General features: G+C 33.0%; 7 protein-coding genes across 15 annotated transcripts; 2 read left to right on the plus strand and 5 right to left on the minus strand.

Moving 5' to 3' along the window:
* Nucleotides 1-870: 870 nt before the first annotated feature.
* LOC123229157 (biotin--protein ligase 2-like) lies at nucleotides 871-8,430 on the minus strand. 2 transcript variants are annotated; one of them, XM_044654773.1, is made up of 10 exons: nucleotides 8,229-8,430; nucleotides 7,890-8,157; nucleotides 7,741-7,802; nucleotides 6,905-7,053; nucleotides 4,918-5,038; nucleotides 4,539-4,694; nucleotides 4,402-4,447; nucleotides 3,404-3,470; nucleotides 2,359-2,435; nucleotides 871-1,144 (listed from the first exon to the last, which is right to left on the minus strand). In XM_044654773.1, exons 1-10 carry the CDS (start codon nucleotides 8,341-8,343, stop codon nucleotides 1,102-1,104), a joined length of 1,104 nt encoding a protein of 367 aa, XP_044510708.1. In that variant the 5' UTR covers nucleotides 8,344-8,430; the 3' UTR covers nucleotides 871-1,101. The 2 variants fall into 2 exon arrangements, with proteins under 2 accessions (XP_044510708.1, XP_044510709.1); XM_044654774.1 differs by having other exon boundaries at nucleotides 871-1,215.
* A 179-nt stretch (nucleotides 8,431-8,609) lies between these two features.
* On the plus strand, nucleotides 8,610-12,862 carry LOC123229156 (histone-lysine N-methyltransferase ASHR1). Of its 2 annotated transcripts, none has more exons than XM_044654770.1 (14): nucleotides 8,610-8,746; nucleotides 8,837-8,982; nucleotides 9,072-9,206; nucleotides 9,345-9,399; nucleotides 9,506-9,624; nucleotides 9,993-10,081; nucleotides 10,155-10,236; nucleotides 10,503-10,607; nucleotides 10,723-10,813; nucleotides 10,898-11,017; nucleotides 11,128-11,234; nucleotides 11,483-11,552; nucleotides 12,019-12,082; nucleotides 12,447-12,862. In XM_044654770.1, the coding sequence occupies exons 1-14, from the start codon at nucleotides 8,647-8,649 to the stop codon at nucleotides 12,604-12,606; spliced, it is 1,443 nt and encodes a 480-aa protein (XP_044510705.1). In that variant the 5' UTR covers nucleotides 8,610-8,646; the 3' UTR covers nucleotides 12,607-12,862. The 2 variants fall into 2 exon arrangements, with proteins under 2 accessions (XP_044510705.1, XP_044510707.1); XM_044654772.1 differs by having other exon boundaries at nucleotides 10,191-10,236.
* LOC123229155 (serine/threonine-protein kinase MPS1-like) lies at nucleotides 12,832-18,069 on the minus strand. Of its 2 annotated transcripts, none has more exons than XM_044654769.1 (6): nucleotides 17,738-18,069; nucleotides 16,797-17,207; nucleotides 15,573-16,543; nucleotides 14,737-14,937; nucleotides 14,389-14,550; nucleotides 12,832-13,627 (listed from the first exon to the last, which is right to left on the minus strand). In XM_044654769.1, the coding sequence occupies exons 1-6, from the start codon at nucleotides 17,913-17,915 to the stop codon at nucleotides 13,052-13,054; spliced, it is 2,499 nt and encodes an 832-aa protein (XP_044510704.1). In that variant the 5' UTR covers nucleotides 17,916-18,069; the 3' UTR covers nucleotides 12,832-13,051. The 2 variants fall into 2 exon arrangements, with proteins under 2 accessions (XP_044510704.1, XP_044510703.1); XM_044654768.1 differs by having other exon boundaries at nucleotides 15,573-16,612.
* A 3,068-nt stretch (nucleotides 18,070-21,137) lies between these two features.
* On the plus strand, nucleotides 21,138-22,927 carry LOC123229025. The gene is made up of 2 exons (XM_044654580.1): nucleotides 21,138-22,022; nucleotides 22,165-22,927. Exons 1-2 carry the CDS (start codon nucleotides 21,350-21,352, stop codon nucleotides 22,788-22,790), a joined length of 1,299 nt encoding a protein of 432 aa, XP_044510515.1. The 5' UTR covers nucleotides 21,138-21,349; the 3' UTR covers nucleotides 22,791-22,927.
* Nucleotides 22,928-28,877: 5,950 nt separating this feature from the next.
* Nucleotides 28,878-36,783, minus strand: LOC123229070 (O-fucosyltransferase 10-like). The gene is made up of 10 exons (XM_044654644.1): nucleotides 36,285-36,783; nucleotides 35,728-35,815; nucleotides 35,431-35,498; nucleotides 35,242-35,330; nucleotides 33,453-33,650; nucleotides 33,111-33,315; nucleotides 32,826-32,993; nucleotides 32,100-32,267; nucleotides 30,168-30,358; nucleotides 28,878-29,943 (listed from the first exon to the last, which is right to left on the minus strand). Exons 1-10 carry the CDS (start codon nucleotides 36,705-36,707, stop codon nucleotides 29,745-29,747), a joined length of 1,797 nt encoding a protein of 598 aa, XP_044510579.1. The 5' UTR covers nucleotides 36,708-36,783; the 3' UTR covers nucleotides 28,878-29,744.
* Nucleotides 36,784-47,233: 10,450 nt separating this feature from the next.
* LOC123228981 (ubiquitin-fold modifier 1) lies at nucleotides 47,234-50,369 on the minus strand. Of its 6 annotated transcripts, none has more exons than XM_044654518.1 (5): nucleotides 50,207-50,367; nucleotides 50,040-50,137; nucleotides 49,183-49,215; nucleotides 48,953-49,031; nucleotides 47,234-47,482 (listed from the first exon to the last, which is right to left on the minus strand). In XM_044654518.1, exons 1-4 carry the CDS (start codon nucleotides 50,272-50,274, stop codon nucleotides 48,973-48,975), a joined length of 258 nt encoding a protein of 85 aa, XP_044510453.1. In that variant the 5' UTR covers nucleotides 50,275-50,367; the 3' UTR covers nucleotides 47,234-47,482; nucleotides 48,953-48,972. The 6 variants fall into 6 exon arrangements, 3 of the variants coding, with proteins under 3 accessions (XP_044510453.1, XP_044510452.1, XP_044510454.1); XR_006504774.1 differs by having other exon boundaries at nucleotides 48,953-49,107; nucleotides 50,207-50,369; XR_006504772.1 differs by having other exon boundaries at nucleotides 48,953-49,093; nucleotides 50,207-50,368.
* Nucleotides 50,370-50,751: 382 nt separating this feature from the next.
* Nucleotides 50,752-51,830, minus strand: LOC123229672 (pathogenesis-related thaumatin-like protein 3.5). Its single transcript, XM_044655590.1, has 3 exons — nucleotides 51,770-51,830; nucleotides 51,025-51,688; nucleotides 50,752-50,921 (listed from the first exon to the last, which is right to left on the minus strand). The coding sequence occupies exons 1-3, from the start codon at nucleotides 51,828-51,830 to the stop codon at nucleotides 50,774-50,776; spliced, it is 873 nt and encodes a 290-aa protein (XP_044511525.1). The 3' UTR covers nucleotides 50,752-50,773.
* Between the last annotated feature and the right edge of the window lie 4,655 nt (nucleotides 51,831-56,485).

A 56,485-nucleotide genomic window follows, 5' to 3' on the forward strand; every position in this document is an offset into this window, starting at 1 on the left:
TTGCGTAATGTGCGGGCTCACATTACAAACTCTCCGCAAGACAAGCAAAGTTAAAAGCTGCGAAGTGATATGTTTTTGCTGAAGAGGGGACCCTAAACTTAGAAATTGAACATAGAAGCTTTCATATATGACAACAAAATAGTGCACAAGGGCTTTTGTATTACCTGCTTTTGTCAGCCTTTACCGGTGACTAAACCTCAATTTAGTCTCATAAAGTGATGAAGACAGTGTCTGTCAAATGGTCCCAATGGGCTGTGGCCATGCCAATAATAGAACAGTTAGAACCTCTCTCTCATCGTAGAATTTTGTACATATGAACCTGGATGCATTTCTTTTATATTCATACCAACAAATTATAACAGACACAAACACAGAGCCACATGCAAAGAATGAAAGAAAGCGATATACAAGCAATAATTAGAGGGCATTACGTACCTGTGTCTTAGTGTTGGACTGCAATAGTGTCAAGATATCCCCAGTGATGGCTGTTGCCTTCTTGAAAAAAGAAATCTATTTATCCTGCATGCATGTTTCAACAAATCACCAGTGATAGAGGTTAAACATGTCCTATCAGACATCACTATGATGGATCCTTGAAGCCCGAAAGTATAATACTGAGACAGCTGGTTTATAAATCATAACGGGTTATTCGATCATGGAGAAAACAATAAGCATAATTCGATTACTATCAAATAAAGATGATGGACAATCAATTATATAATTTCTGATTGATATTAGTTGACAGCTGGCAAAGAAGACATCAAACTTTCAACAAATGATGGATTTCTCAGCAAAATGACGACCACAATTTTCATATGATAAATCATACAACCAGAAATGTTCAATCTCAATTTACAGCTGTACAAAATATTGAACAGGAGTCTCATTTATTAAATTTGAACTAATTAAATAAACAATTGTACAAATTTTGAACAAGTTCTTATTTCAAGACTATAAGCAGAAGGCAAAACATCAATAATTGTGAAAATAGAGTAAGTATTGGGGCAATGGGACAAACATAAAAACAAGAAAACATCTTCAGTTCTGCACATGATGCAGCGTGACAGTTTCCTCCAGTGGAAGGATGCTCTGGAATCTCCTTTATTGAAGTTTTCTTCTGATAAGTCCTTTGAAGAAGTCAAAACTGTGGCCAAAAGGAGAAAAAATGTCATGAAAACTTGCTCTGAACTATTATTCAAGTTAATGTTGCATTATCTGTATACAACCATAACATCCCAAAGTAAGATGCAATGAAATTTAGAGAAGCTTGTAGTATGCTTTATCATAATATCTCCATAGCAGAAATATAATATTCCTGCTGGGCAGGGATGACCCTATGGAAAGTAGAGTTAGCATTATACATCAATAATATCTAAGTACATTTTGCAACAAAAATCAACCAAGAAAAAAAGAAAATCCTTATTTCCTCATTCATAGGAATTCCTGTTCCCATGTTCTACACTGCTACAAAAGACACTTGGGAAATCTGATAAAGAAGAGAGAGGTGAAACAACAGATATTCTTGAAGAATGAAATTCTTAAAGAAGTTAACTGGGAAATCAAGAGCAGATTATAACACCAAGGAAACAAGAAATAAGGTAGTCAATTGAACATGACGTCCAATTTGACTGTTTGATATCTCAAACACTATGCCTGACTCTGCAGTTTATATTAATGGCTAAATGCAAGCTTAGCAGACTTGGTTCTGGTGATAGACAAAATACTGATGGATAACAAGAACACAAGTTTAAAATAATCTATAGAACCCTCTGATATAGAGTGTTTTTCAAAACTGACCAATCCATGAGTATTTCATCATTCATTTGCTGGTAATAGACCTAATCCACATACAGACAGTAACTACAAACTAATTTAAAAATTACTATTCAGCAATTTTACTTCTCTTCTATGCTTAAGTCACCAAGGAGTAAATTGCCTACACCCTTTGATGGTCCTTTATATCATTTTTTCAGGCTGATAAATATTTTCCCTCCAATCAAATATCTAGAGTCTGCAGTTATAAACATACACATTGACCATTCTTTTGCTACATCAATAGATATATGTGTGGATTGTCATGTTTATGTTGAATTGCTGATATCATTACACTAAGTGTATTTCCTAATTGTTCCCCTGTAAAGATCTAGCCTCTGTGTAAGAAAGGAGTACAACATTTTTTAAGCCATGGATGTGCGGCTGATGTTAACACAAAAGATATTAATCTGAAGATCTGGCTTCAAATTTTTCTGGATAGCATATTTGCTCTATTTTTAACTTACAAATGAAACATTACTACAATCCAGTAATATTTTCTTCATGGTGAATGGAAACAGTGCAAAATTTATTCGTACAATCTACCTATTGCCATCAGGATGAAGCTCACACATTTGATTGTCGTCACCAATTGCTAACAAATATCCTGATGATGTCAATCCCTGCAAAAAGAAAACAATGGTGACAAACACAATGCTTCAAGCCCTAGCTCTAGAGCATTGAGCCACTTCTAATCATTTAGTTCTACTTAGCACCTTATTGAAGTTGAATGGCACAGATATTTACTGAGCATAAATAAAAACCAGTATAATACATCTACATTGCAACTAGATCTTATGTCTCCTTAGGCTAAGGATGCACATGTTGTTTCTTCTGAACTCAACAGCAAACCAAATACACCCCTCAAACCCTGGTGTAAGGAGGATTTGATCCCAATACAATCGCTTGGGAGAGCCACATTTTGAAAAGTTAACTGTTGAAATTAGAGAGTTCAAAGTCATATACACTTCACATCAGAAATCTATAATTTCTGATGTGGTATCCAAGTTATCTTGCACTTGGGATTATAACATACCACCACTCCGTAGCTCTGAAGCTCACACAGGCTAGCTGTGCACTAACTTTTTACTAGCTGCAGATAAACACTGCAATGCTAGCGTCACCACCTGTGTCACACGATTGCAATTGAGAGACATGATGATAACTTTAATACTCGACAATACGAATCTTAGGAGAATCACATCTCCAAAAGCTAGTTATTAAAATAGAAGAGTCCAAAGTTATATAAACCCTACACCTAGGGCTGGATTCGAATAGAGCTCGGCTTGAACGAGTTAACCCCAAACGAGCTCGAGCTTGCAACTTCAAGCTCGAGCTACTCGTCAAGCTTGCAAGCTCCAGTTAAACTTGAGCTTATTTGCAGTGAGCTCGAGCTCAGCTCGGCTCGAATCTAGTTACACCTACACCACAAACTCATACTTTTCTATATGGGATTTAAGTTTTATACCTTATACTTGAGATCGTAACAAGTTTTTGCCTAACTAACTAGAACCACAAAAAAATCAAAACATGCATGCATATCAAAATTTGCATGATAGAACTTATCATGAATCATTTGACTTAGTCATACCTGAATAGTCACAACACTCTCAACTACTTTATCCTCATTCTTATCCTGCACAACAACTCTTTGCCCACTGCACACACACAAAAGAAATCACCACTAGAACAAAATCATTATCCATGTAGGTATGCAGAAGAAAATAAATGTATCATACGCATTAAAATTTGATTATTATGTTCTCAAGCTCAAGCTCATTTGAGTTTAGCATGCACCATTCTTTAAATTTTTATATAATGGTCAGTCATGATACATAGCCACAGATATTTCAACTTCTAAATAAATGCACATTTCAATGCCAGCATAATTGATACTGCCATACTTTTAGCAGTCTACACATCTGCACTAGAATCTAGATGTTAAATCGGATATTTATCACGTCTACAAGCAATAGCTTGGCATCACAACAAAAATGAACAAAAACAGCTCAAACTTGCCACGTGAAATACTTAGTGAGATTGAGTGAGAGGACTCAATTTAACTTAAAATGAAGTGAGATTACAGTCAAATACTAATGATCCTATTCTTTCGGCCAAAAAAAGATGTTTGTCTTCAGCATCAAACATCAATAGGTAATTTACTTTGAATATATTAACACTCTTCTACCTATAAAGTGGAAAATCAAGATAAAACAAAATATTCATTAATGAGAAATTTCAAATGGTGAAGAAAAACACATTTGAAGACAAATGAATGTTGACACAGGAACACTTAAAAAAAAAAAAAGTAAGAAAAATGCAGAGAAAGAGCTCATTTAGTTATGCACAAGAGTAAGGGTGCATTCAAGAGGTGGGAAACGATTCAAGAGTACACCATTGAAAATACAAGAATGTCAAAAAACAAAAAAGGGATACGGAGAGAAATGTGGGTCAAGATTTTAAAAAAAGATAAAGCCTCGACAATGCTTAGTGGAGAAAGAGCATTTCAATCAAGGTCACGACTCTTCTTAAGTACAATAGACTAAAGCTGCAAACTACAAAAAAGAGTAATCAAAATATTAGCGTCACCTGTGTAGCCAAGTCTGATAATATAGATCCTCAAGAGTTTGAAATCCTTCAAGCCATGCAGCAAAGAACTTGGTCAATTATCATTCAAATGACTTTTTTGAGAATGGAAATGTCATCACCTTAAAACATTGATTTACCTTGATTTACGAAATGATCATAAAACGTCTCAAAGTTTTGAAAAAAAGCTGAAAGAATATCTTCCCTCTGGTACTGGTAGGCAGAATTAGACAACTTTCTTAGAACTGCATTCAAGCATGTTGTTGGCTCTTCGTTACTAACATTCAAGCCGACACCTGCAAGAACAAGATGATCAATTATTCTACATGCATGTATATTTGGATTAGAAATTTTAAAATAGGTAACGAAAAACAAAAGAATCTATATCATGAAGGTGAAGAAAGCTTCGAGCAAAATGAATTAGCCAATTACTAATACAAAGTTTAAATGCATTTACTTCATCACCATTCATCATAATCCAATGGCAAAAGTGTTACCACCAAAGATAAGTCTATTTACCAGCACTGATATTGAATTTCTTCAATTTATATGTTGATGTGCACAAGACGCCTCCAACTTTTAACCCATTCAAATACAGATCATTTGGCCATTTTATTTTGATGTCAATGTATGGTAATCCCTGTAATGAACAATATTCTCAAAACATTTATCAGTGCCTAGCATTTTAAAAAACTCATAAAACAAAAATTTACCAATACAATCTTTTAGGAATCCGATAAATAACAAGTAAACAGATTGTTAGATGAACAAATTAATAGCAGTAAATAGTGAAATTAGACAATAAATTTGTATTGATTCAACCAACTTTACAATGGATAAGAATTTGTTATTCCTTTACACACACAATAGGTTTGGCTTTCAACATGCCAGAATCTCTTCCTAATTTGTCTAGCATTTGAGACACTACACTCTCTCCCCTTCCACTGGCTTTTGAGAGGTTAACTCTCTCCCTCAATCAGCCAAAATTTGCCCAAACAAGCCCAATTTTTCTTGTCTACTTCTGAAATCCATTTTTGATGCTTGCCCATAACTGCCTCCATAAACTGGCTTCATATCTGCCCATGTTTTCAACTCCTATTTTTGCCAATAACTACCTTCATAACTGCCCACCTCCTCATTTCATAATTGCATTTCATAATAGCCCACTTCCCACCTAAATATGATTCCTAACACTACTCGCCCCAATGAGAACCACCATGTCCTTAAGGTGGGAAAATTGGTAAGTCCTTTTCTTTCGTGTATTGCGAGACAAATTTCCACTCCCTGATCTCATCATTCACTAAATTGATCATCTCCATCTTCAAAAATTGTAGTTGCTCATAATACCATTCTAATAGTTACCTGAGTTTTACCTGAACACCCCACAATTGTCACAGTCTCCCTACTAACAAACTCTCACACAACAACTTGCACTCAAATGGTTCTCAACCAAGAATAATAACACAGATACCAATCCACAAGAATGACAAAATATTGCAAATTCTTTGTATTAATCCAATCTCCACTACAATGAAACTGTGAATAAAAAATGGTATGTTGCTTGGCATTCGAGAGACCAATACTATCCTTAAATCCTCATTTTCTCTCATAGTCAATAATTCCTCTTGTTCTTTTCCTATCCTTTATTCTCTCCATAACCATCACAACTTGCCACGTTTACATCTTATGGTCTTGCCTTGCCTCTTGAGTGATTGCCACTTGTGATCTCCAATTTTCTGCATTGTAACTGCATTTCCCTCTCCAATTGTTTGCCTTCTTTGCTTTCCCTTCTTGCGGGAAACATGAGTCCTAACACAATCATATATGATGTGAAAGGTTCCAGAAGAAAAAGTTCCATACTAGTTTTGGCTTCAAACATGCTAAAAGTCTTCCTTAGATGAAAATTTTTTAATGAGGCCAGTAATAAAGATTTTGCAATTGCATAAAGGCTTTCGGGTTTTGATTTTGAAGTATGGTGCTTAAAAATTAAGTGCTTTAAGTAAAGCAACACTCCTTAAAGCTTGTTCCCTCCATATGCCTAACAAAATTTGATATATTGGGTCACTAAAAAGTTAACTTTCAGTGCAAAAAGCTTTCATAGCTTCACTGCATTCTGAATGAGAGCACAATTTCTGTTTTCAAAGTGTATTTTATCAAATGAACAGCAAAAGCTTACTTGGTTAAATTTGCAAGTCACTGCATATTAGAAGAAGCTGCAATTAATCATGTATGTTCTTCAATGAAAAAATCAATTTTTTTTTAAACAACGTATCGAATGTCTAGAACAATCATGAACATGTTTACCATTATACACTTCTGCATATAATTGCTCTTTTCAAAGTTGGACTTACATAACATACTTGTGATCTTTCTAGTTATTCTTGTAATTCATACAAACTGAAATTTAGCAACAAGCTGCTTAAAAAGTTCTGACAAAGTAGATCATTTGACTTTGTTATTCTTTTTTCTACACACAATAGAAGAAATGTGTTTTTGCAACACTTACATGTCTGTTACAAATATCTTTTATGGCCTCTGTTAGAGCAAGTGACACCACGTACTGTAACAAAGGCACAATTCTTCCATCCTCAATTTGTAAAATAAAAGAAAACATAAGGCAACCCTTCGGAGACTTCCATGCATTCTTTGATCGACCTAAATGATTGAACATCAAAATATCAGACAACAATCCAACTTCCTTTTCTTTAACCTGCATAAGTAAATGTTCACAACTCTATTTTAAAATTTTTGAAAGAAAAATTATTCATATCTCCGACCTATCATGAAAGTCATAGGATTGACTTATGCTTGTTCAGATATCTGTACCATGTATATCACTCACAGCTACTTTAATCACAACTTGGCTAAGATGTATTGACTAGTCTTAAGGATTATCTCTTAGGTTCTGCAACACTTGAATGCAAGGGCGGACTGAGGTGGGGTCAAGAGGGGTTAATTGACCCCACTTGAGTTTTAAAAAATTTCAATTTGATACCCGCAAAATTTCATTCACCCCTCTAGATTTTGAAAATTTTCCAGTTTTGCATATATAAAATATTAATATAATTCTTAAAATTTTACATTAAATCTTTTAAATTTCCTTACTTTTTTTATTGACTTTAATATATTTTACTTTTATTCAAAATTAATCCTCTTAATTTTATTTCTGAGTCTGCCACGGTATGAATGTCTATATAAAACCACATCATGTGTACTGCATAAAGTTATCTATAATTTATCGATTCTAACGACGTCACCTTCGGAAGTTTTAAAAATGAACAACCATTTAAGAGGAGTTTATTAAATAAAGCATATGATTATCGTGATGTGCTTGTTGAATACCTCGTCCTTTAAACTGAACATCAGCAACACAAACCGAACCAACTGGAAGCTCACAGAAGTTGCTGTAAAAAACTAAAAAAGAATTCAGTATTTGATAAAATAAAATATAAATCAGGTATTCATGCACAGCAGGGAAAAAAATTACGTACTGAGAAACAACGTCGTGCGTAGAAGACAACCGAGGAGACCAAATAAGGAATCGACCGAATTGATTGGTGGAAAGAGAATTCATGTACAGTTCAACATTGAAAGACTCTTCGTCAACAGATTCAACAATTTCTGATTGCAATATTATTGAAGCTTCACCATTATTAGGGAGTTTAAGAGTGTTATTAGCCTTCAATGACTTAGCCATTTCATTTTCAGCCGATGATTTTCCACATAGCACCAGCTTGCTGGAGGGATTACTATCCATTGCTGAACAAAAAAATAAAATAAAATTAGCCCTCTGTTGAAATTGAATCATTAACACAGCATCGAAGCCAAACCTGCAGTTATAGACAGAAGAGAAGCCTCTGCACTGGCAAACACGACACGTCGTAGAGAGTAGAAAGACGGAGAAATTAGTGGAGAGATGAAACGCAGGCTATTCGTAAATGGCATGAACACTGTTTTAGCAGGGTCCGAGGCGGAGAAAACTATATGACCTCTTAAAGGCAGCAGTATAGTTATTCTTGTAACAGATACCTTGGAAGCCGTCGATTTATTTAATTTGACACGTCATTACGTGGGACCGTGCTTCTGATCCCAAATCTAGCGGATGTCATTGTAACAAAGGAAACGAACATGTAACATTAGCGAGTATATTATGTCTATTGTGTTGTTTATAAAAGTCTCGCTTTAAAAAAAATAATAAATAAAACAATAATTTCCAGGGCTTACTAGAGTGTGTCGTGTTGAGCATCCATGGAGCAATTACAGAGCGCTCTTCAAGACCGTGGCTTAATGGTTTCTTATTCACCAGACAAAGGCCGTTGTCTCTTTACCTCCCGAGATTTCTATCCAGGTCTCTCTCTTTCTGAAATTTCTTTTTTCATTTTATGCAAGTTTCATATGTTTGATTTGGAATTGATTTATTTAAGCTTTGATACTTCAGGAGAGGTGATTTTAAGTCAGGAGCCTTACGTTTGTGTATCTAACAACTCATATTCTGAGTCAAAATGTGACGGATGTTTCGCGGCGGGCAAATTGAAAAAGTGCTCAGCGTGTCAGGTTGTGTGGTACTGTGGGAGCGATTGTCAGGTTCGTGAAATGTTTCAATTTCACTACGCGTTCTCACTCCATTCAAATCCTTTTGTATTTCACTTAAATTTGCTTATAATAATTTTCAGAAGCTGGAGTGGAGGTTGCATCGCCTTGAATGCCAAGTTCTTTCTAGGCTTGACAAGGACAGGCGAAAATCTGTTACCCCTTCTATACGTCTCATGCTAAAACTCTACCTTCGGAGAAAATTGCAAAGTGAAAAGGTAATTAATCTTTTTTTTTCTTGTACTTTGTTACTGATTGTGATAAAATTTTGTGGTATTTTTAATGTTTTTGCGACCTCAGCTTAGTTTTTGAATTAATGCAATGCAGCTTTATTTACTAGTTTGTTTGACTGCCAGGTTATCCCTACCACGCCCATGGACAATTATAATTTGGTAGACGCATTGGTTGCTCGTATCCTGTTTGAATTTGTTTTTTGGTTTCAATTCCCTGTTGTGCTATATTCAGTTGCTCCAAATTTATAGGTTCAATGCTTTTCTTAACAATTTTCTTGGTATAGACATGTCAGACATTGATGAGAAGCAGCTGGTGCTATATGCACAGATGGCCAACCTTGTCAACTTGATTCTTCAATGGCAAGAAATCAACATAAAAGAGATTACAGAAAATTTTTCCAAGGTTTTGTAGATAAATTGTTGGTGTTTATAACTTGTTCATTATAGTCAAGCATATTACTTGAGTCTCCCTATTTTATTATTTACATGTATGAACTCAAAAACTTTGGTGGTTCAAAAAGTTTGCAATTATTTATTTGAAATGTGAAGGTTACTTTCTGAAATAAAATGGAATCAATGAGAGTGTCTAGGTTGTGCTGTAAACTCAGCGGGTACAAAATAAGTTTGCATTCTTATTACCAATTGATTCTCATTATTTTCATATGCATCAAACCAAGGCAAGTTCTCTTGGTAAGGGTTCATCTCTGTAGGACAATCCTGTTTTCTGATCAGTGATACTGATGTCTGATCAATCAACTCTATCTAACACAGCTTGCATGCAATGCACATACCATTTGTGACAGTGAACTGAGACCTCTGGGAACAGGATTGTACCCTGTCATTTCAATTATTAATCACAGGTAATTTACGTTACTTGATTGTATAATTTGTTTTATGCTATTCTGGTCTTGCTAAATGGTTATGTTGTTGTAGCTGCTTGCCTAATGCTGTTTTAGTATTCGAAGGAAGATTGGGTGTGGTGCGTGCTGTGCAACATATACCTAAAGGTGCTGAGGTAAGATATGGGTCATGTGCCCTTTTTTTTTTTTTTTGGTGTAAGAGTTTACATAAACCAATTGACTAGTTAGAATATCTCTAATCATATGGATTACTAGTCTAAACTTGCTTGTTTAATGGACATTTCTGGAAGTGATCCTTCTATAAAGTTAATTTCACAGGGAAAGTCAGTCTCAACCAATATGCATGCTTTTTTTTTTAATTTTTAATTTTTAATCTTTCTGTGCAGCCAAGTCTGAGTCTGCTTATCTTATATCCCACTAGGTACTGATAAGTTACATAGAGACTGCTGGAAGCACCATGACAAGGCAAAAGGCTCTCAAAGAACAATACCTTTTCACTTGTGCATGTCCTCGCTGCGTTAAACTGGTACTTGTTACAGTTAGTAATTTAGTGTTTTCTTTTAGTTGACCTCTTGTTATCTTTCAGCATTGGGTTTTCCATCTCTTTAGAGAGCCGGTTAATGAAGCTTATATTTCTGAAGGGTCAATTTGAAGATATCAAAGAAAGTTCAATTCTCGAAGGTTACCGATGCAAGGATGATAATTGCAGTGGCTTCTTGCTTCATGGTTCTGGTAGGTAACTACTAGTAGTAAAGTCATTTAGATGGCAGCCCATGTAACTGATTTTTATTTTTCTTTTACCGTTTGAATGTGCAGATGACAGGGGATTTACATGCCAACAATGTGGCCTTGTTAGGAGTAAGGAGGAGATAAAAACTAAAGCTAGCGAAATCAAAGCATTGTCAAACGGCATTCTTACTTCTATGTCCAGGGGTAGTATCCTTTTCTCTTCTGTTCAGGCCATTAATTGCATACATATTGTCTCGATCATGAGGTCCCCATTTATCTACATCAATAATTTATGATTGACCTTTGACTGGCTTTAGACAAACAGGAAGTTCTTTCTATCTATAAGATGATTGAAAAACTCCAGAGGAATTTATGCCATCCCTTTTCAATCAGTTTAATGCAAACTCGAGACAAACTTATAAAGGTATGTTTCTTTTATTTTCTTGTAAATCTTTTTTTTTTTAAGTCACATGTGGACTTATTTAAGTTATATGCAGCCCTTTGAGATGTACCCTTTACATTCTGTTTCACATAGCTGTTAAATTTAGTACTTGTATTTTTCTGAATTGAAAACCTATTATTTCATAAATTTCTGGTGGAGGTAAAGATTCCTGTATCTTCACTGTATGGACTTCTAGCAATGTGTTGAGTTTAAATTATTTGTCTCCTCAGATACTGATGGAGCTAGAAGATTGGAGAGAAGCTCTGAAATATTGCCGGTTGACTATTCTGGTGTATCAAAGTATGTCATATTTACTGGTTGAGTTAAACAGTTCAGCCTACTATCATAAATATTGTCTGCTAAAGATTTAATTTGAAGTTAGAAGAGGGAGATTCTTCCAAACCAATTTTCACAAACATAAAATTTTCTTTACTAGCCTCTAATAAATATTATGGGATTGATTATGCATATTGTTTTTACTGGTTTATAATACAGCCCAGAGATGCTTAAATTTCTCTTTAGAAAGAAAGAGGACAAGAGGTTTTTGAAACCCTTAGAAAAAGCTTCCATATCAAATTGGTATCTTTAAAAAGTAGCGTCTACCGAATTCATCTATCTAAGTTCATGTACTATTTCCAAGATATATCACATTTATGTGCTTTGTGTGAAATCTTGAACTACACAAATCATCTTTTTTATTTCTGGTCTTCAGATATCTAACTATTATTGCTGCTGGCTTCCTGAACTACCTTGTGTTTGACTACAGGAGTATATCCTCCATTCCATCCTTTGCTTGGACTGCAACACTATACCTGTGGAAAACTTGAGTGGTGCGTGATTGTAGTTTTATATGTTAGCTTCTATTTCCTCTAATGGTCTCATAATTTTATACAATTTGTAGTAAGGTTTCTGTACCAAAACTATTTTTATTGAAAATGTACTGTTGACACGTATATATGATATTTTTTCTGTGGAATCAACTACATTGGTTTAGTTGTTTGAATGTGTTGGTGGAGAGAGTTATTGGGCTATACTCATCTGGATTTGGCTCACCCACAAAGTAGGGTTTTAGTATTGAGTTAGATGATTTGTGCAATGTTGTTAGTTAATGTGTTTTGTTGTCAAGAGCAAGAGTTCATAAATAGCTGAGCTATGCCACACTTGTAGGCTGACATCTTCTATCATTTGTTTCAGGTTACTTGGGGAAACAGAAAATGCAATCAAATCTCTGACCAAGGCAGTGGATGTTTTGCGAATTACACATGGAACAAATTCACTTTTCTTTAAGGAACTTTTGATGAAGTTGGAGGAAGCACGTGCTGAAGCCTCTTACAAACCTTCATTGGAAGATTAATAACAATTTCCATCTCCCACAATTTTTTTTCAGTATCAGAATTCTCTGTCGATCATCATGGGAAAAGAAAGCACAAGCAATAATACAGATGAATTTTGTGTTCAACCATCACCACTGCAGTTTTCTTGCATTGAGCATGTAGCAGAATTTGTTTACAAAGATGCTTCCAAAAGATCACATTGTTGAATGTATTAATGTGTTCTAAACTATGAGGGGAATCACGCATAAGCACAACAGCAGCCAGTTCTATTTTAAATTGATTGGAGCATAATATCTTTTCGGCTCATACTCCAAAATTTAAAAACGCACAACAGAAAAGGTGTTACTCATAGCTACATGGTGAGGGATCAAAACACCTAGGATCAGGAGACATTCCTTATAGCCTTGAAAATGACTTTGCCCCGTTAAAACAATCTTAACAAGTAATTTACACTTCTGTCTCTACCTATTCTCTTCCTTGATCAGATAAACGTTTCTGGAGCTCAAGGCAAAGCTTAGACATTTCAGAGAGCAACTTTGCTTGTTGATCTCTCGATGTTGATAACTGAGATGCTTTCGGCAGGACTGGGTCCTCAAGTAGTTGACTAAGCTGACTGCATAATATCAAAGCTTTGCGGTCATTGGCACAAGATTCGGCTAGAAGTTGAAGCAGTTTATAGCTTTGGTCTTGAGCTGAAGATGGTTGGAACGGTATTGGGGGAACAAGGAAAGGATGTTGAAGGAGCTGAGGAATCCTCCACCTTTCATTGCGGTCCCAGGCAAGACACTTCTTCATAAGATCAAGAAGCCATGGATTCGGAACGGGTTCATAGGTTATTTCATGGTTAGGATCTGTGATAACTTTAAACTTGGTCCAGAAGGTTTTATAATCTGAAAAGGGTGTCCTCCCATACACCATTTGGTAAAGAATGCAACCGAGAGACCATATATCTGATGGACGACCACATTTTATTGTGTTTCCATTTGCATCACTCTCATTGCACATGAATGCTTCAGGTGACATGTAGCTCAGGGTACCCACCTGCAGCAATAGAATTCAATTAAGTGAGCAAAGCGCATCAAATCCAATAACGTAGACAACTCTTTCGTTCAACCGATGACTGATTATAATTACATCATAACCAGAACAATGGCACATTCAAATCATAAAGCAACAGAAACATATTTAATGCCAAGTTAGAAATTTTGAAAACATCCTAAAATTTTAGAAGCTCTATCACCAAAGATTAACACAATATGTTTTCTTAACTAGAATTTGTATAATAATCCAGATCCATCACTATTACCCTACTAGATTCATACAATACACTGGAAAAGGTAGGAAGGGACCAAAATAGGTCTGTTCAGTTAAACAAAAAGCTTTTACATATGTATGGGTTACAAATCAAATTGTGCACAACTTTACTATCCATATCAAGATTATTGGTACAGTCTAGTATCCTCAATCAATAGTCTAATTCTTAATGGTGGATCTTCTTTCCTTGGTTGGACAGCAGTTTTGATGTTTTGAACATTGCCTTCTAGTATGATTCATGCAAAGTCTTCAAGTGTGAAAATATGCACAGCATGATGGCAATATTACAAAACATGCAGTAAATTGCCAGAGTTTTGCCAGAATATGAACAGGAAAATACCCATAGTAATACAAACAAAAGACAGATGGCAGAGGCAGTGTTGACAACATACATCAATCAATAGTGCAGCACAAAATTAATGAAATTTGCATCATGTTCACACTAAAAGTTGATAAAACCAGGAACAATGGCTATGAGTATGGATCACCTGTGAATCTCTTTGGATGTTGGTTGTATCACTATTTATGGCTTTGGCAATACCAAAATCGATTAGCTTTAAAAAACCTTTGACAAGAAGAAAATTAGCTGGCTTCAAATCAGAGTGCACAATACGTTCCTCATGAATGGTGTTCACAGCTTCAAGTATTTGCTGCAAAGTGTTTCAACAAAATAATGTCAACCTAGTATTTCTGAATGGTTAAATTCAGGTCCAGGAGAAACAAATCATCAAACGACTGCATTATTGAAAAATGAACAGCTTATATAAGATGAAATATTGACAATAGATATTGAATAAACAGAAATTAAAACCCAGGAAAAATTTTAGCTTGAGAACCTGCCAATAAAATCGAAGCCAGTTCTCATCTATGGTCTGATTGGAGCCATCCATTTCCTTCCATTTTTGGGACAGCATATGAGCCAGATCAATTTCCCCATACTCTAGTACCATGTATATATATCCATCATCCTTGACTCTGCTATCTTTATTGCTCATGGAGCCATTCAAGACTGCTCGAAGCAAAGCTTTATCTGTCACCTAATACCGAGAGAGAAAATTGGATTAAAAAAAAAATAAGAAGAAGAAGAAGAAGAAACCGAAGTCCATATTCCAAGAGCTAGGCCTCGAAAAACATTTAACTCTGATAAAGAAATAACATTAGAATTTTTTCCTAATAGACTCTATCTTCTTTACAGGTGCATTATTTCAAGGCTTTATCTAACAATCACTAACGAGGATGTGATTTCTATGGCAAAGATGTGCATCAAAAGCATTAAAGGTTTACCAGATAACTATAGGTACTTTTTAAACAACTCTTCCTTACTAGAAGTATACAAGTTGGTTTATATTTGTCCTCTATTTATTTATAATGGCATCTTTAAACAATATCCCATTCATACCAATGCTTGTAAAAAGCTCAACACAGGTTTCAGCTTCTGCATTATAAAAAAATCCTTATAAATAGCATCAATCAAATCTAAAATCCCACTCTAAGATGAGAGCAAGGTTCCAGTTATCAAATTTTGAACTAGAATCAATGTCTATAGTGGACATTGAGGGTCAAAATCCAACAAAATATTCTTTTAGAAAATTATTTAACTTTCTCAATTCATTTACAATTACCACAAATGGACAAGCACATTGATTACAAATTTTGGGTTCAAAATTAGTACCTCATAGTCTATTAGCTGTATAATGTTTTTCTTTCCCTTCAACTTGTTTAAATATTCAATTTCCTGACAGAACCCATATGCAGTAGCATAATCACGGCCTTTAAGCTTGATTTTCTTAAGTGCATAGATTGTACAGTCTGACGAAATCACTTTGTGGACCTCACTGCTTCCTCCACTACCTATCTTACCAAGCCTTTGATAGAGCTTTCCATTAACTTTAAAGAACAAGTCAGGATCATAATTCCGTTTACGAGGTGCAGACACTCCTTTACCACTTGTAGGCTTCTCCTGTTTTTCAAGTTTAGAAGTCTCTAACTTGACATCAGATGACAAACTTTTGGACAATGGAGCTTGAGATTGTACACCAGTAAAATGGCCTTCAAGTTGACGCCCTTCCATTGACTTATCATCATGCAGGGGAAGATCCTTCATTATACAACTCTCCTTAATCAGACTGCCTTGTTGCTCCTTTGACAATTCATGTTCCTGAACTTCAACTCGGGTGTCAATAACAGAGGTAGAAACTTGATCTCTGGTTGCTCTCTGATCAACTTGAACTCTATCGGTATCCTTAAGTGACGGACATGAAGCATGCATCATATCTCCTTGATTTACAGGCTCTGGATTCATATTGCAACCCCCTCGAGGTTCTACAGCATCATGAGCACTGCCATCTTGATAACGAGAATAGGTTGTTGAATTCAGCAAAGGTGCTGAAGTAGAATGTATAGATGTTGAGGTTGCACATGATGAGCCTACAACAGAAAATTGAACAGCAGGCTGACTTACGAAGTTTCCAAACTGGTGCAGCTGATCCTGGACAACTGTTTTTGTCCTTGCCAATGAAGAAGAAATTTCACCATCAGGCTTCAAACTTATATCAGATTCTGTATTTCGAAAATGCTGGTACTTGGAATCATTATTCACAACTGTAGAGGCTTCTACTTCATTGCTTCTATCCCATTCCATTTCTGTCAATGCAAGGGAATTCATATGAGATGATAAGTTCTCCATTCTAGTGGCCATTCGGTCATTGGCCCCTGCATGTTGAAGAAAGGCAATATATATTGCAGAACATAGTAACAGGCTAAACAACTATAAATAACAGCTAAAATTCAAGAAATTCTGTCAGACTATCACAGAAAATATTGCCAAAGTTGCACAGAGTCACAGAAACTGAAATAATACACTAACAATCCTAAAGAAAAGAAAATGAGAAATTACCCTGACAACTGGTATTGCTTCGAAGTGAAAACTGAACTTTTCTCTGACCTTCATCGTGTTGAAACTCTAAATGGGATGGATTAATTTCTTTACAACCAGTAACAGCTTTAGAGCAATCTCTCTGCACATCAAATGGGTTAAAATTGTCATCAAATGTATTGGTGATAGTGCCTGAAATCGAGGGTGGTGTAATAGATGCATTTTCTTGAGCTTCCCCAACAACAGGTGCTCCTGTAGCGTTCTTTGTCTTCACAATTGTATCCTTCTCTGCATGATCCTGGCTGATTCGAAGCACATCTTGATTTTTCTTTGTGTCTACACAAGGACCTGCATTTGAACCCAAGTTCCTTGATGCTTCACGTTTAGGAACTAAACTACGCTTGGGCATTATACTGTTTGACTGCATTGTACCTTGAAAATTCTCAGGATAAACATTATTGAAAAATTAGGGAATGACCAATCCTCGAATTTAATAAATCTAACATTAACTTGCAAAATATCATCCAACTGGTCTGCAGGCTATTGTAATTTCAAATTTTGCTTCAAAATGGAACTTTAAGTTCCGATAGTTCATCTACTCTTGTCCTATCAACAACTCTATAAAGCAGATTGTATTAGAATAAATGAATGGTCCATAATTTGCCTCAAATATTTAGGTCCATAGTATGCCTCAAATATTTGAGTTACAATATGTTAAGGGTAGCTTAATTTATATGAATATTCTTCTTTCAAGTAAATCTAATATAACACTATCTACTAATCTGCAAAAAAAACACAGCAACTCTAAACTAGTTCTACACATCAGATAACAAAACCCTAAATTTTAAACTTCGCTTTAAAGTTTAAACTAATATTCAATTTGGATATCATACTTTGAAAAGAAACCCTTTTTAAACAATCCTCAGCAAGGAATAACCAATACCCACAGACGGGGAGTATACCTAGAGGACGGTGTCGCTTGAAGGCGGCTTGAACATGCCGGAGTAGGTCTGGCGGCGAGGAGGGTGAAGAGAATGAAGAGGACGAAGATGACGTGGTGTCCGAATTTATAACAATCGGACGGAGCAGATTTTTGGGTGCGAGTCGCGGTGGGACCGGCAGATTAGCCTCCCTGTCCATGTCTGGATCTCCACAGCATTTCTGAAAAAGGGAAGAGTCTGGAGAAAGAAACAGCCAACAGAGATTCGACTGGCGGAGATCAGGATTTCATTGATGCGGAAGGACATGAGTGAGAGGGGAAGTGAGAGTAGACATCACCCAGGCAAAGGAGAGAAACAGTGAGAAGTTTGAAATTGAATGGCTTATTGGCGCTCTTCACCGTCGTAATGGGCCTATCTTCAGGATCCCCGGTCCAGTAAGAATCGCTCAATAATGTAAATTATAGGTTGGGCCTAAAACAAAGGTGGCTGGTGCTGTTTCACAATTAAAATCAGAGCTAATATTTTGATCGCTGTGACACTGCTGTTCATAGCATCAATGAACATGCATTAAGCATAGTCTGAGAGCCTTTGAACCCAAATATGATATTAAGTCACTATTATACATTGTAATTATCCAAAGTATGTGAACACTGTTAAAAAATTTCCCGAATGTGGGTAAAAATTGATATTATTTCATCGACAAAAAAATTATATTTCTAATTATATAGAGAATCAAAATATATATGATAGAAACGAAATCACATATTTAAGATATATAAACACTAACCTTCTGTTATTGTTTAAAAAATTTGCTACAGAAAATCATTACCTGCTAGGATTTGTCTTACAGGTGATCTAATTTTCACAGAACAATGGTAGAAACTGACATTTTTAATTTAATAAAACTTGATTAGAGATATGGTCCTTTGAATTATGTATTATGGGCATATCATGATCATTTTTGTTGAATGTTTTATACACTTCATAGGTAGAATCTAAATTATTACGATGCAAATATAGGCCATTGAGTTTAGACTTTTTACGGGAAAATCTAATTAACTATTATAAAAAGAGATTAGATTCCTTTTTCTAATGTATGTATAATAAATCATTTATTAAAATATCGTCATTTTACGTGCATATGAAAAAGGAGGATCAACTTCGTTAGGTCGACGATATATTTAATTCTGAATGGATTTTGCATCAACTATAATGCATTATATTTGTTTAATTTCCTTATCTATTAACATTTAGTATTTTACAACCTATAGGGAAATGAGTTAATATTAGTTATTTAAGTTAAGTAGCATTATATATATAAACAATATATACAAATGTATGTATAAATAATGACATATCATCATATGAGTGAGTGTTGTTTTATCTCTCATTCAAAATCATATAAATATATACGGACATATTATCATTTGTACATAAATTAATATATATTATTTATGCACATAATTTTATTATTTCAATAAACTTTTGATTTTTTCTTTTTACCAAAGCCATACAAGTACCATGGGAATAAGATTGGATTTGAGTAAAGTTAAGTGCAAGTTCGAACTCATTGCGAACTCTAAACTCAATTCGTTACTAAAACGACGTCGTTCTAATATATATTAATTAAAGTAATATCGTTTTATATCGATTTTTTTAAATTCGTGAGTTTGATGAGTCAAACATTTTTAAAACTTGAGTTTGAGTTTAAGCTCAAAAATATAAAACTTTTAAACTCAAATTGGAGGTCAATATCTGATTTCAAGTGGGTCATCATGATCAAATTGTTATTCCACTAACGTAGCACATAACCCTTGTTCCTTAATTTGAACTTGTAAATAAGCCTGGTATAACTTGAATCTGCCATTCAAAATTCAAATGAGACAAACTTCTCCTCATAATCAAAGCCAGTAGACAGAGTTCTTGATAGTTTATCATAAGTTTCTTCGCATATCGGAACATGTGGGGGACAATTAGCTTTATAATGACATATTTTTTTATTTATTTCCGTGGCAAAAATGTGAAACAAAAGCTTCTCAAATTAAAAGTGTTAGGGTGGATATTATCCATTGAAGGCTTTTATCTTTAGAATACTTATTTAGTAACGGTTACAATCGCTATGTGTCCCAATAAAAGAGAAAGTTGAACAGAGAGTTAATCAAGTTTGGCAAGTCGAGAGGAGAAGTGATTTTTTTTGGTTTGGGTAAATTAAAGTGCAAAGCTTTATTCCAGAGCATATTATATGGGTCAGCCACAATTTTTAGGCAGAAGGAATCAAGCAGCTTTTCCCCATAAGAGGCAGCATTATGGGGTAATTAGTGAGTCTGTCTCTTGTTGTTGGTGTTTTGCACTTTGCCCAAAAAACCCACCTTGGGAAAAAAGCAGATCAAGTAAACCCATGAACGACCCGACCCATATGCATCAACTAATAAAGATCCATGCCTGATTGTGAAGCATTTTGTTAAGAAGTCCAATAATTATTGGAGTAAGTTGCATCTTCTCATCCTAGGTCTGGGAGGATCAAGTTCACCATTTGAACTCATGAAGTACAATTTTTATGATTAGTATTAAGATTTTTTTTTTTAAATTAATTTTCAGAAGAATCACATTAAAAATATCTGATCCACCTTAATTATAGCAAATAAGATATGATCTTATCGAAATCGATCAAATCACATTTAAAAAAATACAAACCAATGACTAAAATCATCAAAATGCACTAAGTGCGTGCAATCTAATAAGAATATACCTTTTTCATTTCAATTCAATCATCACTTTTTCAAATGTAATTATACTAAATCAAACCTTAAAACGTGTGATTTCACTTGATCGTATTTATCTGATAAAATTCCAAAGTTAAACTCATACTAAAACTCAATGTAATTTCAAACTTAATCACATTTTTTTAAATACGACTATGCTAGAATTGCACGATAAAAGTGTGATATAATCACCTTTGTTGGTGTGATTTAATCCAATTCAAACCTTTATCGATACAATTAGGTGATCTACATTAGTAATTATTTTTTTTTATGATATTTATACATTTTATCATTAATTTTTTTCTTGACAAATTTGTTTAGGATTGTATCTAGTGGGAATGTGATTTCACAAAACTTTGAATAAAAATAGTGATTTATTTATTTTTCTTAACTATGAATATTTATTTGAGTCAAACTATTTAATCACATAAAAAAAATAAAAATCTGAATTTAATAATCCACCTTATCATCATCATCATATGAAATAATTCAATAGGTATGACACCAATAGACTAAACTCATGTCCTTGGGATAGAGGGCCCATTAAATTTCTTCATCGGCTGAAAGAAGTATTATTCGAGTAATCCAACGGCGAGATTCTCATAATTAAAATCGTCATGCAGTGCACACTGCTGTTAATATTTATATATAGCAAATTTGTCCACATATCAAAGAGAACCAAGAAGCTACAAATCTAGAATCATATCTTGTAGAATGTAATGAGGTCCTCTGCAACTTCACCTTCCTAGTTGTTTCAGTTCTGATCTCTTTAACATCACCAGAAATAAGATTCTAACTCAGAAAAAGCCAAGAAAAAAAAACCCACTTTTTTTTTTTTTTGGCTAATACATCATTTAGCGTCTCTTCAACAATGGCTAAACCTAGAAACCAAAGAAAACCCGCCAAGGAAATGAACCAGAGTGAAACAAAGCCGCCAAAAAAACCGGAGAAACCAGCTTCTTGGGCAGTTGTAAGAGGCCTTTTCACTTCTAAACGTCTCCAAGTGCAACAACAGCAGCAACAAAAGCAACCGGAGCAACAACAGCCGCAAGAGAAAAAGCTAAAGCAAAAACAAAAGCAACATCAAGAACAAGCCAATGAGGATGCCAACGAAAAAAGCAAGAAAATGAAGTGTTCAGGCTCATTATGCAGCAACACAAAGGTGATGCATAGGCCTGAAATTGCGGCTTCCCCAGAAGCCCAAAAGAAGAGGGCTTCAATGGGTTGTTCAAGGAGTAGTAACAATGAAGCCTCAAGTAGATCCATGAAAGCTCCTCTGCAGGAACTCAATGGGGTTGTTTCCTCTACCAATTCTTCACTGTCTGTCTCTTCTAATAATTCCTCCTCCTTCAATAGTGGATCTTTTAGAGGAATGCCATTTAGGAGATTATCTGGCTGTTATGAGTGTAGAATGGTGGTTGATCCTGTTCTTGGTATCACTAGAGATCCTTCTCTCAGAGGTAGCATTTGTTCTTGTCCTGAATGTGGTGAGTTCTTCATTAAAGCTGAACATTTGGAGCTTCATCAAGCTGTTAGACATGCTGGTAAGTTTAATTTCAGCACTAACTTTTAGGCTTTTTTTCTTTCAGCTTTTACCATTTATGCTTTTCTTTCTTATTTCAGTTTCAATAGCATTAATCAATACACAGTAACCAATTTAGCCATATTTGGTTTTTGTACTCACAGTATCCCAACTGGGTCCAGAGGACACAAGCAAGAACATAGTGGAAATCATATTTCAGTCAAGCTGGTTAAAGAAACAAGCACCCATTTGCAAGATTGACAGAATCCTCAAAGTCCACAATACCCAAAGCACCATTTCCAAATTTGAAGAGTACCGAGACTCAATCAAAGCCAAGGCTACCAAGCTTCCAAAGAAGCACCCTCGATGCATAGCAGATGGCAATGAACTCCTGCGGTTCCACTGCACCACCTTTGCCTGTTCGCTTGGCCTAAACGGCTCATCCAACTTGTGCAACTCAGTTCCTCACTGTAATGTTTGCAGCATTATCAAGAGCGGCTTTAGAGTTCCCCAAGAACCCAACAAAGATGTCCATAAAAATGGCATTTTGACAACTGCAACAAGCGGAAAAGCGCATGATGAAGCTGATGTTGAAGATGGAAGTGACACGAGAGCTATGCTTGTTTGCAGGGTAATCGCAGGGAGAGTTAAGAAAGGAATTGAAGTTAACATGGAAGATTATGACTCAGTGGCTGGTGCCGTGGGAATGTATTCGGAGTTGGATGAGCTGTATGTGTTCAACCCGAAGGCCATCTTGCCTTGCTTTGTTGTCATCTACAGAGGTTTTTAATTTTAATCAAGTTGAAGTTTAATAAAATTTTATTAATTAACCTTGTAAACCCCTCCTTTTTTCGTGCTGTTGAAAGCCTCGGTGGTGATGGCTACAAACAGTAAATAATAAAATTTTCTGGACCATCTTGGGAGAAATTACCTTGAAAGCAGTTAAAATTTTGGAATTGTGACTTTTCCCAGTTTCCACCCATAACCCAATACAGGGCATTAATTGCACAAATGAATTCAGATGGGGGCAAAGTTATCAGAAAGATAATAAATTTGCATTGTTTAGACATTGAAATACACTGCTAACACCTTGACTTTTACCATCTTGGATACACTTACAAGATGGGTTGATTATTACAGATTTGAATGGAAGTTGTTTTGTTCCTTTCCCTTGAAATTTAATTTTACATGAAATAGACAAATAAACAACCATGACTGGGAAAATTAAACTACTGCTATAAATGGTCGAAAAACCAATTAGTGTTATGTAATATGAGTTTTGATATTCAAATTTATAGACCTACTATATTTTTATATGGTATCAGAGTTCAAAACCAGATAGATACGTTTAACAGTTTAAAATGACTCTGGATACTAAATAACAACACATTCAATCAAATAACAGATCTAATAACTTATGATGATTGTATTTAAGAGAATATATTAAATCTTATATTAAATAAAAATAATATATAATGGCAATAAATTAGAGCTTTAACACAAGTAAGATGATTTTTTATATATAATATAGATTTATATTTTTATATTTATAACCCAATGTTTTTCTGCAAGGAAAGAAGGAGAAAAGGGAAAGTCAGATGGCAAGTTGATATTTTTGTCCCACGTCCATATTTTTAATTAGAAACACCTTATTTCACACACTACTCTTACCAAGATTTCTAAGAGATTTATTTAATAAACAAAGGCTGGCTCACTTTACGATGCTTAATCTCTTTTAATACATATTTATGACGCAAATTATTCATAAATCTCATGTCTTTCATCAAATCAATCGAGCCCATATGAACTGAAACCTAGTGTATTCCAAACACAACATTTAAAAGATGGTGCAGCAGCGGTGGAGTCCAGCACAAGAATTGGTTGTGCATCATTCTACAATCATGTTTACAACGATCTTCCTTTTGAGAAGTCAAAGTCAAACTCATGATTTAATCTAGCCATGCTTAACTTAACTTGAACATTATTATTATTATTTTTGGCATTTTAATTATGAGATACTAAGATAATGGGTTCAACTACACAAAGACTTAGTGCCTTATCCTAATCAATTCTCCAACTTTCTCTTAATTATTTATTTGTTGAGAAATTAGTATCACTCAAATCACGCGTTGAAGCTAAGGGTGGATTTGGGTTAGACTGAGTCTAAAACACCTTTTAGCTTAAATTTGATAAGTTAAAATTAAGTTTGACTCAAGTTTAATTAAGATAAAAAATAACTCAATTTGATTTAATTTTAGTTCGATTTAATTTTATAATTCAAATTAATGGTTTGAATTTATATCTCAACTTAGTTCAAATTATCGATTCAAATTATTAAATTCAAACTGAGTCCAGTCAAATAGAGTTATGAATTTAAATTATTAATTCAAGTAATAAATTTGAATCAAATTTAAGTTAAACAAAATTAAATATCACTTAACTTGAATTTGGTTTGAATTAAAAAATAAATCAAAATTTTTAGTTCGAGTTTGATCTGAATTTAAATTAATCAAATTTAAACAAAACTAAATCAACTTTTAAAATTAAACCGATTTGAATCATACCCATGCCTAATTGAAACCTTCCAGGAGTTAGCAAAGTAGTAATAAAAGGTTTCTTGTATATGAATTTAAATTCCTTTTAATAATATTTTAAAGTTAAATTTTTTATTTATTTATTGTTGTTTTACCTTATCTTTGGTTGGATGTAATTAATTCAGTCTTAAGAAAGCGGTTCAAAAAACGAAAAAAAAAAAGCTGCAGTGAAGACTGAGAGTAGTGGTGGCAGATGGGGCATGAGAAACACCAAATTCTCTTATTAGTACAGTCAGCATGCGTTGGTGTTGGTGATTTGTTCTCTGGGCTTGTTTTTTCAGCTTGTAGTTAAGGTCGCGCACGAGTCACTAAAACTTTGGGAGTGCCGAATGACAGGTTTTCACTATCAACCTTAAGGGTGTGTTTGATTGACGGTTTATTTTGATAATCTATTTTTTATTTTTTTATTTAGTTTATCAGTAATAAAAGATTACAGTAATCTTTTATTATCAATACTGATATAACAGATAATATAACTGATAATTTGATTATCACTTTCACCTTAAGTATTTAAAGATTATTGGGGTAATCTTAAGTTTATTATAAAAAAATTATTATTTATTAATTTTTTGAGATAAAAATAAATTTATTTTTAATTAATATGATAAATAATATAAAAAATATTTAAAAATAATTATATTTAAAAGTATTTAAGCAAAATAATTTATTAGTAATCTTTTATTACCTTTAACCAAACACAATAATTATTTATACCTATCAAATTTTATCAAACATAGTAATCATTTATACCTAGTAATCTTCTGAGTAATCTATCTTCAAAGTAATTTTTCTATTTTAGTAATCAAATATTACCCAAACCAAACGCCCCCTAAAATCTATTTTTTTTCTATATTTTGCCTAATTTTTACTTTAATTATAAAAATATATTTAAGTAATTTCTATCAATTTTAAATTTTAATTATAATTTAAAACATAAAATATTTTTTTTAAATCTACCATTTTGTACTTTTTCTTTTTTAATCAATCACATTAAAAAAATTAAATTTCAAGTTTAATAATTAACCCGACCTAATCCACAATAAATTGTTTAATAATTTGGGATGGGAAGTTTTTCTCGAGTCCGTACAGAGTGGATTAATCAGTTTTAATGAAGACTAAGAAACTACGAATCTCATGAGACATTTGAGTATAAAACATTAACCTTTAATTTATTTAGTTTAGTTGATAAATAAAAAATTATTATTTTATAATTTTGTATTATACTTAATGTCTCAAGAGATTTGTAGCTTCTTGATCCTCTTAAAGGATGGACTTGAGAAGCACTTCCCACCCTAAAACATTAAACAATTTCCTACATCAATACAGAGAAGCTAGGCTAAGTGTAATTTTGTCGGGCCATGTGATGTCATTAGCCAACATTATGTTGGTAAAACGATGACTCAGCTTTCGCGCCACAAGGAGATTTTTTTTATAAAAGTCTGGAGTATGCTTTGTGCTGTAATTACAGTTTTTACAGTCATTGGAAAGAGTAAAAGCAAAGAAAGACACATGCTCGAAACAGCATAACGAGCAGCACACTGGGGGATACAGAGAGTGTGGGTGAAATGATTGAAGACGAAAGCAACGTAGCATGAGGAAGACTGAAAATCTGGTTATAAAAATGGGCAACTGCCCACAAGTGTGGTAGAGAAGACTCAAATTGGGCTCTGTATTAATATTTATAAAGGTAAAGCAGTGGTGGGGTGGGTGGGGCTGCGGGGCTGCTATGACTATCTGAATAGGGTGGAGCCTACCACGTTGCCTTGTTCAGAAGTCCTAATTTCGAGTCTAAAGGCTCTGGACCAGGGCAGGGTCGACTTCTTATATCACTATCTTATCTTACGGGTGGAAGGATCTTTATTGCTTGAGACAAAAGAAAAAATTATGCAAAATTTTACTACGGAAAGAATGTTTGTCAAGCTTATAAAGCATAGTTTGAGGAGCAATCTAATCATAAAAATAAGAGTTTAAATTTATTTCGATGATATTTTAAAATTAAATTTTTAATTTATTAATTATATAGTTGGTTATTAAACCTAGAATACCTGAAGTTCTACCTGTACGGTGTGATCGAATCACTTTGACCGCATTGTTTTTCTTTTTCTTCTGGCACAAAATTGAATTGCAGATTCAAGCCTCTGACACGGCTGTCAGACTAATCATCCTGAGACACCATTGACAAACCACCGTGTTAAAAAGAATGAACCATGAAAACAACAATTAAAAATAGAACCACGACAAAGAGAAAGGAGAGAAAGGTATTGCATCTAGAATTGGGTGGACTTTTGAGTTAAAAGCATATAGAACAAGTAGCGAAAATATCAAAGGACCAATAAAACTCAGGAAAAGTCTCAAACCTTAATGATTTTGTTGTAGGTGGGTGAGGTGGGAACGCATGCTACATGTCAACCAAGTCAAAGATAACTATGAAAATCGTCAACACTTCACCAATCCTGCTCGCCCTTTTAGGCCTTCAGCATATTTTTTTCTATACTTGGTCTGTCGTTTCTTTTCCAAACACTTTCACAATTATGGATCCTGTTCAAAGACAGCAGGAAAATGGAGCTCAGAGCCAATCAAATATCCACACATGCACACACAACATACAGGAGAGAGTAGAGACCATAGCAAAACACAGCTCATTCATTCTCGACATTGCAATTTATAGCTTGACCAAGAAGATCAACCATGCAATAATAATGCTCTAAACGAGGTTCCACTCCAGAATCAGCTTTAATGGACTTAAATATGGTCCATGCCTCTCCGACCAGACCAGCATGTCTACAGGCAGAAGAACACCTAGAAAGGTGACTTCATTTGGCTTCAATCCTGATTTTATCATGTCATTAAAAACTGTAATAGCTTCCTTCGCTCTTCCATTCTGCCCACAACCTACAATGATCCCAGTCCAAGTAACAATATCTCTTCCTGGCATATGGTTAAACAATGCTAAACCAGCCTCAATTTGACCACATTTTAAATACAAATCAATGAGCGACATCAAGGTAACTTCCTCTGCGTTGAGTCAACTCTTAACACACAGTCTATGAACTTGCTTGCCACTTCTAAGAGATGCCAAACTCGAACAAACCTTTAGAACACTTGAAATAACAAACAGGTCTACTATAAGATCTGTAACATACCATGTCTCTGATACCCACGCACTATTGACAATCAAAACATGCACTTGAAGCCCAAGTCTTATGTTGAGTAAGTTGATGCATACCCTCAAAGCACTGCCGAAAGAATCATTACACAGACCAGAGCTGTGGATTTTTTAAAGGAAAATCGCAGCTGCTTCATTCTGTTGATTAATAACATACGTAGAAAGCATAGAATTCCAGATTGTCAAGTTGTTAGAAGCCAAAGCACAACCCAAATATCAATCAAACAACCTTACTGCTTCACTCAACACAATGCAATTTGAATACATGTCAACCAATGCCGAAAGTGAAACTATGTTCAAAACCTGACTTAATAACATGACAATGAATCTGTTTTCCCATCTCTAACAAACCAAGGGAACTTCACGGTTTTAGACAAGGTATTGTGAACTCATCAAAGTCTAAAACTTCTTTATGCATCATGCACACAAATTCCAGGGCTTGCAAACTTCTACTGTCCGCCAAACCAGCAATTATACTATTCCAAGATACAAAATTCCTCGCTGGCATTTGATGAAAAAGGTAATTGCCTCCTCTATTAAGCCTTCTTTACATTATCCCGAAATGATAGTATTCCAAGCGGTTGAATTTGCACCCAAAAGCTTATCAAAAACTTCCCTTGCATCTCCCAAATGTCCACATTTAACATACATGCACAAAAGGGTATTCATCAAAACTATGTCATTCACTAAATTCTCTCTACAAATTCTTTTATGTATCAGTCGACCTAGTTTTAAGATCCCTGCCAAAGCAAATGCTTTTAAAACCGTAGAATACATAAATCCATTTGGCGCTTCAAATTCAGATTCCCACATGTACTCATATATGCTGATAGCTATGTCAGGTCTTTTGTTACTTGTATATGCAGAGACCATAGTGGTCCATGTAACAATATTCTTGTCGGGTAATTCTTCGAATAGTTTATGTGCTTCGTTTAGAAAAGTGAAGTCACTGAGAATATTTTCAGAGATCCCATGTTTGATTACATGAGAGTGAAGTTACTTCCCTTGTTCGATAGATTGAGGTCTACCACAGTGGAGCAGGGCTGCCTTGACACGTTTCAAGTCCATGGCTGCCCTGGATAGATAAGTGTCTATTATATGTTTCAGTGCATTGCAATACCCAACAACAAATGTTAAGCAATGAGTATATTGCGGTGAGGTACATAACATTTATAGACCTTTACAACAAAATAAAAGGGCAAGCTCGAGCTCAACTTAATAAGCTGCTCGCCTGGTGGTATCCATTTAAGTGCATCACCTTGCTCTGCAACTAAAAGGTTGAATCTGTTGAAAATCTTTATGTCTTGTCTCCTCCATCGGCTGCAAGCCAAATCCGTCAGCCTAGGAGACAGAAACTCAATTGTCCAGATGATTAAAAGACCAAAATTTAGCAAAATAAATACAGGAATTAATCCCAGATCATTCTAGCACTTTTATTGGATCAATTTCTTATAAAATCTGACCAGTAAAATCCTGTAGTCCTGGCTCGCAAATAAGCAGAGAAGGCAAATAGATTGAGGAAATGATTGCTACTTAGATATATGAAATTGTGATAAGTCACGTCTAACTATCTGTAGTTTATAATTTTTTTACAAAAAAAAAAAAAAGAGTCACAATCAGCCTTCAAACTGGAAAAGCAAATGCATTTAATTTTGAACTCCATAGGTCGATCACTTGAAGCTGGTAAGTTGATATGCACGAATTATTTACATTCTCAATATGCAATTCTGTTCTGCACCACACACCAAACAGTATTTTGCAGTCTGGCGATCACATCACAACTAGCAGTTCCACACTGGATTAACCTGAATCAAGTAGAAAAGAGCTATTGCGGGATCGATGAGGAATTCCTGGCATGTCAAAATTGGAAAACCTGCATCTAGTCTGTCCACGGGGAAAACAACAGTATAGCCAGAAGCTGCAACTGCATGGAATTATATGATTGATGACTACAGCAAACATTGGATTGTCATCTTGCTGAAATCTACCCGTAATTTGGAAGGTTTACAGAATTGGTCAAATTGAATATTGTGTTATTTGACTGTTGAAGACAACGGCATTCTGGCAAAGGATAAGTGTAAATGGAAGTTTTTCTATTGATTTTACGAACTTTGGGTATCATAATTCCCTTGCGATCGTTTTCAGCAAGCATTATTTCCATCTCTTCCTTGAAAGTCATCCAGCTGCAAAACCAATACAAAGTTGTTCATGATATACATTTTTACAAGCATTTTATGATTTCTGAACACTGCAAATAGACTCACATTCACCTAAGTAATGTCCTCACTTATTTAACAGTTCCAACATCAGTTTGAAACCTTCCATAATTTCTAGATTGAACTACCATAGTCATAGGGATGGACTGATTTCAGATAATGCAGCAAGTATGAGGTATGCGTAACAATACCTGATGTTCATATTCTGAAGTAGAATGACGAGCTTGCGTTTATCAGGATTAATAGTCTTTGCATGGCCACCAAAAAGGAATCTCCTATGGCCCATTAGAAAATGAGGAAAGTTTCCACCTTGAGTTGTCACAAAAACTTCACTAAACAAACAAACCGTGTAGTCCAAAGCAGCCAGCCTCGAAGAATACTCCTACAAGCATAAAATATAATTTTACATACCACTATTAGATTGTGTCATCCTAACTATAATTTTTTTTTCTTAACATTTACTTAAAGGTAGAAAAATTAATGTATTAAGAATAAAATAATGAAATCCGTTTTTTGTTTTTAATTACTCTTCTAAGATAAACTGAAAAACAAAAACATTCATTTTCAATTACTAGGCAATTGGAAAACTTATATGGGGGACAAGACATTTCCCACTACACCTATGCTTATCCTATACCTGTATCCAAACATGGCTGTCAAATCAATAGCTTTTTATAGCTCTTAATTTGCAGTGCCTGTGTCAGTACAATTCAAACACCAGGGACTGTGGAGAGCGTTACACTAATCCAGCAATGTCAACATTTTTTTAGCCAGTGCTCCATCTATTTGTCATATTACATAATTAGTACCCATATGAAAAATTGTACCAACAAAAAATGCGTACCATCATAGGTGACCCTAAACCCTATGATTTCATACAAAAGATTAAAATGTGGGAGAAATAGCATAATTAACAATGTTATAGTGTTTTAGCAATAAAAAAAATAAAGATATTTATAAAATAGTTTGGTTTGTTGTTCAAAAGTTTATATCAATTGTTATATAATTGAGTGTTCTAACCAGAGTTAATAGAATAACCATTACAAATGTTATAGATGAACTCTCGAATAGTTATCTGGAAGCCTCTCCTTTACTTATGTAGAATCCTTCAATTACAGGAACAAATGATTGAGTTATTTGAGGAAATTACAGAAGATATATACTCAAGATCCTATTAATAGAATCAAATTATCTTAAAAAAAATTTGCCAATCACATTATTTCAATAAAATATGAGATAATGATGTCATAATTGTATCTATCAAAGATAAAGATGAAAAGTAATTAAATGTGTCGCAAGATTGCAACAATTTGTTAGAGAAACAACGTTTATCCAAGTCTTGATTTGATAGGTGAATAGATGATACGACAAATCACTTCATACTGTTTGTATAGCACTAATCCCTATATAATGGTTATTAAAATTATTTTTGATTAATACAAAAATCTAATAAAAATATAATTTATGCATTTTTATTAGAACACCAATGACTGAACTGCTTACAGACTGAATACAAAAGTTGTCTAGTCAATAGCACATAAACCATGTCACCACAGGGGAGGAAAGAATTCGCATAAAGATGCCAGCTAGGGTCAAATCGGTTGATATAAGTAATATTATATGTATAAATGAATTATATAAATTTATTTGTCTAAACTAAAATAGTAATATTTGATTAGATAATTTTGAAATAAAAGAAAAAATAAACAATTACATAACTTTGAAGTAGTTTATAAACTGAAATAGTTATATTTGATTAGATGACTTTGAAGTAAGAAAAAAAACAAATAATTATATGACCTAATTATAAGCTATTATCTCAATTTACATAATTTATTTATATACATAGTTTTATTTTAATACTAAATAATTTAATTCTTCCATGACTATTAAATAAACAAAAAAAAAGACCCATCTGGATTGAAAGGGCAAGCCAGATAACTGTTACCGCTTGGAAACAGCAGCTTTATAAAAGGGTATGCTAGAAAATCTGACTTTGGTATACAGCATGACAATTTTGTCCAGTATATACTTTTAGGACAACAGGTCTAAAAACTTCTTATACGTTAATGATACACTAAAAGGGCGCCACATATTATAAAAAAAAAATTGCAAATATTTACCTGAAATGGAGCAAGTTCATCTGGGGTTGCAAGAGATTCCTTTGTATAAAGAAGGGGAAACATCTTTTGTAAGGGAGACAAATGTCTTTCTGCCTGGTAAATTTTACCCGAGGCTAAATAAATCGAAGTGTTGTTATCAAATCCCATACCCCGTAGCATCATCCCAACCTATGCTGACATCAAAAAAATCATCAAAGAGAAGTTAAAATTATGTTACAGTAATAAAAGATAGAGAATTTACATACAAATGCAAGACTTTTAGAATTTAACATAAAAATATTCTAGTATCTAGATTGAAATTAAACATGTAATATCAGAATCAATATGTTCTTTTAGATGGGCCATGATAAACAAGGATTTGAATTAGAATCCCACTGCAAATAACATAAACAAACAAAATTAAAAATATTGAAAAAAAAACATATCACTCATAAGGATCCCACTGCTAGCTCATTTTATGCACGTCCATTCTTCCTTACAAAACAGCATTAGGCTATTATATCTGATAAGAACCACAGACCAAGTTTTGTTCACCTTTTTCTCTCATCCTCGTGACAGCTCAAATTAAATAACAATAAATATCACCCGATTCACAAAGAAAACTTGTGATGATGGTGCAACCATTATAGCATATCCCAAAGACATAACGTCATTAAAATTAAACAATAAGATGACAATCCTCTTGAGAGGTTCAAAAAGTGACTGAGGGATAGAATTATGAGGTACCTCTAAAGGGGTTAGCGGGCATTTTCCATCTACTCGATTCAAACCAGGTACAATGACACGATCTTTTCTCTTGAACTTCCCCTTCCACCATTTTTCTCGAAATGAATCCATTTCAACCTTTTCAGCCTTTCCCCCGTCATACAAACAGCATGAGAAAGCTAACATGTCCTAAAAATTAATACATGATCGTAAGAATAAGCTATGAAAATCTTTACTGAGCAAATTTCAAACATCCAAGCAATTTAGAGCTAGAGTAGAGAAGATGAACTGGATATGCGCTCATACCTCCTCAAAACGAAGGTGGATGGAAACATACTTCCTACCCGTCTTTGAACTTTTCTCAATCATTCGCTTAACAAGTTTCTCTGCTAGTGTTGATATGGGTGAAGAGAACCTCAAGGCTCTATAATTAGCTATGCATCGCAACAATTGAATATGAGGTGGAACATTCATTGCCAGTCTATTAGCAAATGGGGCAATTCGAATCACCCTGCATCGAGTATAAGCGATAAGAAACAACACAGAAAAACGTGCTCAAAGGTTTTCACCAGTAACTTAGATTTTTAAGGGAACCATTTGGTCAAGAATGAAGGAAAATTTAAAAGAAAAAAAAATGACAGCACATACCCTTGCTCTTTCAAGACAGGATAAACTTCTCTGATGTAAAAATTAGCAGTAGCCCAAGCTTGGACACGAATGTTTGGAATATTATTAATATTGTAATCATATTTTTCCATCAGGACATCAGGTAGTTCTCTGACCACCTTAACATAGCCATCAAGAGCGTTTATAAAGTGGTCCTCATCATATATATCTCCAAACTCACTGTAAAAGAAGTTACACATTAAGATATCAGTTACAGCACCTAGATAAATATACATTTTGAAAAATAAATCACATGAAGGTGATACTGGGGCACAATGCACCGACTACAAGTTGTACTGATATATATCAACAAATTCTAGTTCTAGATACATAAGTTTACACACCTTGGATAGAGTTGCCTAACTAAACTAAAGAATAAAAATTCTGTAATTTGAATCACGGATACAAATGCATTTGTATAGTGTGGTCCAAAAATAATCTGGTTTAGCTCACATATCACAGCAATCATTGTTTCTAAAATTGACCTCCTCATAGTATCCCACCCAATATTCAACGAAAACACACTCAAATGAAGAAACGGATAATTCAAAAAGTCAGGGCCTCCAAATTCCGGCTATTCGAGGTGCTAAAAAACTCACTTTAGCCCAAAGGCTATGCACAACGATATTTTTACCCTTATATTTTTCTTAGATCCTAAGATCCTATGCTAATTCAAACTCTATTAAAGTCCTCAATTCTTTAAAACCAATTCAATTATTATGTTAATATTTTATTATTCAAATATCATAAATAATTATTATGTTTGATTATCAACATTAAAAGAACAATAAAGTATTATTTTACATAAATAACTTCAAAATATTATTAGGTATAAATTGTTTAGTTAAACTAAGATATCTTATGTTAAAATATTTACTTTGTGTGTTTTTTAAAATATTTTCATATTAAAAATATATCAGAATATTTTCGTATTGTCAAATTATGAAATTAATTAATTAAATTATTTATCAATATATTTTTCTTCCAAAACATTTTTTATGTTATTCGTTATTTTAATTACAAATGATAATATTTTTGTCCTAAAAATGTAAGTATAGATAAACTTAAAACAAAATTAAGACTAATTTAATAATTTTTTAATACATAAGGTGAAAATAGGATTACCCTATATTACTTGTCACCCTACGTTGTTAATAAAATATTAACAGCCAAACTAATTCAATTATTATCCTAATTTTTCATTATCCAAATGTTATCTTAATCTCCCCTTACTAATTCAATTCCATTATTTACATTATTATCATAATTCTTATCATTCAAATATTATCTTAATATCCAATTACAAATTCATTTCCATTACTAATTATCCTAACAAATTTGATTAGGACTCTAACAACCCAAAGGGATGCATACAGAAAAAAATCCAAACGACACAAGTAATGAATCAGAATTTGTTCGGTCAATTTTACCAAAATTTCCAGAATATCTAAGGGCTAACAATCTTTAAAAAGTAATTGTTTTCTTAATCAGATATTTCTCAGGGGCTCAGTAGGAGAATAAATTTTAGCCAAAAGTTGGAAAGATACGAAAGATACAGAAGGGCATCCATAAGGCTAAGAAACAATCCATTATCTTTCTTTTGTGTACTCATTTTAGATATATAAATATATACACACTTATATGTGTTATCATGTAATTGGATAATTTTAGATTTAAGATAAATAATACTTACTCACATAATGACACATGTAAATATATACATATATATGTACTTAAAATAAGTACACATAATATTAATTAGTAAAATTACCTTGGGTCCTTCCAAACACTGTTTAACTCAAAACGAGGTATGACAAGTATTGCGTTTAAAACTCCAGCTACAGCCACTGCATTGCAGATCTGAAGAGACAAAGAAATCATAACATTAAGTTTGCCCATTAATGACGGAAGAAAAACTAAGTAAGAAAACTAATAATTGATATCAAAAGAAATAACATACCGCAGACCGCTGTTGATTGAGGCCGCCATTAGCCTCAACAACCAAGTAACCACTTGGGCTGCAGGACACTAGAATTTACAGGACATATCAGTTTCCACTAGTAGTATTTCATTTTCTATCCTCACATTATGCATTAGTAATATGTCAGAGTCCTTAGAACGATAATGAAAAACTAATAGCATTTGGAGATCATAAGCTAAGATGGAATCTAGCTTAAATTCTTTAAATATTTTAGAATAATAAAGTTTGGGGCAGAATAAAACCAGAAAGCCTATCTTATAAAGAGTTTACACTAACCTTCATCTACACCAAAGCGCTGTCCAGAAGTTGAATTTAGACAGGGTTTCTGCATCTTCAGTCTCTTGTATTTCCACACAGAGGACAACTACAAGAAGGAATAGCTTAAAATTTCAGCTGATCACAGCAAAATAATTCAATTTTGCACTTATAAAATTGAAATTGAAAAAAAAAGGGAAAAAAAATACAGACCAACAATTCTTTGATTCTGACTTCTAAAGCACTAAAAGATTTTGAATTGATAAACAAGAAAATTCATACAAATTCAGCTCAGATGAAGTTCTGATCAAATCTCCCTCAACAACAGAGTTAGCTTCACAAATATGCTATAACAACTAACTCAAACAAGATTTCAATTAGCAGAGGATTTGACTTAACGATCTTGCACACCAAAAAGCAACATTTAGAAGCAGTTTCTTATTAAAAGGACTGCAAGCCTTCACTCTTGTCGACTTAAAATACCAAAAAAATTGAATTTCTAAAGCAAAACTTCGTGGTTTTTTCTCTGCAGCCAACAAAAATAAACACAAAATAAATGAAAGAGAGAGAAACCGAACATCAATGGCCGAAGAATTATCAAACTGAATATCATCCCAAAGCTTCTCAAAGATCTCGTGACTTCTATAAACCGACCCGGGAACCGGAGGAAATCCAAAAAGCCCAGACAAGGGGCCCACACACATGATCAGGCCCGAAACGTACAGCAGAGAAAGCAGAACCAAGTACCGGAAGTTCCGCCGGAAAAGAAAACTAACGCCTAAGTTATCACAGCGTGAAAACGAGTTAGTCTTAGTACGAAGTCTACGACGGTAATGCGAGACGGTAGCATGACGGCGCGGCGACGGAGGAGGACTTGGCGAGTTACTGCCGCTGTTGCTACTCTCACTTGCGTAGCCGGCAGCACCATTTGAGTTCTGGCGACTGTGGTGATGGTGAGAGTAAGGCTTGGATTTCATGGCGAAGCTTGTGGCTGTGACCATGCAAGGAAGAACGTGGAACTGTGTTGTAGTTTAGTTCGTTCCGTGAGTGACGGCATCAACACTTAGAAAAAAAAAACGTTTGCACTGAACTCGGAAGATTTTTATCGGGTGAGAGAGAGGGCTTTTAGAAGCCTTGGCTTGGAGCCGCTGAAAAGCGCGTTGCGTTTGGCCATTTGCGTCATGTGATTACTGTATGTAATTTACTACTTTGAAGGTTGCAGTTAGAAATTCTACAATAAATAAATATATATTAGATATATATTTTTAAATAATTAAATAATTTTAAATTAAAAATAAAATAATATTTAATTATTTAATCATTAATATGTATTTATATATATTTACAAAAATAAATATATATAACATCACCCCATACTCTATGTTACTCTAGAAGAACCGCAAGTCAACAAAATGTAAGTGGATTTGCTTGATAAATCTAATTTAACAAAATACAGATATAGTCCATTGAGATAAATGTTGAAAATTATTAAAATTATATAGTTGTAATAAATATAAATATTAATTATAATATGTCATTTTTTATTAAATAATTTTAAAATTTAAATAAAATAACACCAATCATAAATATCGCATCATTTATTGTAAAATTATTTAACAGGCTTATATAAAAAATAATAAATAAAAGATAATTACTCTAAAATATTAATTACAAAATTGTTTATTATACTCTATTAATTAAAGTACCTTTTTAGAAGAGGTGTATACAAAAATAGCTAACATTGTTTACCTTATATAATTAATGTAATGACATGTAACACCAATATGTATACTTCTAATAGGTAGTTTAGACGAAAAAATGATACATTTCTAAGATGAAGAGTTTGAGTTCAAATCTCTTACTAACATGCCAAAATACGATTGTGTGATTGGTTTGCTCTTGAAAAGATAATTCAACTTGGATAAAAGGGTGCACACTCGTTTATTCGATGTCATGTCAGTCAAAAGGTTAAAAAATGCATGTTGGCAAGTAAGGTTAGATTTGAACCGAGCTTGAAATGAGCTTGCTTATCAAAGTTTGTAAATTAAAAATTTTAATACAAAACGACGTCATTTTGATTGATATATATTAAAATGATATTGTTTTAATAACAAATTAATTAAAAATTCGAATTCAAAACGAATCGAATCGAATGAGCTGAGTTTGAGCTCAAGCATAACGAGCCCAAGCTCGTGCTCGAGCTCTATTATTATTAAATCAAGTCGAGTTTGAACTCGATTCGGTTCGAATCTACCCCTATTGGTAAGATTGTAAGGATTATTATCTCATTTATTCAATTTGTCCTTGCCAAAAGAAAAAGAGAAAGAGTTTTAATCATTTCAGGTGACTTGGCAGTCGTTTGATGGCATTTTCGGCAAAGCTCAAAAGAGGTGAAAGGAGAGAAGAGAAAGGAAGATAACCGATTGCAAATCGTACAACTTGGAGGATCAAGTATGAGTCCAATTTTAGTTTATTTTCGGTTTCTATTATGTAGGGTTATGCGTGAGAATGCATATAAAAAGTTGTGGGATTCATAGAACCTAATATTAATTATTTGTATGGATTGTCGCTAGTTTTAATTTTGAAAAGTCATGATATGTGAGACGTTAAGTCCAATTTCGAGAAGAAAAGGTTTCTGGTATGAATATTAGTTCTATTTTGTTAATGAAGTTTATCAAATGATCAACAAGTATGGATTAGTATATTGATTTGAAACAATTTGGAATTTATGAATTGTATGGATAAAGAATTTATGACTTTTTACTTTGAAGATTTTTTTTTTTATGTAACATCAAGAGTTAGAGACACAAAGAATGATCGTCTAAATGTTAGAGATTGAGTAGGCATTGGATCGAATGAGAAACAAGTTGAATATAGGTTTTTCAATGTCATGCATAGTCATTCCAAAGACAACCATGATTGCGACATGTCCAAAAGTTTACGAAATAATGTTATATACAGCCATGCACGAAGACATGTACACCTATACACACGACACCATTATTTATTTTGACAATCGATGGACGATCATGTGAAGAACATCCATGATCGTATGAGACACATAAACTAGCTCACAATGGGTGCCCATATAATAAATGTGTATGACTGTTCACAAAGTATAATGTCAAATATATCCCTAGAAAATACATTAAAAGGAAAGTTGAACATGCACGCTCATGCACTCGACGGTGCATGTTCGTACATAGTGTCATAACCAGGTGTACCCATTAGGGTCAAGTTGTGCATAGAAAGAGAAGGTCACAATGTCCACTCGAAAGTGCATGACCATGCATAAAAGAAAAGTTTAGAAAAATGATAAGAAACGAGTTCAAGTGTTCAAGACTTTCATCTGAAGGATAGTACAAACATATAAGGTACAAAATAGTATCAAACATGCATAGAGAAAGTTTACAAGAAGGGCATAAGAGAGAAGTTAAGGTTAAAGCCATTACGAGCCTGACTTGAGAATAATGGCTTGAGATATATAAATGTCAATTCATGAATTTTGTCATAAGAGTTGTTAGGAGAATGCACATGTGAGATTTTCTCTCTACATTATTCTAATAAGGCCCACCAATCCATATTAGGATACAATACCTATAGCAAGGTACCCTTGCTTTCACATTTTCCTTTTTGTCAATGAATCCACTCTTACTTTTCAAACCATGACAACCACATGTATGATTTTGATCAATGCTACAATAGAGATACATCAAAGTATAAAGTTAATTTCTTAGATAAATTAATTAAATAAACCCCCGACTAATGCGAATATTTTTGTTAGCCTCATTAGAGCAATAAACTAGCATTTACCCCTTCCATACTTACATAAAAAAATTAGTTTTCTACTACTCATTTGAAAAATTACATGTAGCCCCAAAGAAAGAAGTATGTAACCTCGAGACATTTTAACTCACGTATTTTCTTTTTTGTTTTCATAACGTCTAAATCTAATATTATGTAAACTTGGTATAACATGTATCACACCTTCTAACAACCATGGGCCTAAACAAAATTCACACATTAATAGTATACAAACATACATATATATAATCTTAATATTAACAACCTATAAACCTCTAGCAATGTGTACATCTCTATATCTAACACAATCCAAAATTAAAATTGATCTTCATACATGAATGTAACAATATTTTTTAATTATAGAATTAGTATTTTATATTCAGGAAATCCACGAAAAGTAAAAAATAATAGGTATGTATTTACGTGATTAGATATTATTTATTTTAAATAAGTAATATTATGTATATATATTTTTAGTGTATAATTTAAATATTTAGATAGCGTGTCATTATGTGATTGAGTTTTACTTTATTTTTAATTCAAAATTATCTAATCATATAATGATACATTATTTATATATCCACATTATGTACAAAAAATATATATATGTAAATTTTTATTGATTTTTAATTTATAATTATTAAATTATATTGTAATAAATAATTTTATTAAAAAATAAATTAATGTGAGTAATTAATCAGATAGTAGTATTATATGTATAAATAATCAACATAAATAATAATATGTTACTATATGATTAAATATTTATTTATTCATAATTTAAAATTACTTAATTATATAATATTATAATTTTTTTAATGAAAAATCTCATCTAATCAAATAATTTTCTTAAAATTAAACTAAACATTTTATAATTATTTGATTAAATAAATTAATAATTTAATTTTAATATATTTAAATAAAAAATACGCGAAACAAATAATTTTATTGTTAATAAAAAACAATCCAATCAACAGCGAGAAGGCAGAAGTAATAATTGCAATTCCTTTGTTAATTTGTACTGCGCCAATTATAAGCAGGTTGGTTGCCGCACCTCATTCCCCCGCTTCTACAAAAAGTAAAAAGTGCTTCAGCATCACGGGCTACCCCCGACCGACCCTACAACTAAAGGCGCTTCGCTTGCTCTCCGAGCCAAGCCGATAATCATTATTAATCACAACTAACCACGACATTCTTGGCACTTAAAACACACTAATTATCTATTAATACAAAAAGTTAAGTTACCGGTTGCCAAAGACGCAAAGACCGACAACAGCCCGACAAGCCACCCCAAGTACGTTGCCTCGGGCTCTGCTGTTTCACCTAAAAAATAATATCCATAACTTTTTAGGACTATTTTACCCTGCACCCATTTCCAGGGGTTGACCAGAACTTCCCGCCATCTACTCCGATTCCATCATCCACTTTTGGAAGCTTTGGAATGGAAAATTTCCTCCAAAGCAGGCATTTCGCTTTATTTATTTATTTATTTATTTTTTAAAATTTGTGTGTGTTACGTTGGCAACATTAATTAATGGGTCCATAAGGTAAGTGGGTGGTGAACACTTTAAATGTATGCTTTATTTAAGAGGACACCTAAGTTTTCATACTGGGCCATGGGATCATTACTCTAGCAAATATTATCGAGTTTCATAAAATGAACATTATTGTAAGATGCCATAATTATGAAAAAATAACAGCCACGTATCATTTTATTACTATTATTATAATAATATATGAATCGCCGGTATCCCAAATCTAACTCATTAAATTATTGTACGGACTACAGAGATAGATGGCATTGGTTACCGTTTTAGAATAAATGCAGCCGCAACCATTTACTTTTTAAAAGGCCAAAAGGCTTATACCCACTGGTATTAGTTAATTTATTAAAAAATTAAATATTTATTTAGTTTTTATTAAAATTTATTATTAATTATAAGAATGAAAATATTATTTAATTAATATAATATATAGTAACATATATTCTACCATGTATAAAAAATTTAATTTTATGTATTATATATTAAACATTATATTATATTATGATATAGTTTTTAAAAATAAAATAATTGATTTATTATTATTTTAAAAATATTATAAACATATTTTAAATTTAAAATTCTTTTATATATTTTTCATTATATCATTATTTTTTTAAAAATTATATCTTTTTATTAATAATATATATCATATTATATCATAAAATATATTTATTATATCATATTAAATATGATATATTTTGTTATATATATATTTTTCATAAAATAGATATAATGTTCAGTGAAAAATTGATAATTATGATTTTTAGTATTGCAAATTCATGGGAAAAAGGCACGTGGTATTTAAATGATATCCATGAATTTTAGGTCACGCGGTAGGGGATCGTTTGCTTATAATAAAAAGGCCAAACGACTATTTCCCACCCAAGGTTTAGCGTTTTCTCAAAAGTCCCCCCTTTAATTATAGAAACACCAAACACCCACCCATGACCAGTTAGATTTAATCAAACCCTAACGGTGGTAGGGGTAAAATCGTTATTTTTGCTATAATATTAAAAATAAACTAAAATAGAATCTAATTTTGCCCCCCTAAACTTTAAAAACTAAAATTTTCCCCCTGCCTAAGTTTTAAAAAATCACAGTTTCACCCTAGTGTTTGGTTTTGAAATCTCCGGCGATCTCTCCGGCTCCGTTGTCGACGACCGCTCCCTCCCGAAGTAACCTCTCCTTCCGACGATCTCTTTCCTCCCATTTGGAGGTCCGATCGACCCCTGTGGGAGACGAAGAACTTCGTCGGGATTCGTCTTCCCAGACGAAGACGACGGCCGTCGGCAACGGAGTCGGAGAGGTCGTCGGAGATTTCAAAACCAAACCCTAGGGTGAAACTGCCATTTTTTAAAACTTAGGCGGGGGGAAAATTTCAGTTTTTAAAGTTTAGGGGGGCAAAAGAAGATAAAATTTTCAGGCGTTAGGGTTTGGTTAAATCTAACCGACCATGGGTGGGTATTTGATGTTTCCATAGTTAAAAGGGGGACTTTTGAGAAAACATCAAACCTTGGGTGGGAAATAGTCGTTTGGCCTAATAAAAAAGGCAACTAAATGAGTATATATTCAATCTATACTCATGACTTCATAAGTAGCATATTATTTTGAATTGGCCAAAAGACTTATTCCCACGCAAGGTATAGTGAACTCCAATTCTCACCCATTAATTTTCAGAAATTCAAATACCCACCTATAGTTTAAAAAATTAACATATACCCCCCAAAATTAATATAAAATTAAAGGTAAAATCATTATTTAATAATAATATTTAACATTTATATCATTTTATCCCTTTAATTTGAAAAACTAACAATTTCACCTAAAATTAAATTTTAAAAAGTGACATTTTACCCCCTACCTAGGATTTCCAATTTCATTGGTGAATTTTCGATCAATGGTGGTTGATTTCTCTCTCTCCCGATATCGTCTCTTTCTTCAGTGTTCAATATTTGAATGACGATATCTAGATTCGATGAAATCCAAACAAAATCTAGATGAAGAGTCAAAATCATGACAAAATGACCATAAGGACCAAACTATTATGACAATTTTATAAGTAATATCAAAATAATTGATTGATTTAAATTAATACATAAAAAACGAGTTCTCTTTTAAACCATTAAAAAAGCTGAGAAAATTTAATTATAAATTTTGATAATATTGTAATTAAGATGACCCATAAACCATAATACGTTCAATAGATATTTTCATAAAATTTTCAAAATCAATTTGATTGAACTCACAAGATTCAAGTCTTAATCCTCTTAAGTCTAACTCTAAGTTATACATATTTTCTAATATTTTTAAATAATCAGATTAATTATTTCATTAATTCATGTTTTAACTAATTTAATTGATTTAATCAATCGATCAAACCAATTAATTTCAATTTAAGATATATAATTGAATAAATAATTAGGAACGATTAAATTAACATTTCATAATAATATATAATTATTCAATTTATTGATATAAGTGTCATATATTAAGCATTTTTAAATTTATCACTATAAATTATTTATAAAATTTTAAATTTATTTATTTATACTGATTTTGTTTAAATTTGATTGATTCTTTAATAAATTAATAATAATATTAAAATCAAACTGAATTATAGAGTAATTCCTAATTGAATCGATAAAATCGACCGATCCAATTTTCCAGACACTGGTATCTTCCATTCCATTCCATTTAAGTCGCTCTCAATGTCTCTCCCAACCGGTCAGCTGAATCCAATGAACAATTCAAGTAATACACACAAAGGTAGGGCCGCGTACATTCTTCTCCCTCGGCCAATTTGGAAAAAAAGGGAAAATAGACCGGAAGGGTATCTTCACAAGGGTAAAATGATCATTCCAAATGATAGGCGACCAGGTGGTACCATCACGTGGTGGGGGCACCAGGATCTTTGTGAAGCCGGAAAAAGACATAAAAAGCGGAGCCCGGTGCCCCAAATCGCTCCGAGACATATGATAATGATATAGCTCTGTCAACTTTCTCGGGATCCCACAGTAAATTTCCGAAATTATTTTCAGTTGAATTTACGAAATTGACCATTGCTAAGGAATTTTATTTGATTCTCGGAGGGTATTTTCGACAAATTATATCCACAAATAGTACGATTGGCATAGCTGTGATAAGTGTAGCTGCTAAGATATAGTCTTCAGAGTTGTGCACGCAATTCAAAACCCATATTTTGATGCGGAGGTAAAAATATTAGAAAATATGTATGAATTAAGTTTAAATTATAAAATTAAATTAAATTATTTAAAAATAATAATTTGATTTATTTTATAAAATAATTTAATTTGATTTTTTTAAAAATTCACAATTGAATAACTTTTTAAACAGTTTTTAAATTAAATTATAAGCCGTAATTATAAAAAATACATATAATTAAAACTATCTTAGACAAAATCTTTCAATAAGTAATTACGTAACATTTGTTTTTATATTTATTTTATTATTTTTTTCGTGTTTATTTTATATATTTTACATATTTATTTTATATTCTAAAAGATAATAATTCAATAATTATTTATTAAATATGATATATTTAAAAATTAATGGTTTTAATAGGCTAAAATGGTAATTCAAATTAAACAAAATCATATTTTTTTAATTTAATTTGATTTATTTTAAAATTTTACCAGTTTACCTGGTAAAACAAAAGGCTAATGGCCTGCTTCGTGTAACTGGAGACAGTCTTTAATTTTCGAACATTAAGCATATGCGTGTTTGAGAAACATCTAACATTAATAATTGAAAAATACGTTCATATGTGGTTTCTTAAGCTCAAAGTAGTCTGAAAACTGAAATAATTTGGCTTTCTTTATAAAGAGAGACAAGAGAGTCGGGTAAGAATTTTCAATACCCAATCTCACAGCCGATTTTGGTAGACGGTGTTGTAAATGCACACTTATTCTGGCCTCCTAACTGAACCAACTAACAACATGTGGGTAGCCCAACGTGGACGTTCCCGTCATTGGGGTACCCACACCCCACCTGGCAAAATTAATTTTTAAGTTAGTAGGCCGAAGGTCTATTTTATAGCTAAGTTAGAACTTAATCTCAAAAAAAATATATATATGATAATTTAAAATTTTAAATATTTATTTGTGAGATAATTTTTATTAAAATTTTTTATTAGTTGTAAATATAAAATCATTATTTTATTATTAAATTTTAAAAACCAAAAAATTTATATAATTTCTTTCTCTTAATTTTTAAAAACTAACAATTTTTTTATAATTAAATTTTGATATCTGCATTTCCCCTTAAGATTTCAATTGGCTCAACAAAATACAACTACCATGGAGGAGAAGCGTTGATGATCAGAATGACACTTTATCGTCCAAATATTGTCCTTTTATTGTCCGATTATCATTCGTTCGTCAAATTAGTTGGCTGAAAACAATTTTTAAACCCTAAGAGGAAAAATAATAACTTTGTAAAACTTAACCAACCTTAAGAGAAAATTATTAATTTCTCAAACTAAAAAAAAATTATATAAATTTTTATGATTTTAGAGTTTAGTGGTAAATTAATAATTTTACCTATATTTTTACCATAAGTTAACTATAAGTGAAATTTTAAAATTTTAAACTATCACTAATGCGTTTTTATGATTGGATAAAACTTAAATGAAAAATAGTCCGTTGGCTAAGATAGTACAGTGTTCTTTGTTGCGCGTACTCATGCGTGGCAAAGTTTCTAGCAATTAGGCTACCAATGATAATGTTGGTTGGCAAAATTATTATTATTTTTTGGCCAAAGGACTATTTCCCACCCAAACTATGCTGAATTCTCAAAAGTTTCTCTCGTTAACTATGAAAATATTGTTTACCCACCTATGAGCAGTTAAAATTAACGATAGTCATTTTATATTAATATTAAAAATAAACTTAAATATGATTTCATTTTCCCCCTAAAAGTTTAAAAACTAACTTTTCTCCCCTAAGTCAAGTTTGAAAAAATCGCATTTCTCCCCCTAGGGTTTAGTTTCAAAACGCGTTTACTTTCTCCGGTGCTATCGTCGACTGTCTGTCTCTCTCGACGATTTCTCTTCCATCGACGGCTCACCTCAACTCCATCCCAATCCATCCGACGTTGAGAAACGTCATCTGGGAAGAGAAATCGTCTTTTCAGACGAAAACGAGACGACTCGTCATCCTCTGGGTAGATGATTTCTCTTCTCAAATGACGTTTCTTGACGTCAGATGGGTTGGGGTGGAGTTGAGGTGGACAGTCGGTGGAAGAGAAACCATCGGGAGGAAGAGACGGTCGACGATGACACCAGAGAAAGTGAACGCGTTTTGAAACTAAACTCTAGGGGGGGAATGCGATCGTCCCTTTTAGGGGGAAAAATAAGATTAAATTTTTAAGAGTTAGGATTCTATTAAATTTAACCGACTATGGATGGGTAAATGATATTTTTATAGTTAACGAGAAAAACTTTGAGAATTTCGTATAGTTTAAATGGGAAATAGTCCTTCGCCTTACTTTTTTGGGCACTTTGAAGACTTGTTTGACGTGTAGGCCCAATTAAAAGATGGTTCTCTTCTTCTGATTTAAAGTAACCCATGATGGATTGAATATTTCTCACCTCCAAGTAATGTGGTCAACAAAACACATGCCGACATATAATATTCTGGATATGACACTATCTTTAAAGGACACATAAATCAATATGGCGTCTGGTGCTTTGCCAGGGGCACCAGTGCAGGTTATTATCAGTGTCAGACTGCCAAAGCCTTAACCAGTCCAGCCCAAGTCTTCAACCCAAAATATTATAGTTAGGGTTATATTTAAGTTATATTTATTTAAATTTGATTTAAATAAATTTAAAACAAACTAACTCTAAACGGGCTCAAATTTACAACTTCAAACTCAAGCTCAAGTTCAAATTACTCATCAAACTAGCAAAGTAAAAATTTTAATATAAAACGATATCATTTTAATTAATATGTATTAAAACGACATCATTTTAATAACGAGTTAATAAAAACTCGAGTTTGAATCAAACTCCAACCGACCTCGAGCTTATTTGCAACGAGCTCGATGAGTTTGAACTCGATTTAATTTGAAACTAACTTTAATTATAGCGAGGTGGGATTGGGGTGAATTATTCATACATCATTGTTCTGTGCCCCTCATACCAGATTAGGAAAAGCCCATCCATAATAGAGACTTTTCATATCACAAGATCCATGTTAAAAAGGGAGTATAATGCACAGGAAAGACATTACTATGATCCCAAAATGAATGGGAAAGTATAGAACTCAAGAAAATGGATTTAAATCAACCAAAGGAGACAGACTAGTCTCTTTACTCCAGTAATGCCGCAGATTCTTCCTTCCTTGATGCTCCAACTCGATCACGAGGAATCAATCGTAGCTCAGAACCATGTTTGAGGAAGACATTGCCTAAGAAAACCAGTGGAAATTTTATATTCAACATAAATTGAGAAAATTCATTTGTAAAATTAAACCGAGTGAATACATCAAAAATGGCCACACGAATGTTTTAATCAAGTAGAGACTTTACAAAACGAACCCCTACGTCTATTGAGTAATATCCATTTCTTATAATACATTACTGTCTCTAAATAACTCCAGCAGATACAGTAGTCTGCAGTCTGCTTCTCCCAAATTCATCCAAAGGCCCCACATTATTATATAATATACATTATATCAGGGAGTTCTTGAAGGAAATATCAATTTGAAACGAAATCCAGATACTCTACTAACAGCATCTACTTCACATGTGTGAAATACGATAAAGAGTAGGAGAAATTTTTGGTGATTCTTTACCTCAAAAAGCATTCAAAGCATGCATCATTATTGTAACGTTTTTCAATAATTTTATTTTTTCCAGTTTTAAAATGAAACCATTTAGATTCTTAAAGATTTATCATTTAAGAGGGGCAGGGGTGAGTGGGAGGTAGACCTGGGAAAACGGGTTTCTGCCCTCAGGTACCCACCCAAAAAAGGCATAAGTTACAAGTTTTTGGACCTGTACCCATAATTACTGTTTTGTATGGGTGGAACTGTTTCGCCCAGGGGCATGCACAATTGAAAAAAAAAAATGAGGTCAACATCTTGAGGAGAGATGGAAACATAAGCAGAATGGCGAGAGTCAAAGAATTTCAAGAAGAAGCCTTTGCTTCGAAAAGGGTCATTATTGTGTGAGGGAAAGATTTCGATGACTTGAAGCAAGGGAGGACAGTGCTCTCTGATGACTTTGAAGTTCTTGTTGCCAGTGTTCTCCAGGAGTTTAGAAAGCACTCTGGGAGTTAAAGAAGCCATGAGTCTACTATATTATATTTTCACTGAACACAGATAAAAGATTCTAATGGATGGCTGCCTAGCTACAACCCATAATTAAACTCACCAATCTGATACAAATAAAAATTTATGCTGCTATAGACCATTAGGGATTGAATATTATCTCTTTTTCTTTTCTTTCCTTTTTTCTTTTTTTAACTACAGTGTACAGTACTTGCAAGGGCACCTCATTTGGTCCAATTAATGCAATCAACATTCATGCTTCAAGTGTGTAGCTGCACCTCATTTACAATAAGTGAAGGTTGTATAAAAAAGTATTGCATTGCTTTGACCCAACTACCCACATGAGAATGAAAATGCTAACAAAAACAAAATATACAAGAGGTTAAGATAGGGAAAAAGATATAGACAGGTGACTTTTGAATCTCAACACGGACATTGGGGATGAAATATCTCTCTTATTTTCTAAGGGTTGGGAAAGGAGAAGAGTGGGCAACAGGAGGTGAATGCTTTAGCAAAGCGAAAAAGCAGAGAGGGTTTGCCCAAGAAAGAAAGAAAGTGTGTAGTATTAAAGGAAAAAATTGGAAAACCTTTAAAGATTGTGCATACCTGCAAGGGCTGGGTCCCCATCACATGTTTATATCAGCTTTACCCATACCCATTTCAACCCGGTCTATACCTGCCTGGCCTGTCCATTTGTCAAGTCTTGAGGGAGGTGAAGATTGCATATGATAATTCCATATAGTGCAGCTGAATAGTAAACACTTCAAAGAGGAAAAAAAAATGCAACAACAGTAAATAAAGTGACGCCTAACACTGCATAAAGAGCATTGGCATACCTGCACTCTGCTGAGGATTGATTCCTACACCATCTGCATATAGCAAACAATGAACTCCAAGTCAATGATCTCACCTTACAAATGTGACTAAGGTAATTAAAGGGTATGTGTACAGATCTGGAAGACAAAAAATTTCATATGGCTTCAAACTAAAAATCCATACACCCTGATAATTTATAATAATACATTATATTTGCTAACTTTCATAATTGTGTATTTGAGTTAAATAACTAGTTCACTTATTACCTCTTTTTTCATAATATAGGTCAAGAGTGTTTTGAATAATATATACAAGAGAATGTCTCAAGTATTACTATAAAATGAATATATTGTCAAATAGATGGTTATATGAGGTTACACGTGGATCCAAACAAAGGATCAAATTCCTCTCCCTTATCATATAAATGGTACAGTGAATGAATTTTCAGCACTGGAAAGCATATTTCACAAAAAAAAGGGCTCTGATATACACTATGCTCAAAGATATCACCATTGCAAAGGATGGAGCCAATCATCTTGATAAGGTTAACCTTATTTTCCTAATTATATTCACTATAACTTCCCCAATGAAGTCAATAGAGCGCTACTTTAAATAAAAATCTTCCCAATGACGGCGACCCAGAAATTTAAAAAATGACTGTACACGAAATTCTTAATGAAATTCGAGTAAAGAATGGAAGCCTCAGGAATACAAATGATAAGCTGAACTAATGATAAATCCACATGTTCATGGTCAAACAAAACTAATTTTCTCATATCATCAATTCTAGTGAAAAGACTCAGAATTAAGCTAAAAATCATTAAATCACACCATTATTAACAACATGCAATCACCGAATACGAAACAAAATAATTACCGTTTGTGATAATAGCGCTAGTTTGTGGAGGGACCTTGAATTCCTCCGCTGCAAATTTCAAAACGGCGGTGAAGGGAGCAGCTTCAGGAACACTAAACCTGCGATTTATTAGAAAAGTTAAGATTCCAGATAATTCAAAACACCAAAATAAATACGAATTCACGTACACTTTAAATGGGAGCTTCGGATCGGAGGTCAACGTAACCTTGAACGAAACTTTCCCACCGCTGGCCATTATTATTAATTTTGTTTAATTTCAAGTCATCATTCAGCTATGGAGGGAGATATTGATGAAATTTGTGTGTTTTCCAGGTTTTAGCGGACTTAAAACGCAGCGTATTAGAAATATAGAAATATAGGGAAGCTGTCTGGGCCGTTTTCAAGTGTAGTCCATAGAGGATTGAGGCCCTCTTTAAAGTTTGAAAGGCGCGCATATAAATAAAAATAATGTTATGTATATTTATTTAGAATATATAAATAAATATATATTATTATATTATTAAATAATATTTTATTTTTATTTTAAAATTATCTAATTATATAATGATACATATAAATATATATCTATTTATGTATTTAAAATAAATTTATATAATTTTATTGTATAAATAAATAACCCAATCTCAAGCAATTCTCAATTCTCTTTATATCCCATTTAAATATTTTTCCCAAATAAATAATTGCAATTCTTAATAAAAAAGAAAATTAACACATTCATATTTACAATAAATAAATTAATTCTTAAAAAAAATCCACAAGGTGACCATCAATAATATAGAAAGCATCACGTGCCAACGTTTACCAATCACAGAGTTGAAGCCTTGTCTGTTTGACTCACTACACAGGAGCTTGTGATTATGATACGTGCACACTGGCTTCTTCCTGATCAATCAAATGCATCATTTAAAACCGATTTTACGAAAATAATTTTATACATAAATAATGATATATCATCATACAAAATTCAAATGAATCAATTAATCACCTGTATCCACAAAAGATGATAACATAATCAGTTCCAGAGCAAGTAAAAATACTAGTAGGGTCATCGTAAGCGTAGCTATATGCAGTTGGACAGGCTTCTTTAAACTTTTTGGAGTAGTAAGTAGGTTGACAAATTTTTGGATTTCCATAAATGCCCCTGCAACAATACTCATCCATGTTGAACTCATCGCATGCACTTCGGCAGCCCACAACTTTACCATTGGATTTCACCGCAAGCTCGGAGGGGCAAGAGGCCCTCAAGTCCCCATCGCACCCAGCAACTCTACAATAACCCTTACCGTTTATTGGGGTGACGGAGATGGGCAAGTTGAAGCCGTCGACGAGGCTAACGTCGTAAAAATCTTCCTCCGAGAGAGTGAACTCAGCTAGCGTTGTTGGGGTTGCACCAGAGGCTTTGCATTGGAGGGTCGTCCCACACGACCCTGTCTGGCATGTGCCATTGCCGTTATTGTCAAATTTGCAGCCTGTTCGACCCCATATTCGCCCACTCCACCCCAATGGGGCTTTGAGGACGATTGATTGGCCTGACTTTAAGGCAAATCCTCCGCCATTGAAGTTGTCACCTGGGGTGATTCCAGGCCAGATTGTTTCTTTACATTCGTTTATGAGCGTGAAAGTTCTTGCACCCTCAGTCTGTCTTGCCCCTGCAGAGCCATAATCCAAGAAAAGTGAAACATTTAAGATTACTTGTTATCATGTGATTAATGTAAAAGTAAAAATACTACCTGATGAAACTATAATTATAATGACAAGAAGTGGTAAAAAAACATCCATATTTACTGCCATCTCTTTGTGTAAACTACTCTGATATGGGGTGAAATAGAGACAAAAATAAGCATATAAAAGAGTAAAGAAGAATACGTGTAGGAGGAGGGAGAGGTAAAACTAAAAGCGTGCGTTCACTACTTTTGGAGAGCTTTTTTGATTCTTTTCCTCAACCTTTCATGCAAGGTTGTTCAGGTTCCATTATTATTATTATTATTTTTGCCATTTCCAAAGTTCCTAATTAAGGATGAACATAATTTTGATTTAAATTATAATACTAAAATAAATTACTTAAAAATTATAGTTTAGTTTGATTTGTAAAATGATTTGATTTAGATTGAAAATTTTTTAAACTATTTTTTTCAGTTTGAATTACAATTTAGATGATTTTGAAATAATTATTTAATAAATAATTAGATATATAACTTGTTTTTTAATATTTATATTTATATGTTTATATTATGTTTTAGAAAATTATAATTCAATTAATTTTACTAAATGATATATATATATATATATATATATATATATATATATATATATATATATATATATATATATATATATATATATATATTTAAAAGTAATTGATTTTAAAAAGTTTAAACCATATTTTTTTAATTTAGTTTAAAAAATTTTTAAATCGTTTTTTCCAATTTGATTTAAAAAAACTCTCAAGCCAATAGTTGGCCCTTCCCATCCATCTTCTCCTTCCGGCTACTCAAGAGACATTGTTGGTGGTTGAAGAAACGGACAAAGACAATTTGTCTTTGCTCAATTCTCAACTACTAATGGTGTCTCTCAAGTAGCTAGAATGGGAAGATGCTGACTATTGGCCAAAACGGAAAAAGGTGATTGGAGAAGAGAAAAAAACTATAAGGAAGAAAGATAACTTATTAAACTTTAGAAAGGGAAAAATTATTAATTTTTTAAACTAAAAGGAGAATGAGATAAAATTTTTGTTTTGTTAATTTTTTTTGTTAAATAACTGTAATTTAAACAAATAAATGAATATTTAATTTTTTAAAATTTAATAAATAATAATTTGAAAATGAGTCAAACCTTAAATGAGAATAAGTATTTTAACCTAAAAATTAAAAGCATTTGGTGGTTGAAGAAACGGACAAAGACAATTTGTCTTCGTTCAATTCTCAACCACTAATGGTGTCTCTCAAGTAGCTAGAATGGGAAGATGTCGACTGTCGAGCAAAACGGAGAAGGTGGTTGGAGAAAAGAAAAAAAACTATAGAGAAAAAAGATAACTTTTTAAACTTTGAAAGAGTAAAAATTATTAATTTTTTAAATTAAAAAGAGAAATGAGATAAAATTTTAGTTTTGTTATTTTTTTTGTTAAATAATAATTTTACTTTGAATTTTAATAAAAAATTGTAACAAATAAGTGAATATTTAAATTTTTAAAATTTAATAAATAATAATTTGAAAATGAGTCAAACCTTAAATGAGAATAAGTATTTTAACCTTAAAATTAAAAGTTGACTATAACTGATAAAATTTGAAACTTAACGAGTGGATTTCATCAAACCTTGGGTTGGAAATAGTGCGTGGGCCTTTCTAATATAAGATATCGTTGATTAAAGTATCGGGACGGATCATACCTTATATCACTGGACATACGGCAGCCCAAATTTTGAGCCTGCCATCTCTCTTGGCCCAAAATAAAATGAAAAACCTGCTAAAACCAGAGTACTGCTAGCTTATGGAGATAAACTTTATAAATTGAATTCAATGCTTTTTCTTTCTAAAAGGATAAAAAAAAAAAAAAAAAGGTGGGTTTGTTCGCGAGAATGGGTTCCTCATCAAGTCAGTTTGGCGCAAAGTTCGGGAGCCTTGTGGGGACAAGGGGATTTTGGACTGCTAACGTGTTATAAACAGCCTGATCGATATTATCCACTTTGGGCTTCAGACCCTCACGAGTTTACAACGTGTCGTTTGAATTAAGAACTTTTGACCCTTGCCTATATACAAACTTAGTAGACAGAACGGGAACGATATGAGACTTTAGGTCACAATATAAGAGATATTTTAACGAGAATAATGCATTTGAAGAAAAAATAATGAGTCGCTTTCTAATCTTTAATGGAATAAGATGGAGAGAGAACTACTTTCCATCTCATTTGGGTAACAATCACATTCCTTTTCTAACGGTGAAAATTAAGAGTATCATTCTAAAATAGATCATTTGTGACCTTAACATAACCTTTAAGCATATCGAATATAAGTAATATTATGTATACTTATTTTGAAAATATAAATAGATACATATTTATATATATCATTTTTATGATTGTATATTATTTTTAATAGATTCAATTATTCTATTATGAGTTTACCCGTTTAAATAATACAGAAGAAATGAAGTTCCGGTTAAAAAAAAACAGAAATCCTCATTTCTTACACAAATGCCACAATCCAATCCTGAAAGATCCACTCTTATCATTTCAACAAGACAAGAACAGTATTTGGGCCTGGACTGGAGAGAAAAGATTGATGTCCACAATCCAAATTTCTGGTCAAACTGATTTTGTCAGAATTTTTTTGATTTATCATTTTAAGCTTTGATCTTTAAGTGGGGTTTGGTGACTTTGGTCCCCCCTCTATTTTTTCTTCCTTTCCCACATAAAAAACGGAAAAGGGTTTTTAATTGTTCACTTAGTTCCAATTGCACATGAAAGGTTTGAGGCTTCGGAATTTTGGACCTACCCATAACAATCAGTTCATCAATTATTATCTATTGCCATTTTTGCATTCAGATTCAGTACTCCATTTTCACATTTCATATTTTTGCTCATAATTGTTGTTAGTAGTTTTATAATTTAAGAGAAAGCTAAGCTCTTTAGAGTTGATATCAAATTAGATAGCATTTCATATGATTGCTAAGAAATAATATTATATACAGAAGACGACTTTCAGAATAGTGCAGAATAGTTAATAGTGAAAACTAAACAAATATGTCTTCAAATATGGTTTGATTCGAATTAAATTTATTTAAATTTATGTTTGAACAAATTTGAAATGAGCTCAATTCAAACAAATTCAAACTTTAAAGGTATTTGGCTCATCAAACTCAAAAAAATACATAATTTGATACAAAACGATGTTATTTTAACTAATATATATTAAAATAATATTATTTTAGTAACAAACTAAGCTTAAAACTTTATTCAAGTTTGACTTTTTTGAAATGAGTTGAACTCGAGTTTTTTTCTAGTTGAGCTCGATTCCATACAAATCAAGTTAAATTTGAGCTCAATTTGACTCAAATCTAATCCTACCCTGAAGGAAAATTTGATTAGTAAGAGCTATGAAATCTTTTTATAAAGTCCATAAAAAAGTAAGAGTTTAAGATTTATTAATGTTAGATCATGATAAAATTCTTGAATTATTTGATTTAATGATTGTGAAACTATTAATTTGATCTAAGGTTTTATCTATTTGATATGATCGATTAAATCCTAATATAAAATCAACTGAAATGAGATTTCTTGTTATTAAAAAAAAACACTTAAAAAGGTATAATTTTAAGGGAAGAGGATTATTTTTCATCCAAATTTTAGCTCAATCTTAAAGCCACATTCACGAGAGATGAAAAACTCAAACTCTCACCCATGACCAAACTGCAATTCAAATTTTCAGTTAGAGACAGGGATAAAATCGTTATTTTACCTGTAAAGTTTAAAACTTCAAAATTTTTATCATTTTCCCCCTCCAGATTTTAAAAACTAACATTTCAACCCATCCTCAAAGTTTGAAAAGTTTAGATTTCACCCCTAGAGTTTGCTTCCTTCTCCGACCGCCACTGACAACCGATTCTTTTCATCGATCTCCCTTCTCTGGTTACAAAGGATGGCGAAGGAAGAACCTTCGTCTTTTAGATTTGGACAATAAAGCGTCGTCCAAATCTGGAAGAACAGACAAAGGACGATACTTCATCGTCACGTCTGGACGACGGGATGAGTGACGAAGTGTCATCCTTTGTCATTGCGTTGTGCGACAAAAAGAGATCTATTCGTGGCACCACAATCGTAGCACCAAGAGAAGGATAAAGTCGGAGACGACGTCGGAAGATGAAGTTAAAGAGTAAGATTGAAATTGCTGTTTTTGAAAGTTATGGGGAGTGGCTGAGCTTTGAAAAATATGAAAACCTTAGATTTAGGGGTGAAAATATTATTATTTAAAATTTAAAAACTTTAGGTAAATGTGAAATGTTAGTTTCTAAAATTTCGGAGGTGAAAAGTAATGAACTTTATAACTTTTAATATAAACAGTAAAATAATTATTTTACCCTTTTTTTAACAGAAAAAATTAATACAAGGTTGACTATGGGTAAGAGTTTGAACTTTTCATCTCCTGTAGGTGTGGGTTTGAGATTAGACTAAAATTTGGGTGAGACATAATCCTTTTCCCTAATTTTAAAGAAAAATATAATAAGTAACCAGCCTGAGTGTAGTCTTTAAGGCTGGCCCAAATCCCTATTCAACCAAACTTTGAATAATTTGAGCTCACTGTATTTTTCAACTATTGAAGGAGACTTAGCAGTAAATAACCAATTTTGTAGCCCTTGTGAATGTGGGGGATTGCCCATTTAATCATGTCACCCAGTGGCATCAAAGGTTTTTTAATTATCATAACAAGGGAAAAAGGGGCTCATAATATTT

The sequence above is a fragment of the Mangifera indica genome, chromosome 11 (genome assembly GCF_011075055.1).
Source record: "Mangifera indica cultivar Alphonso chromosome 11, CATAS_Mindica_2.1, whole genome shotgun sequence".
NCBI classification, from domain to species: Eukaryota; Viridiplantae; Streptophyta; class Magnoliopsida; order Sapindales; family Anacardiaceae; genus Mangifera; species Mangifera indica.

Coding starts and splice junctions, on each gene's coding strand:
- LOC123229157 (XM_044654773.1), bottom strand. CDS start 8,343: ATGCCATTTACGAATAGCCTGCGTTTCATCTCTCCACTAATTTCTCCG. Junction 7,803..7,889: donor ACGCACGACGTTGTTTCTCA/GTACGTAATTTT, acceptor AGTTTTTTACAG/CAACTTCTGTGAGCTTCCAG. Junction 2,436..3,403: donor AGAGTGTTGTGACTATTCAG/GTATGACTAAGT, acceptor TTCTTTTTGCAG/GGATTGACATCATCAGGATA.
- LOC123229156 (XM_044654770.1), top strand. CDS start 8,647: ATGGAGCAATTACAGAGCGCTCTTCAAGACCGTGGCTTAATGGTTTCT. Junction 10,082..10,154: donor ATTTCAATTATTAATCACAG/GTAATTTACGTT, acceptor ATGTTGTTGTAG/CTGCTTGCCTAATGCTGTTT. Junction 10,814..10,897: donor CTTCTTGCTTCATGGTTCTG/GTAGGTAACTAC, acceptor TTGAATGTGCAG/ATGACAGGGGATTTACATGC.
- LOC123229155 (XM_044654768.1), bottom strand. CDS start 17,915: ATGGACAGGGAGGCTAATCTGCCGGTCCCACCGCGACTCGCACCCAAA. Junction 17,208..17,737: donor CAAGCGACACCGTCCTCTAG/GTATACTCCCCG, acceptor AGAATTTTCAAG/GTACAATGCAGTCAAACAGT. Junction 16,613..16,796: donor AAGCAATACCAGTTGTCAGG/GTAATTTCTCAT, acceptor TTCAACATGCAG/GGGCCAATGACCGAATGGCC.
- LOC123229025 (XM_044654580.1), top strand. CDS start 21,350: ATGGCTAAACCTAGAAACCAAAGAAAACCCGCCAAGGAAATGAACCAG. Junction 22,023..22,164: donor TCAAGCTGTTAGACATGCTG/GTAAGTTTAATT, acceptor TTGTACTCACAG/TATCCCAACTGGGTCCAGAG.
- LOC123229070 (XM_044654644.1), bottom strand. CDS start 36,707: ATGGTCACAGCCACAAGCTTCGCCATGAAATCCAAGCCTTACTCTCAC. Junction 33,651..35,241: donor AGTGTTTGGAAGGACCCAAG/GTAATTTTACTA, acceptor CTTCTTTTACAG/TGAGTTTGGAGATATATATG. Junction 32,268..32,825: donor GCCCGCTAACCCCTTTAGAG/GTACCTCATAAT, acceptor ATGTCAGCATAG/GTTGGGATGATGCTACGGGG.
- LOC123228981 (XM_044654517.1), bottom strand. CDS start 50,274: ATGGCCAGCGGTGGGAAAGTTTCGTTCAAGGTTACGTTGACCTCCGAT. Junction 50,138..50,206: donor CCGAAGCTCCCATTTAAAGT/GTACGTGAATTC, acceptor AATAAATCGCAG/GTTTAGTGTTCCTGAAGCTG. Junction 47,483..49,182: donor CAATCCTCAGCAGAGTGCAG/GTATGCCAATGC, acceptor TGGTTTTCTTAG/GCAATGTCTTCCTCAAACAT.
- LOC123229672 (XM_044655590.1), bottom strand. CDS start 51,830: ATGGCAGTAAATATGGATGTTTTTTTACCACTTCTTGTCATTATAATT. Junction 51,689..51,769: donor TATAATTATAGTTTCATCAG/GTAGTATTTTTA, acceptor ATGGCTCTGCAG/GGGCAAGACAGACTGAGGGT. Junction 50,922..51,024: donor ATCATCTTTTGTGGATACAG/GTGATTAATTGA, acceptor TTGATTGATCAG/GAAGAAGCCAGTGTGCACGT.